Source organism: Chionomys nivalis, chromosome 7 (assembly GCF_950005125.1).
Source record: "Chionomys nivalis chromosome 7, mChiNiv1.1, whole genome shotgun sequence".
Classification (NCBI taxonomy): Eukaryota; Metazoa; Chordata; class Mammalia; order Rodentia; family Cricetidae; genus Chionomys; species Chionomys nivalis.
The window spans coordinates 69,553,257-69,624,145 of NC_080092.1; the positions used below are offsets into that span (position 1 = coordinate 69,553,257).

The window sequence follows — 70,889 nt, forward strand, 5'->3', positions numbered from 1 at the left end:
ACAACTACATGGTGGCTCACAACCATCTGTAATGGGGTCTGGTGCCCTCTTCTGGTCTACAGGCATACACACAGACAGAATATTGTATATATAATAAATAAATATTAAAAACAAACAAACAAACAAAAAGATTTATTTACTTATGTATACAGTGCTCTGGCACCAAATCTCATTATAGATCATTGTGAGCCAGTACTCTTAACCTCTGAGCCATCCCTCCAGCCCCCAGCCTAATAGATTTCAGCACAGGATGGAACCTTGGGGAAAGGGTAAGACACAGCAAGGGGCTACATGAGGGATCCTCAGGAGTTGTTTCCTTCCTTTAACAGCAACAAACACAGAACAAAGGCAGCCAGAGAAAGGGAATGCACAGGCTGGACCCAGCACAGGCTGGACCCAGCACAGGCTGGACCCAGCACAGGCTTCTAATGGTCTCTCCAAGGGACACAAGAGACTTGAGGACAGTGAGCCCTAGGGAGAGGCATCTATGGAATACGGGACTGGGATGATGTCGCTGGGATTTGTGAGGAAGCCCTCATGTTCTCCAGGTAGAGCTGGGGTTTGCTGTCCAACATTGCCACTCATTCAGAACTCAGGTTGTGGTTCAAACATTAAATCCTGAGTTTATCATTTTACTTTTAAAGGAATGTGGAAATCTTAGGAGTAAACATTTATCTTTCTACAAGTTTATGAGAAGGAAACGAAGTGTGCATAAAACCATTAGCTATTAGGGTGACTTACCAGAGCGCCATCTGCAACAGGGACAGACTAGAAACTCTTGAGGGAAACAATTAGCAAGGAGCGATCACAAAATAGAATTTTCAACAGTCTTTAAAAACATCACAGCACATTTATTGACAGGAAAAGTAGTGCACATCATGTTGATCTGTGAACAAAATAGAAAGCAAAATAGCATATAATATGGATTCCATTTTTGTAAAAATATATAGATATATGTAGCAAACAAGACATATAGGCATAGACACTGAGTTGGCAGCTCAGTGGGTGTTTACTCTCTGTCTGTCCCTCCCATCTAGTGCAGGCTGCCTTTGAACTTGCAACCTAGCTGAGGGTGATCTTGAACTTCTGATCTTCTTGCTTCTACCTCTCAAGAAGCTGGGATTTGCATGTGTTATAATTTGTTTTGGTATTAAGAGGTCTGTCCCTTACAATCCTTCATTTTGATTAAATGAGTATGGTTTTGAATGCTCTTCACAAAGCAGATCTGATTTCTAAGTTGTCACAGAAGCCAAGGTCTTCCAGTGTACAGGAGATGGCAGGAGCCCCCATAGTCACATCCCACAGGACAGTCAGGGAAGAGCCTGTGACATCAGCACCTCCACCCTAGGCTCTGCTCCAGGGTCTGCAGGTCCAGCCAGCTCCGCTCAGCTCGGCCATGCTACTCTTGCTGAGTTATCAGCCTCAGCATCTTCAGAGCCATGGCCCCTTGGTCTGCAGGAACCTGGAACCAAGAAGCATCCAGATTAGTGTTCTTGACGTAACCACTGGGTCAAGGAGAAGGGTGACTGACATCCTCCTTTCTAGCAGAGATCTAGAAAGATGTGACAGTTGCCTGTAAAGAAATGGCCTCCTTGCTGGACCAAAGTTCTTCTGGGCTCCCAGGGTGTTGGGGCCTGAAGGAGTTGGCATTTAGGGAACCCTTTATACCACTTGGGGATGATCTGTTCATTTCTCCGTTCCCTCTCTTTCCATGTCACTTCCTCCTTCCCTTCTTCCTTCCTCTCTCTTTTTAGCAGAGCAGGAAACCAAACCCTGGGGCTTCACACACGTTAGGTAAGTGTTTTACCACTGAGTCACATACATAGCCCTTGCTGACTTCCTTATGGGGGCTGTGTTTATGGCACTGGGATTTGGTCTCTTTAAGAAAGAAGGAAGATGGTGCAGAAGGGCTGAGGATGTAGTACAGCTGTTAAAGTCTTTGTCTGGCATGCATAAAGACATGCGTTCATCCCCGGGAATGGTAACATGTAAAACAGGCTGAGAGGGTACATGCCTGTAAGACCAGCACTTGAGAGTGGAGGCAGGAGGATCATGAATTCAAAACCAGATTTAGCAATATAGAAAGTCAGAAGGCGGCTTAGGTTAAATTATTAGACCCTGTCTCAAAGAAAGCAAAGCAAAGCAAAACAAAACAAAACAAAAAACATCACTATGTTTAATAAATTTTGGGGTAACCGAAGAGATGGCTCAGTGAGTAAGAGCAAGGCTGCTCTTCCAGAGAGAGGACCTGGGTTCAATTCCATGGTGGCCCAAGACTGTCTGTAACTCCAGTTCTAGGGGATCCAACATCCTCACACAGACACACAGGCAGGCACAACACAAATGCACAGAAAATATAAATAAATAAATTTTTAAAAATATTCTTTTAGGGGCTGGAGAGATGGCTCAGAGGTTAAGAGCATTGCCTGCTCTTCCAAAGGTCCTGAGTTCAATTCCCAGCAACCACGTGGTGGCTCACAACCATCTGTAATGGGGTCTGGTGCCCTCTCCTGGCCTGCAGGCATACACACTGACAGAATATTGTATACATAATAAATAAATAAATATTAAAAAAAAAGAGCTAGTTTCAGGACAGGCTCCAAACTACAGAGAAACCCTGTCTCGGAAGAAAAAACAAACAAACAAAAAATATTCTTTTAATTTAAAAATTCAGATATGGGCGTGTGCATCTGTAACCTTAGCACTCCTGTGGCAAGACAAAAGGTGGAAACAGAAGAATCCCCAGAAATCTGTGAGCTGGCACAGAGACCCTCCCTCAACAAGGTGGAAGGAAAGAACCAACTGAGAGACGTTCTCTGATGTCCAAATACACTTTGAGGCATGCCCCCGACCCCGACACACTAACAAATAAAACAAATAGGAACAGAGAAGGGAGGAAATGTTCAACATTTGAAAGCATTCCTTTTGTAGGAGGAAGGTCCTTGTCCAGGCTGGGGATGGTGTGGAGAGGAGGGAGAGTTTAACTGAAGAGCTAAAAGCCAATAGGAATGAACCCTTGCTCAGCTATGAGGTCTTAGAAGCTCAAGCTCAGTTCACTTCCTGCTGCCTGCAGATCAAGCTGTAGAACTCTCAGCTTCTTCTCCAGCACCATGTTTGCCCGCATGCCGCCATGTTTCCCACCGTGCTGATGATGGACTAAGCCTCGGAAACTGTGAACCAGCCCCAGTTAGATGTTTTTCTTTGTAAGGGCTGCTGTGGTCATGGTGTTTCTTCACAGCCACAGACATCTTATATGAGACATGGGGCCTGATATCCCCGCCCTCTGATTCTGTGATTCACTGTCCGGGACTCTCCTAACTGGGACTTCCTAAAATGAGACTCCGTCAACTGAATGACTTGGTAACAGTTTCTAAGGACTGTTTTAGTTTGAACACGCTGTGTGACAAACCAAGAAGACGTGAGTCTGAATTCCACGCTGGAACAGGAGGGTCATACCAAGTAGCAGTGTGTCCCATTAGGGCTCTATAACAGCCTGGTCCCCACCGCTTCATGTGTCAGTCTGTCCTTCAAAGTGTGGGGTGCTCCTCCCCTTTCCTCAGAGTCTCCTGTACCCCAGGCTGGCCTTCGCTCTGTAGCTTTGGATTCCTGACCACAGTGGTTCTCAATCTTCCTAATGCTGGGACCCTGTATGTTCCCCACGTTGTGGTGACTGACCCCAACCATGAAATACACTCGATGCTACTTCATAACTGTTATGAATCATAATGCAAATATCTTAGGTGACCCCTGTGAAAGGGTCATTTGACCCCCAGAGGGGTTAAGACCCATAGGTTGAGAACCACTGCTCTAGCAGGCTATGCTAGTGATACCTGTAACCATAGCATTTAAGAGGAGGAAAAGCCCGGGAACCAGGAGGTCACAATCACTCTTACTACATAGTACACTCCAGACTAGCATGAGCTAAGCCAGACTGTATCTTAAATAAATAAATAAATAAATAAATCTATTTGAGTTCTTGACTTGGGTTTAGTGAAAAACTGTCATATGCTGCTAGGGAGATAGCCTGTCATTAAAAGTTTGCCCTAGGGCTGGAGAGATGGCTCAGAGGTTAAGAGCATTGCCTGCTCTTCCAAAGGTCCTGAGTTCAATTCCCAGCAACCACATGGTGGCTCACAACCATCTGTAATGGGGTTTGGTGCCCTCTTCTGACCTGCAGGCATACATGCAAGCAGAATATTGTATACATAATAAATAAACAAATAAATAAATAAATATTTTAAAAAAAAAAAGTTTGCCCTAATCAGGGCAGTGGTGGCGTACACCTTTAATTTCAGCATTTAGGAGGCAGAGGCTGGCAGGTCTGTGAGTTCTAGGCCAGCCAGGGCTATACAGTGAGACATTGCCTAAAAAAAAAAAAGCCAACAGAACAAAGATGTAATTTCCAATAATTTTAAAAATGACCTAATTCCTTCCACTACCTTCTTTTACTTATTTCTATGAAGCAACATTCTCAGCTGTGACCATTATAAAACTTCAAATTACTGGGCTGGCAAGATGGCTCGGCAGGGAAAGGCAGCTGTTGCTAAGCCAGACGCCCTGAGTCTGATCCTCTGGACCCACGAGGCTGAAGGGGAGAGGGGGCGGCTCTGAGTTGCCTTTTCACCTCCACATGTCCGTCACCCCCCAACCCCCTGCAAAAATAATCTAACTAAAAATATTTTAAAGTCCAAATAGCAGGGCTAGAGAGGCAGTGTAAGCACTTGCTGTTCTTCCAGAGGACCAGGATTCAGGCCCCAGGACCTGTAACTCCGGCTTGACAGCCTCTTTTGGTATCCATAGGCACTCGCAGACATGTGACACATGAACACATACATCTGAAAATAAAATAAGGGGCTAGAGAGATGGCTAACTAGTTAAAAGCACTTGGCTGCTCTTCCAGAGGACCCGAGTTCATTCCCAGCACCCACATGGCAGCTCACAGGGGATCTGACATCCTCATACAGACATACATGGAGGCAAAACACCAATGCACGTAAAATAAAAATAAATAAATCATTTAAAAGAAATATAAAGAAAATAAATCTTACAAAACTTAAACAGAGGTAGACTCTGAAAAATAATGAAGATCCTCTTTGTCTGGAGTATCAAATATTCAAGATGTATTTCTTTATATCAAAATAAACAAGCATATACATCTCACTATTATGTAAATTTACTTTAGTCTCTAAATAAACAGTAAAATTAAACGTATACCAAAGGAAAAAAGTTCACTTTGGTATAGGCTTAATTTTACTGCTTAATTGTCTTTAAATAAATTTGTGACTCACTATTAGTAAATGTTTGATCTGTAATCCTCCCAGATGTCTGTAACCCTAGGCCCTGCTGACCTGCAGCTCCGTGAGGCCAGGGAGCAGCAGCATTCACCCAGCCCTGCACAGAGTGCTTATGCTTAGTACTTAGGAGGCATATGGGTGTCTGATTAATGAGGTTTTGGGGGGCCCTTCTGCCTTTTGCTATTCTCAATTCCTTCATCAATATGTGTGTCTGTTGTGGGACTTGGGAACACTTGAGATTAAGGGCCCTGTAATCTCTCAGCTCAGAGAGAGCTATGTAATCAATACATAAACCTAAAAAGAAAATAGTCTGTTCTCTCCATGGGCATGAAGTGCCCACAGCGCAGAGTCCTTCTTTATACCTAAAGCCTCTTCCAAACATGTCCCTGGCCACCACTGCTTAGAGACACTCCCCACCTCTTATGCCATGCCTACTGAGGCTCGACTTCACAAGGCAGCCACCATCTTTGTTTTGTTTTGAGACAGCATCTTATGTGGTCCAAGCTCTGGAATTTACTATGTAGCCAAAACCAGACTTTAAATTTCTGATCCTTCTGGCTGTCTCCTGAGTGCTGGGATTATGTGAGGGTGTCCTTGTGTTCAGCTCAGCTTTAATTGTTATAGTCATAAGAACGTAATTTTCCTTTCCTCCCCCAAGGCAAACTGTTAAGAACAACACAATGAATACACTTAAAACAAAGATTGGAGAAGGGAGATTTAAACTTTCAAATGAATTTCTGCTCAGCCTCAAAGAAATACTATCAGAGGCCTGGAGAGATGGCTCAGCGGTTCCAGAATTCTGTATGATGGCTCACAACCATCTGTAATGGATCAGATTCCTTCTGCTGGTGTACATGAAACCAGGGCACTCATACACATGAGTAAATAAATCTTTTTTTTTTTTTTTTTTTTTGATTTTCGAGACAGGATTTCTCCGTAGCTTTTTTTGGTTCCTGTCCTGGAACTAGCTCTTCTAGACCAGGCTGGCCTCAAACTCACAGAGATGTCTGTCTCTGCCTCCCGAGTGCTGGGATTAAAGGCGTGCACCACCACCGCCCGGCGAGTAAATAAATCTTTAACAACAACAAAAAAAGCACTAACAGAGGTTGAGTAACCCTTGAGTGCTTTTTCCCCCCAGATTTTGAAATACTTGCATATACACAATAAGAAATCTTGAGGCTGGGACCCAAGACAACTGTCACTAACCCTACAGGATGACGGTAATTTTGTGCAATGTTTTTAGCACATTGTGTCTCAACTTTGTCAGATGACATGAGATCTGAAAATGATCTTTCTCTCTGCAACATTGTGTTAATGTTAAAAAAGCTCCAAAGTTTAGATTTTGGATTAACAATGTTCAAACTTAGCAGAATTCCATTAAAAAAAAAAACAAACAAACCCAAAACCTTAAACTCAGATTAGTGAGATAAGTCAGTTGGTAAAGTTGCCTCTAAAACTTGAGGACCTGAGTTCAGATCCCTTGCTCCCATAAAAAGTCAGTCTTAGAAGTCCACACCTATAATCTCAGCTCTGGGGAGGCAGAGATAGGCAGACCCTATGTTCACTGGCCAGCCAGCCTAGCTCAATGGGAGAGCTCCAAATTCAGTGAGACCCTTTCTCAAAAAATAAGCATAACCCAGGTATGGTGACACGTACCTTTAATCCCAGCAGAGGCAGGTGAATCTTTGTGAGTTCAAGGTCAGCCTGGACTATGGTCTACAAAGTGAAACCCAGACTAGCCAAGGCTACATATGGTGAAACCCTGCCCACAAACAAACAAACAAAGTAATCGAGGATGCACACACGCAGGGACGGGGCGTGGTGTGTGTCGTGGTGGGCGGTACAGCATGGACGGACTCTAGATATTCCTAAGCCTGAAGCTTTCTCTGAAGGTCAATCCAGTGAGTGGATGTAGGCAGGAAACGTTGAGGCTTCCCACACAGCACCATCTTTAAGTTTAGAACAAAAGGGAGATGCTCACCATGTGACCCGCCCTTAGGATCCAGTAGAAGGCAAGGTTCTTATAGGATTTGACGAATGCAGATGTTTCCAGAGACTCAGGATTGCTGTACAGGGCCTTCCATTTCAGCTGGTTGAATTTGGACAGATGTGGCCACTTCAGCTTCCGCAGCCAGGCCTCCTGACCTAGGGAGAGGGGCCAAGGAAAGGGATCAGTACTAAGAGCATAGTGGAGTCAGGGGCAGAAAAAACAATCTAGGTCCTATAACTTAGTGCTGCCCAGCTGTAATGCACAGGAAATTCACTGAGATCTTGTTACAAGCAGTTCTTGGTGGGGCCTGTGAACCCCTTTCAAGAAGGTTCCCATCTATACTTGGGCTGAAAAATCCAACAGCAATACAACTGGCTTTTTTTTTTCTTTTTAAAGAGAATGTCTTGCTAAATTTCAAGTATTCCAGGCTAGCCTTGAACTCACTCTACTGTTCATCTGGGACTTGATATTTTAATCATTTTGTCTTAACTTTGGTGGCTATCATCAGTGACGGGACACCAGCCCACTTGAGCATGTGGCTCTGGCAGGCCTTGCCCTTCTGCCCAGTTCCCTCTGCCTTGCTAAAAGCTGTTAGAGTACATTCCTGAAGCTAGCCCCCAAGGTCTATTCCCTTATTTGGCTAGTCCCTCCTCCTGAGGCTGACTACCAAGGTCCAGCTATCAAAGGATTGAAATCAAAAGCTCCCTTTGGCTCACCTAATTAACAAACCCAATTAAAAATTTAAGCACCTCATCCTAACATGGGATTTCCCTCTTTATAAACTGCCATTTTCCTATGTGCCATGTCTGTCTCCTCTCCATCCAGAGGCAGTCCTTTGTCCTCTGGGATAAATACCCCTGCCTTCTTTCTCTTGTTCCCTTCCCCTTCTCACTCATCCCCTATCTCATCTTTGTCTCTTATCCCTGCCCTGTCCTTCTGGGGCAAATACATCTCTTTTGTGCTGAGAACTTGGTCTTGGGGGTCTTGAGTCGATGCGTTTCCTACCAATCACAGGCCTCGGTACTAGGTACAGCTTTACCTGTGGGTTCTAAGATCTGGTCTCTAAGCACCCACAGGACTCTACTGCCATCAGATAAAGTATGTGGCTTTCAGATAAGGCAATGGGATCCTGCCTGAGATCCTACAGAGACCAGTTCTCCTGGGGTCTTGGAAATAAGGGTTGTTAGTGGTTAGTGTTTAATACTGCACAGAAATAAAGCCTTCCCCCAGTGAAGTTGCATATTCAAGAGCCAGGAAGGCTTTGGCAGGAGGGTGGCAGACTATTATTCTTTCCTTTAATCATACCCAGGCACCCCAGAATTAGAAAGACCTAGAATTCTCTCAGGCGTCACAGCTCGAGAGTTGTAGTGGTGTATTATTTGTATTTCGGTAAATAAATCTTGAAGTCCAGAGGCAAAATTAAAGCCACTAGAGATCAGGCAATGGGGACACACACCTTTAATCCCAGAATTTGGGAGACAGAGCCAGAGGGATCTCTGTGAGTTTGAAGCTACCCTGGGCTACACAAGATCAATGAAGAAAAAATCCAGGTGGTGGTGGTTCACGCCTTTAATCCCAGTTCTAGGGAGTCACATGCCTTAATCCAAGCACTAGGGAGGCAGAGGCAGGTGGGTCTTTGTGAGTTCGAGGCCAGCCTGGTCTACAGAGCGAGCTCTAGTCTCGAAGGGGAAAAAAATAATGCTCATTTTGCAGTCACCCAGCCTTGGTAGAGGGAAGACTTCTCTAGTGGCTTGGTTGCCTTGCTTTTCTGGTTTTTGAGTTGAACCCCAACTTCTGTCTCTGGGTTTTTATTACTTGTGCCACAGAAACTCGTCAGGGGTTGATGGATGTAGCAGGAAATGGTATTCCTCCTGATATCAATACCACCAACCCCAAGGCTAATATAGTCAAGGCCATTTCGTTCTAGCTTGACCCATGATTGCTTCCATATGTCCCTCAGAGTTGGCGCCTACCCATGGTGTCCACAATGAGATCCAGCTGTCCATTATACACAATCACATTGACCCCCGCTTCCAACAACTCATCCACAATGTGGACGACAGGCTTCATGAAGTCCCCTTCCATGCTTATGAAGACGTAAGATGACTGGCCTACAAAAGCAGAAGGAGAGAGGTAGCAGGTTAGCATGGGCCACATTAAGAAATATCTTTCAACCCAAGCATCCTAAGATACGGTACCTAGGTACAGTCCCTAGGTAGCCAACCAAGGCTGTACCCCAGGTGCTCCACAGAGGAACCAACTCAACTGGCCAGCAATAGCTGGGTGGAAAAGAAACAGAAAGAGCGCACACGGTCCCTTTGCTTGGGAGCTTTCCATGTGCAACAAGGAACTGGAATCTGCAGAAGGAAACAGAGAGACAGAGGCCCAGACACCCTTTCAGCTGGTCTACTTGGGAATATACTGTACTTTGGGCCGAAGCGAGTTTGTTACTATGTAGTCTCGGGGCCATGTCACAAGCAATGAACCTGAACAGGGGGCTCCGTACCACAAACCGAACCAGACCTAAGCTTCTTCAGAGCAGGCCTTTAGGAAAGGCAGACGGCTAAGACGTGACTGTCAGACAACACAGCACAGATTCTTGTTGCCCGACCACCTAACCCCCTATCATAACTGATGACAACGTAACAGTCACCGCCATTTATCTGACAGGCATGAGGCTAGGTAAATATTACAGAGGCAATTCCTACTTCTTCATCACTACGCTGGAAGATAAGGCGCCTGGACAAAGTGTAAGTAAAGGAGGCTCTGAGAGGCCTCAGGAACATAACCAGGTGGAAATAACCAGCTGCTGGTGAGCTAAGGCTCAAATTTGGGCCTGGCTGACCAACTGCAACTCATGGTCAAGGACATCTTGTCCTTTTCCATCATTTGGATTTTTAAAAAGATTTAGTTTTTATTTATGTGCATGTGTGCGCGCATTTGTGTGCACCTGTGTACACTTTAGGTGCACCACATGCGTGCAGGGCCCATGGAGGCCAGAAGAGGGCACTGGATCTCCCGAAACGGGAGTCACAGGTTATAGCCTACCCAGTGCGAGTGCTGGGAACCAAACTCAGGACCTCTGCGAGAACAGCAAGGGCATTAACCACTGAGCCATCTCTCCTGTCCTGATTTGATTCTTTCTTGAGACAGAGTTTCACTCTAATCCAGACTGACCCAGAACTTACTGTGATACTCCTACCTCAGCCTCCCACGTGCTGGGTTCACATATGTGAGCCACTACACCTGACTATTTATTAAGACATTACTTGTTCATTTACTATGTAGCCCGTGCAGGCCTTGAACTATCAATCGCCCTGCCTCGGCCTGCTGAGAACTGGGACTGACTGCATGTGTCTGCCACTCTACTGAGACCCCTGCAGCATCTAACACCACAGTCTGCTTTTTACTTGATGCAGAGACATGAGGATGGTCAGGAGTGAGCTCCAGTGATGCAGACTATGAGGGAGTGACCCATGAACCCCAACAAAGTCAGGACCAGGGTCAAAACAGTTCTGACTGGACAGTGGTGGTGCACACCTTTAATCCTAGCAGAGGCAGGTGGATCTCTGTGAGTTTAAGGTCAGCCTGGTCTACAGAGTGAGTTCCAGGACAGTCAGGTATATTACATAGAGAAACCCTATTTGGACAAACCAAAAACAGAATGAATGAAAAAAAACAACCCACAGCTCTCAGCAGTTACAAGAGGGACAATCTGAGAAGGGGCCTCTGACCTTAATAGTCTTGGGGTATCCTGGTTGCAGACCAAACAAATGCCACTTTTCTTGTTTAAAGGCCCCTATGGGATTAATGAGGATCCTGCCCAGGATTTCTACCTGGCTGGTCTCTAAAGACGCCAGCGTTTCCACACTGTGACCTTCAGACCAGAACACAGACATGGTAGAACCATATCGAGCACCAGAATGTTTGAAAGGCCAGCATGGGAACTGGGCAAATCCCGCCTATGTACATGGACCATCTGATGTCCTTCAAAGGACCTCTGGCTAGAAATCTCACGTGACCGGCTGTAGAACTTTTAATAAAAATGCATCATTGTTTTGTCATAATTTAAAAAAAAACCTACTGATTTACTGATGGTGGGTGGGGGTGGAGACAGATACATGCCATGCGGCACAGGTAGAGGCCAAGGGATAACTTCCAGGAGTCAGTTTTCTCCTTCTAGCACGTTGAGTCCCAGAGACTGAAGTCAGTCAACAGGTTTGATGGCAAGTGCCTCTAACCAATCAGCCATCTCCCCGGCCTTTTAATTTTTTTAGAGACAGCATTTTGCTAAATTGCCCAGGCTGACCTCAAACTTGTGATACGATGTCAGCCTGCCAAGGACTGGGAATTTGAGGTCTGTATCACCTCACTGTGTTACAAAGGTAAAGGGTGTAATAGTCTCCGTGCATCCATACTAGGCTTCAACAACAATTGACTCATAACCAATCACGTACCACTTCCCACCCACTTCTCCGCCAGCCCCTTACTCTGATCTGCTTTGGCCACATCTGCTGCAGACAGGAACCGTATTTGACTTATAACAGACTGCCATCACCAAGGAAACCCAGGCTATGAATTAAGGGCTCTCAAATTGCAACCCCCCCCAACCCCACCCACCACACACAAACGACGACGCTTGATTAGGCTATTCACGTACCTCCCCAGGTGCAATCCTCAGGGATAATTTTGAGCTTCTTTCTGATGGGGCCATTCATGAGTTGACTTAAGGTGTCTCCTTGGAGGTGTCTCACGTGGCGCTGACAAAGCCGAACTAAAAGCAAACGGGTACACAGTGAGTCAAAGGCCTGGGAGCAGGACCCCAGAGACATCTCTCCCAAGCTACTGGGGGAGACGGCACAGGAAAAGCCACTTTGATTCACGTGGAGGGGAGAAAGGAGGCCAGAAGCAGGCTGAAATCATATAGGTTATTGATAACTGCAATCTGCGCACTGCAGGGCCACTGTGACTACCCTAAACAGACAGGCCAAGGAAGTCAGCTGAGAAGAGGAACCAAGGAACAGAGAGTGGACTGTGGGAGGGGCTCAGGCATTCTGCAACTAAACCCAAGCTCAGCCAGCTGAGAGACCACTAGTCAGCCCTGTGGGGATGCGACACTGCAGTTCAGTGAGCAGAAACAGCTTCCTTCTCCTGTGGTACGCTCACTGGCAGAGCACGCGTTCAGTGTGCTCTAGTTCCTGGGTACCATTCCTAACCTTCCATCATCAAAAGGCATCGGTTCCCAGTGCTCCCTGGCCCTTTGGCTAAGATCAGTGCTTAAATTGCTTCTCAAATAGACTGTGCCAAGGAACAACAACAACAACCAACCAAACAAACAAAAAATAGAGGCAAAAGCTACTGTATGATTCCATTTATATAGAATGTTGAGAAAAGCCAAAACCCAGAGAGACAAGAAAGCCGCTCAGTGATCGCCTGGGGCTGGGAGTGGGAAGGAGAAGTGACTGCAAACAGATGTGTGGGATCTTTTCGGGGTGATGGGAACATTCTAAAACTGGATTGAGGAGATGACTGTGCAACTCTGTGAATATACTTCAAACCACTGAAAAATTCTTCTGTTATATAAATGCATGTTAGTAACAGGACAGGTCTTCCTGCGCAGAAGCTGGGTAGAGACCAACCACGGCAAGGTATACTCACCTAAGGGGCTTCGGAGGAATTCAAGGCTCGATTCCATAGAGGTCTCGGGAGTGCTTTTAGTTAAAATGTTATAGAAGTTTACCCCGTCTGTATTCTGAAATAGAAAGCACATTCAGATGGTGTCTTTCTCTGTCCACTGGTAAAGTTGCAAAACAGAAAAGTGCTTGGCTTTCCAAGGATGACCTTAAGCTCACAAATTTACTGGACTAGTAAGAAAGCCCCTCTAAAGGCTTAGATGGCAGCTGTACCCGCCCATGCGCCTGCAGCACACAGGTCATGGGAGCCCAGACACTGTTGGAACACAAGGACCTGCGTGTCAGCGTACAGGGAGCCGAGTGGCAGAGTCCTCTTGGCCATCGTAATTTTTTCTTTCGCTCTTACACAAGGCAGAATACTACTTGGCAAGGATCCAAGTAAGAAAATATATTGTCTTTAAAATATACATCCTCCTGAGCATGGCCGTCTCTTTCCTCTGGTGTTTGAGACGTTATCTCATGCTGTACAGGATGGTCTCAAACTTGCTATGTCACCAGGGATGGAACCCCTGATCCTCCTGCTTCTTCTACCTCAGAAGTGCTGGATTACAGATGTGCACTACCAACTATGGTGGCTTGAAAGAAAATGGTCCCTAAAGGGAGTGGCACTATTAGGAGGTGTGACCCACTGGAGTAGGTGTGGCCTTGTTGGAGGGAAAAAGTATCACTATGGAAGATGGGCTTTGAGGTCTCATATATGATCAAGTCACGCCCAGTGAGACAGAATACTTCCTATTGCCTGCATAAGATGTAGGACTCTCAGCTACCTCTCCAGCACCATGTCTGCCTGCACGCTGCCATGTCCCTCCATGATGATAATAGACTAAGCCTCTCAAACTGTAATTGAGCCACCCATTAAATGCTTCCCTTCGTAAGAATTGCCATGATCATGGTGTCTCTTCCCAGTAATAGAAACCCCAACTAAGCCGGGCAATTAAAAGTGGCACCCCTTTAATCCCAACACTTGGGAGGCAGAGGCAAATAGATCTCAGTGAGTTCAAGGCCAGCCTGGTCTACAAAGCAAGTTACAGGACAGCCAACAGAGAAATCCTGTCTTGAAAAACAAACAAAAAACCCTAACTAAGACACATAAGTCACTGGACCATATTTTTTTATTTGTTGGGTTTTTGTTGTTTCGTTTTTGATTCAGGATCTCATGTAGCCTAAGATGACATTAAACTTATGATGTAGCTGAAGTGACCCTGAAATTCTGACTCTCCTGACTCTACCTCCCAAGTGCTAGGCTATTACACAAATGTACCATTCTGCTTGGCTACCAGATAGTCAGTCTGTCTGTCTGTCTGTCTGTCTTTCTTCCTCCCTTCCTTCCTTCCTTCCTTTCTTATTTAAAATCTTTTTTTTCATATTTTGGTTTTTCCAGACAGGGTTTCTCTGTGTAGCCCTGGCTGTTCTGGAACTCAGTCTGTAGACCAGGCTGGCCTCAAGCTCACAGACATCTACCTGCCTCTGCCTCCAGAGTGCTTGGATTAAAGGTGTGCACCACCATCGCCTGGCTGAGACAGTCTTTCTTACAGAATCCAAACATTCAGTCAGGAACAAGGTCTTTCAAGCCTAGGAGGCTTTCTGGCCCTATAAAGGGTCACTACGTCATTGCTACAAACTTCTGGATTATCACCCGGCACATAGGCAGTTCTAAACTTGCGCGAGGCCCGGGACAGGTGTGATCCTGGCAACTCCAACCGTGGGTCCCATCCCCCAGGCACAAAGCCAAGCCATGATCGGTCTTTACCTTTTCAATGACCGTTTCTGCTTTCCCCCACAGCTGAGTGGCCTCCTTGTAGAAGCCCTTGTTTATAGCATCGAGGACTTGCTCTGCAACTTCAGACACCTCAGCCAAGCCTTGGTCGTCAAGGAGAGACTGGAAGATAAACGGAGGACAAAAAGCCCTCTTGATTAGGGAGTGTGAGTCTGGTACCAGCTGCAGCAAGTGAAGAGCAAGGAAGAAGGAAAAATGGGAGCTCAGCTAAAGTGGACAAAGTCAGAAGTGTCAGAGAGGTGCTGGGGTCAAACCCAGGACCATGTGCATTCTGGGCCGTGACCTACCACCGACTTACATTCCCCAGCCCTAAGTCACATACTTACTGAGGAAAGAAACAAAGTAGACTGTTAAATGAATCAAGATAGTAGGAGGCCCGTGAGGGTTTAGGTTTAAGATGACCTTTCAACTGTGGGGGAGGGGTATCTGAAAAGTAGCATAAGAACAACAGAATTCAAGATTGTGTATTGAGCAGGTAGATCTCTGTGCGTTTTAGGTCATCCTGGTCTACATGGGTTTGTGGGAGCTTAGCCTGTTTAGACGCTCACCTTCCTGGAAGTAGATAGAAGACCTTCGTCTTCCCGCAGGGCAGAGAATTTGGACTGCTCTTCAGTATCAAGAGGGAGGGGGGATGGTGTGGGGGGAGGAGAAGAGGAGTGGGGATAGGGGGAGGGAAGTGGGGGGAGGGGGCAATATTTGGGAGGAGGGGAGGGAAATGGGAAACGGGGAGCAGGTGGAAATTTTAATTAAAAAAGAATAAAAAAAAAAAATAAAAAATAAAAAAAAGAAACGTCCTTGGCCCATCTGATTAGGGCGGCAGAATTTAGATAGGTGGAGTAAACAGAACAGAATGCTAGGAGGAAGAGGAAGTGAGCTCAGACTCAATAGCTCTCCTCTCTGGGGCAGATGCGATGAAGCTCCAACCCAGGATGGATGTAGGCTAGAATCTTCCCGGTAAGCGCACCTTGGGGTGCTACATACATTATTATAAATGGGCTAGTCCAGGTGCGAGAGTTAGCCAAGAAGAGGCTAGATATAATGGGCCAAGCAGTGTTTAAAAGAATACAGTTTGTGTGTTGTTATTTCGGGGCTTAAGCTAGCCAGGCGACCATGAGCTGGGGCGGCAGAAACAGCCCGCAACTCCCTTCAACAATGTCTCTCTCCACTCCCTGATCTACCCAGACACAGGCAAGCAGCCGCCCATCTCTGCCGCTACATCCTCCTTGCCACGACGAACCATACCCTCTCCAGTCATAAGCCAAACAAATCCTCCTATCCTTCCGGTGCTTTCTGTCAGCTCACAGCAGTAATAATACTAAGTACACACTCTCTGAAGACCAAAGGAGGTCAGAGCCCAAGGAAGTCAGCGGTGCTGTTTCCCAGGGAGACTGTGGCGTGGAGGACCCACCTACTTACCATGCTGTACAGGTAAGGTCCCCAGGACAGCACTGAATCTAAAGAAAACCAAATGAGTACAAATTAGCTGTGTCTTGGGGCTGGAGAGATGGCTCAGAGGTTAAGAGCATTGGCTGTTCTTCTAGAGGGCCTGAGTTCAATTCCCAGCACCCACACAATCATCTGCAGTGGGAACTGATGCCCTCTGCTGGTGTGAAGGTATATATGCAGATAGAGCACTCATACATGTACATAACATAAATCTTTTTATTTATTTTTTTATTTTTTTGGTTTTTCGAGACAGGGTTTCTCTGTGGTTTTGGAGCCTGTCCTGGAACTAGCTCTTGTAGACCAGGCTGGTCTCAAACTCACAGAGATCCGCCTGCCTCTGCTTCCCAAGTGCTGGGATTAAAGGTGTGCGCCACCACTGCCCGGCAACATAAATCTCAAAAGCCTGGTGTTGGTGGTACACTCCTTTAATTCTAGCACTCAGGAGGCAGAGGCAGGTGGATCTCTATGAGTTCAAAGCCAGCCTGGTTTACAGGCTTCAAAGCTACAGAAAAACACTGTCTCGAAAACAAACTAACAAATAAATAAATCTTAAAAAAAAATAGCTAAGAGCATCCCTCTGTCTTCCTTTGAAAGTGCCAAGAGACAAAAGCAAGAAGCCAGGAGTTCAAGGCCATCATCAGCTATAAAGCAAATATGAGTCAGGTTAGACAACATGAGAGCCTGTCTTGACCAACCAATTGAACAAACAAAAAACAACAACCAAAAGTCACCTTTTGTTAGAACAGCGGTTCCCGACTTAGGAGCCATTTAGCCCCCAGAGGAATATCTGAAGACATTTCTGGATGTCACACTGAGTGATCCTATTGGCATCTCATGACCAGAGGATGAGGCTGCTACAGACAAATGTCCAAAAACGGGGGTCGGGGAGATGGCTCAGCAGGTAAGTGTGCTAGCTGCACAGGCATGAAGACCTGAGTTCGAATCCCAACACCAACATACAAAGCCAGGCTTGGTTGCATGTGCCTATAGTCAGTCCCAGCACGGCGTGGGGCAGACACAGGAAGATTGCTGAGGCTTACTGGCTACCAGTATAGTTCCAGGTCCAGGGAGATGCCCTATCTCAAGAAATAATGTGGAAGACTGGAGAGATAGCTCAGCTCAGACGTTTAGAGCACTTCCTGATCTTCCAGATGAACAAGTTTGATCTGATCAGGTTGTTCACAACCATCTATAACTCCAGTCCCAGAGGATTTGATGTCCTCTTCTGGCCCCTCAGGGCACTACATGCACACAGTGCATAGACATACATGTAGGCAACCACCCACATATATGAAATAAAAACAAATAAAATCTCGAAGAATTGTGTTTAAAGATATACGGTAGAGAGTGACAGACAAAAGACATCTGAAGTCCCCTCTGGCTTATGCATGTATGTACACATGGGCACATGCATTTGCACACATGTATTAATATACCACATGCAGCCGGGTGGTGGTGGCGCACGCCTTTAATCCCAGCACTCGGGAGGCAGAGGCAGGTGGATCTCTGTGAGTTCGAGACCAGCCTGGTCTACAAGAGCTAGTTCCAGGACAGGTTCCAAAACCACAGAGAAACCCTGTCTCGAAAAACAAAAACAAAACAAAACAAAAAATATATACCACATGCATACATCTCACAACCCCCACTAGCAACAACAAAATGTCCCTAATACAAAGAACAGTTCCCCACAACACTACACTCTTCCAAACGGCCGTGGTGCTGAGGTTGAAGGAACCCAGGAGAGTTAACCTGGCCAGGCGCCTGAAGCCACACCCCAATCGTGTCTGAGATAGACCACTCCCGTCTGTGCTCTTAAAGGATTACAAAAGTGCAGACCTCAGAGCTGCAGGACCTGACACCAACCTTGCCTCGCCACCACTGCAGGTCACACATGGAAACCTCACTGCGCATGCTCGTCTACAGTCAGGATGCTAGAGGGGACAGGTTAACGACACAGATTCACCTGTGCTGAGTCACACAGAACTGGGTCTCCTCTTTCCAAGGCCACTCAAGCTGTCTGAGGGAGGGAGGATTTCAACATCCCTGAGTGTTCATAGCCATCTCCTACTGTAAACTTCAATTCCTTTGCTGGGAAAGTCACAGCAGAGAACTCAACTTGGTCGCAGAGGCGATGCCAATGACGATTCAGCCCCACACACCTTGTGGGAATGACAACTCTCTGTGATGCTTTCCCAAGAACCCAGAAACTTCTGCTGCCCTCTTATTTTATCACGACAGCACAGCCCTGCAGGATGGCTGTTTCTCCCAGGCTTGACTTGGTCATCAGCACACAGCAGAGCAGCTAGAGTAACCTATCAGAGACCTTGAACTGTAGTCAAGGCAACAAAATAAACGGAACTACACAGCAGCTAGTTAGGTCCATGATAAGAGAGCAATCAAGGGAGGAAAGGAGACCACAAGACTTTGACAAGACCCTTCCTTTAGACTCCAAACTCACTACTGCCTGCCCTACTACACATCATCTTAGAAATACTCAAATCTATGAGGTTAAACTTGCCTGGGGGGCCAGCAGGAAAAAGACATTTACTGTACAATGTACAAGCCAGATCCCACATAAATGCAAAAGAATTAACTCCACAAAGTTGTCCTCTGACCTCTCCATAGGCACCATGGCACGATCACACACACACATTGCACACGTGTGCAAGAGCGCGCACACACACGTGCACACACACACACACACCACTCATCATTGTTATCATCAACACTCATTTTTAAATACTGCCTGTGCCGGACACAGTGACACACTCCTTTAACCTCAGCACTTCTGAGGCAGAGGCAGGTAGATCTCTGAGTCTGAGGCCAGTCTGGTCTACAGAGTGAGTTTTAGGACCACCAGAGCTATGTAGAGAGATATTGTCTCAAAAAAACATTTTTTTAATTGCCTAGGGGACAGGACTTTTCAGTATACAGTTGTACAAGAGTCACCCAGGCTCCTGTAGGCAACACCCATAAGCTCCCTGGCCCACCAAGCAGGACTTGGATGGAATCTTTCAGTCTGTTGGTGCTGGAGGCAAACAGACCTTTCACTGTGTTTCCCCAGAAGTCACACAGTAAGTCCAAAGTCACAGACAGGGACAGAGATAGGAAAAAAGAGAGAGGCCTAAAAACTGCATACTTACCCACAGGGGAGATCCAAGAGTCACCCAAGGCCACCCCGGAAAAGTTGCACTTGATGGTCCCTTGCTGAACAGCCTGAAAGAAGAGTCAAGAAATGCTCTGACCAAGGGTACCACGGCTCCCATCCCTCCTCCGCAGAGGTGCATACTCATGGCTTCCCCTAACTCACACTGTTCAAGCTTCCCCACACATGTGATGGCAGCCCCTGACACCTTATTCATGGGTGCCCTTGGGACAGGTATGGGGTCTGTCCCTAGTTATCTTTGGGAAGCTAAGGATATCCGTGTCCTGAAGTCTGGGAGCCTCCCAAGGCTCTTTGGGTACAGATACCACTGCTAAGCAGTAGTCACAGAGGCGGGGGCTCAGCAGGACAATCCTGAGGATGGGTACCATTCACAGGACAGGAAGGCCATCTTTCTCTACAGCAGTCCCGAAACAGAATGTTGGACACAACCTAAACATGCACTAGGAAGATGGGCACATGAACCATCACCATACATGATAAAACTCAAGACAAAGCAGAAGGTACCTGAAAAACCAAAGTGAAGGGGCTGGAGAAATGGCTCAGAGGGTAAGAGTACTGGCTGCTCTTCCAGAGGTCCCGAGTTCAATTCCCAGCAACCCACATGGTGGCTGCTCACAACCATCTGTAATGTAATGAGACCTGGTGCCTTCCTTGCCAGCAGTACATTGTATGCTTAATAAATAAATAAATCTTAAAAAAAAAACAAAGTGAAAATATCCCCACAGCATATTATTAAACAGTTGAATATAATATGAGCTGGGGTATCATATATGCTATCACATGCAATCACATGTATGGGTTACAGTTATGTGTATCTGGTAAAATAAAGAGACTAAGAGGCTGCCAAGGGGAGGAGAGCAAAAACTAAATGCTGTGAATATGTGGAAAGGAGACTGTGCTGGATGAAGAGCCCGTAGGGACATCGAAGCCAGATGTCATTCATCTGGACGGTGTATTCGCTTGGACAAACTAGCTTAAAAGACATTCTGGGACCATGGAAAGAAGTTTGAACAGGGGTGCAAGAAAAAGGAGGGGACCCATTGTCGGAGACAGGTCACAGTGTGACTACACTTGGTTAGGATTTCATGGGTGTGAGCAGAAAGTATTACAAAGTACTAAAGAGTGGTGAGTGCCATCTGGTAGATGAGTTTTTGTCTTTGAGACAGAGTGTAGCCCAGGCTGGCTTCAAACTCACAACTTCTTTCCTCAACCTCCTAGTGTTTGGACTACAGGTGTGTGCCCACCACACCTAGCTAGCTTATATTCTGACATTAAAAAAAAAAAAAAAAAAAAAAAAAAAGATGTGGGGACTGGAGAGATGGCTCAAAGGTTAAGAGCACTGGCTGTTCTTCCAGAGGTTCCAAGGTCAATTCCCAGCAACCACATGGTGGCTCACAACCATCTGTAGCAAGATGGTTGTAATGCCCTCTTCTGGTGTGCAGGTGTACACGCAGATTGAGCACTTGCATACATTAAATAAAGAAATAAATCTTTTTTTAAAAAAAAGGTGTAAGGCCGGGCAGTGGTGGCGCACACCTTTAATCCCAGCACTCGGGAGGCAGAGGCAGGCGGATCTTTGTGAGTTCGAGGCCAGCCTGGTCTACAAGAGCTAGTTCCAGGACAGGCTCCAAAGCTACAGAAAAACCCTGTCTCGAAAAAAAAAAAAAAAAAAAAAAAAAAAAGGTGTAGAGACTAGAGAGATGGCTCAGCAGTTAAGAACATTTGTACACTAGCTGTTCTTTCAGAGGACAGCAGACCTGGGTTCGATTCCCAATACCCACATGGCAGCTCACAACTGGCTACAACTCCAGTTCCAGGGGACCCAGTGCCCTCCTCTGGTCACTGTGGGTACCAGGCATGCAGATACATACATATACAAATACACATCTTTGGTACACAGACGTACATGCAAGCAAAACATTCATACACATAGAATTTTTTTAAAGAAATCTTTTACAAATGTATCTCTTTTTATTTTCTATGTATGAGTGTTTACCTGCAGGTATATATGAGCACAAGACGCTGTTCCTGACAACCTAATTTGATCCCCAGAACCCACAGGAGGAGAGAGCTCCTGAGAGTTGCCCTCTGGCCTCCACCCCACCACACACACACACACACACACACACACACACACACACACACACACACCATGGCATGTGCATGCATAAACAATAAAAAAAAACAAACAGAACAACAAGTTCTGTTCAAAACGATCACAAGTTACCTCCCATTTACCTTGTGAAGTTCTAGACTGATACCAGCAGCCATTTTCCCTCCATAAGATTCTGAGAAAATGTAGAACGGAACCGTCTAGCAAGGAAAGGAATTTAGGAAGAGTTAAAACACCTGGACTGCCTTTCAACTCATAGGAACTATCTCCAGATCTCTATAGTGTGCAGGGGTAGATAAAGCCAGTCTGCTTGTCTTTGCCCGCAATCTGATTATGGACATCTAGTTGAGCGATAGAAAGTCAGAGCCCACAACCCAGAAAGAAAAGAGGAAGTCTCTGAGAACCAGCTGCCACTGAACTCTTTTTGTTTGCTTTTGTTTTCAAGACAGCGTCTCTCTACACAATCCTGGCTGCCCCATGGCTCTGAACTTTTTGGGGAGCTTAATATTCTGAAGGTTTCCTTGTCCCTCTTGCTCGTCTTTCACGGCTGAGCTGAAAAATTACCTGGAATTCTTTATGGCAATCAAAGAAGGATTTCAGGAGAACCATCATGTCTGAAGCCACCGTGTCCAGATCCTTTGCGTAGGCATCGGTAGTGTTCACGTAACTGAAGCCAGTGCCCACAGGGTTATCCACAAACAGGAGGCTGGCCGACTGCAGCTGCAGGCACCCCGAAGAAACAACCATTGCAACCGGTGGTTAGTCACCAGTGATCTTCCTAGCAAGTTGGCAAAACCACATCTACGATAACACCAGTGTGCTGATTTTATCTTATTCCTTGAAGTGATTTTAGCCCAGTCAGTAAAGTCCTTGCCTTATGAGCATACCACCCTGAGATTGATCCTCAGAACCCATGTTAAAAAAAAAAAAAAATCGGGCAAGGTAGTACATGCTTGTAACTCCAGTACTGAGGAGGTGGAGATGGCAGTGTAGCCTAAATGGTGAATTTCAGACCGATAAGAGAGTAAGAGACCTTGTCTCAAAACAACAGCAACCCCAGGTGGACGCAGACACACACACACACACACACACACACACACACACACACACGCGCACACTGTACAAAATAAATGAAGAAGATTTTTTAAGGGGACAGGAATATAAACTGCAGCAAAGAAAGGCGAGACGAGATGAATGCACGCACAGGAACAAAGCCTTTAGGCCACCACGTCTCACACACAGAAGCACACTTACAGGGAACAGTGCAGGGAGCACCAGGCTGGATCAGTCTGAGCAGTAATCGGAGGGAATGAACATACACGTGGAATGCGGACGGCATGGGCTGAGGATGCAGCTCAGCGTTAGAATGTTCGCCTAGCATGCCTGAAGGGGTTCGATCCCCAGCACTGCATAAACTTGGGTGGTGGACCATGCCTATCATCCTAGTACACGGGCATAGAAGCTAGAGGATCAGAAGTTTAAGGGCATCGTGGCTGGCTTAGGCTTCATGAGACGCTGTCTCAAAAATATTTAAAAAAAAAATGGATATCACATAGCAGTTTTCTTCAGGATGAATCTAATCTCCACCTTGGCCCATCTTCCTGTTTACACTGCAAGAACTAAGTTTTTCAAAGAGGATGAGAATTCTAAATTACGCATCTGGAAGGAGCCTCAGGGATGCATATCCAGCCATGCTCTTCACTGATCAGGAAGCAGAAACCCCGAAAAGGCCCAGGACTCGTGCAATCCCACAGAGAACAGACAGTGGCATCAAGACTGGACCCCAAGCCCCTCCTCATTCAGCCTCTCTGCTCCTATCTTCCTTCCTGCCTTTGGTTCCAGGTGTGGGAAGAAGGTTGGGGAGGGGAGTGACGACTCTCGCACTCCAGCAGCAAGATTAGAACTCTCTTGGGCCAAGAGAGACCGCTGCAGGAGGACCAGATGGGAGGAGGACCCGAGGAGCCTGAGGACACTGGAGGACACGCAGCGCTGAGTACGGCAGGGCAGGGAGAGCTCAGGCCGAGCTAGTCAGCAGGACTCGGCCAGGCTGTGACCTGAGAATGAGGATGCTTACTGAAGGAAGGGATGGGTTGGGGGGACACAATGAACTAGGAAGATAACAAAGGTAGGTGGGGGAGGGAGGACAAGGGACTTGCAAGCTTGATGAAGTCCAGACGCGAGGGGAAAGAGAGAGAAAACTGACAGGAGCAGCAGATGGTGGGAGTGCAGGTCTGAGGCTGCAGATGGCCACCTGTGCTTAGGCACAAGGTCGCCAGCATCAGCTACAGGGGATTTCAGTTTTGTTTTTGTTTTTTGTTTGTTTTTTGTTTTTGTAGTCAAGGCTGTTCTGGAACTCAGTCTATAGACCAGGCTGTCCTCCTACTCAGAGAGACCTCCCTGCCTCTGCCTCCCAAGTACTGGGATTAAAGTCATGCAACTACCACTGCCTGGCCCAGTTTTGTTTTGAGTCAGGGTGTCATGTAGCCCAGGCTAGCCCTGAACTTGCTACACAGCCAAGAATCACCTTGAACTTTTCGCCCTCTATAGGTGTTCATTCTTAAGCCTGGTTTTTACAGTGCTGGGGTTTGAACCCAAGGCTCTGCGCATGAGAGACAAGCATCATACCACACTGAGCAGAGTCCCAGCGTGGCTAGATGTTTCTGAAGGGCAGTGGAGAAAGGTCACCGAGTTGGAAAAGACCAAGAGACAGCTGTAGGTCACTCATTCCGAGACACGGGAGAAGCTGGGCTGGAAGAAGGCTGTGTATAGGTACCCACGGTCTCAAGAAAGCCCACTGGCATGGACTGCTAACTCTGTGGCCCCACCCTGCCTGGCTGGAGCGATGGGGCCCAGCCTCTGAGGGGATGATGGGATAGTTAAGGAATGTTATTGTACCCAGGTAGTATTCCGTGGCTTGAGATGGGTGTCCAGAGGCCCGATTTCCTCAAAGTTTCCAAATCCAGTGCTGGAACCACCTGGACCACCCTGTGGAAGAGAAAGAAACATTAACCCAGAGAAAATGCAACCAAGTCCCAGTTATTATAACAGATGTGCACACCCAGGAAAACACCTGGACACCTAGTGACGGCTGCACCGGACTGTACAAAGAACATGTTTTCAGCTGGGCGAGGAGGTGCACATCTATAATCCCAGCACTTGAGGGGATGAGGCAGGGGGATCAGGAGCTCAAGGTCATCCTGAGCTACAAAATTTTTTTTTTTTTTTTTTTTGATTTTTAAGACAGGGTTTCTCCGTAGCTTTTTGGTTCCTGTCCTGGAACTAGCTCTTGTAGACCAGGCTGGCCTCGAACTCACAGAGATCCACCTGCCTCTGCCTCCCGAGTGCTAGGATTAAAGGTGTGCGCCACTACCGCCTGGCTACAAACAAAAATTTAAAAGCAAAGTACATGTTTTCTCCAACTCCATATTTTATGGGAGCTTCTGTATCCACCAAACTCCTGCAGGAACTAAGCTAGTCTCTCTTGGAAAGAATGGAGATGACTTAAGAGGTCCGAGGTGGCCTTTCCTGCCTCTTGGTTCTATGGACTTAAACTCAGGCCTGCCCTGGGGCTCACCGGTTCTGGTATCATAAGAGACCTTCAAAACACATCTCTAAATCTCTCTCATTTCAAAGAGCCCAAAAGCACGAAGAGGGGTAGAACAGCTTAGCCCTGGGCCCCTGAGCAACTGCAGGCTCCACTGGAACTATAACTTGGGCTTTTTGATTCTTTCCTTCCCCTCAGCCCAAAGCTGGGAGACTCTCTCCATAGGGGCCCAGTGGACGGCCAGGTACCAAGACTGAGGGGCACTTTGGATAAGCCTCGTCTCTGTGTACACCACAGCCAATGCACAAGTCTCGGGGCGGGAGCACGTGGAAGTAGGACTCAACTGAAGATTAGTACCAGGGCCCCCAAACTGCAAAAGGCACTGGTTCCTATGTGCTCTGAACAGGCAAAATGGGGCAGGTAAGGAGGGCTTTTAATGACGGGAAAAGGTCTTCTGGGAGATGGCCAGGGAAGAGGAGGGAGCTTTTCTAGGGGATCCACATGAGCTGGCAGCAGGGACGAGGAAAGCATTATGAGTGGAGTCAGAGACGTGCCCTGGTCAACAGTGTCTCAAGGCAGGGAAAGGATGGGTACAGAAGGAAGAGGGTAAAGGGAAGAATCAGACGGCACAGAGGAAGCCAGGGAAATCTAAAGACTGACTGGGGTGTGACAGACACCCATAATCCCTGCACTTTGTGCAAAGGCAGGAGGATTACTGAGTTCAAGGCTAGCCTGGGCAAGAAGCTGCCCTTCCCAAAAAGAGAAGGCAGAACAAAGGGGAAACAGGGCTGGCAGAAGACAACAGGCCCTGTCGGCCAGGTGTCGTCCGCACTAATGCTGTGAACTGTCACTAACCTCCTTGCTAAAACTCAGAGGCCCAGCTGCCCTGTGATTATAAGAACTTCACATGCTAAGATTTCTTAATACAGTGATGAAAAGGCTACAAACCAGCTAGAGATATTCATCGTTGTGCCATGAATAGCACCACGGGGCAGGGCGCAACTCGGATGTCCTACCATGGGGACGAGGGTGAGGAACCACACCTGCAGGATGAGTCACGTGGCTGCTTAGAATCACAACTTCAGAAGTGGTGTGGCTCCGAAATAAACGCACAGGCCACTACTGAAGTGTGCACCCTCGAACGGCGGCTGGTCCTCTCTTTCAAGGAGACTTATCAGTGTGGGCAGGAAGAAAGCCAAAGTTGGCAGCAAACATGACTGAGAATGTCGGGGCCTGGGCCATTGGAAGAGAATTTCCATTTTCCATTTCTGCTCCCTTTTCCAGTAGCTAGGAGAGACTGACTGGAAGATTCCACTGTGTGTGCGCGCATGTGTGTGTGTGTGTTGTGTATATGTGTGTGTGCACGCACACACTGGGAAGCCAGAGGTCACCACTGAGTGTCTGCCTCAGTCGTTCTCCACCTTAACATTTTAAGACAGGGTCTCTCGCTGAACCTGCAGTTAATGGGTTCTGCTAGCCGGGCTGGTCAGTAGGCTCCAGGGATCCTCCTGCCTCCACTTCCGCAGCACTGGGGTTATAAACTAGCCCCACTGACTCAGGTTGTACCTGAGTGATGGGTATCTAAGTTCAAATTCTCATGAGCCATAGCTGAAGTCCCTGCTATTTGAATAAAAATAATTATAATAACAATAAATGATCACAAAATCTCCCCCAGAAACTCTGGAAACAGCTGATCTATACAGCTGAGACTTGGGGTGACATAGGTCCTCTGAAATATGATAAATGCATCAGTGATGAATTGAAATGCTTAAATGACTTGAAAAATAGCTTACTATCCCCAAAATAGCTTACTATGCTCTGACCTCAATTCTCAAAGAACGTCACTGCCCCAGGATGCTACCTCATGAGCCCTTGCAAGGCTGCTAACTACATTTTTTTTCATCTAAATTACCTGTTTCCTCCTCAACCATATTTTATTCTTCTTCCTTAGGCCTCTGGGGAAGCAGAGACGAGCAGACTGGTGTCTTCAGCCATTAACCTTCATATAGCATCTCAGCTGGAGGATTAACCCAACCAAAGCCACACACCGCAACCTCCCAAGCCAGGCAGACACTCGGGGCAGACAGCACAAAGAAAGCTCCGTGGTCACGCAAAACGCTGCCTTACAATTCCGGTTTTGGTTTCATACTGTGTTCTGTAGTGCTGGGGACAGAACCCAGGGCCTTCTTCAGGGAAGGCAAACTTGGAACCACTGAAACCAGTGGCTGGAACCGGTTGCTTCAAACCGGTTGCTGGAGAAACAGAAAGCGCCCTGGAGTAGCTGGGGACAAAGAGGCAGCTGCGCACCTAGGGCTCAGCAAGCCACTCAGCCCTGGTCTCAGCACTTCTCCTTTTTCCTCCCCTACGCCAGCTTCATCTGAGCCAGAAACTTCTGCTGATTAACAAAGATTCTCAAAACCACTGAAATCTCCCCACCCCCACTAAGAAAACTAAAATCCAGAGAAGGGAAGTGTTTCCCTGTGGCTAAAAGTGGAAGGAGGGCGCTGAAAACCCAGGCGTCCCCACCAGCAGGCCCAAGCTGCTCTTCCGGGAAACTATGCCACACATTCAAAACCAGCTGCCAGACCCGGGGCACGTGGATTCCACTCCTGAACATCTTCCAGCTGCACTACCAGGCCAGCCATATTTCCAGTCCCCCACAGAGGCTGTAAAGATCCTACAGCAAAACTGGTGATCTTCACTTCATCACGACCTGAAGTCTTCAGTGACCGGCCTTGGGGCAAGGCCTCAGTTCCGGCAGGCATTTGAGAAGGAAGCCTCACCCATATCCCACAGAGGTGAGTACCAGGGTGCCCTAATTATAGGTGAGACATCCAGAACTTCAAGGTACCTCAGCCCCTCCCTAGAGATTAGTCTTCCGAGTGGGCGAGGCCACCATAGGGGAACATAAGAATGCCACAGCTTCTCTGCCTATCCCTAAACACTTCACAGGTTTCTGCCTTCAGCCCTAGAGGTAGAATTCAGGGTTAAAATACGAACATACCACAGAGAAGAAGGGTGTGATCTCACATTCATGCTAAGGCACAAGAAACTGGTGTGTTATATTTAGAAAAATATATGTATATACATAAACATGCAATAATAAATAATGAAAAGGCCGGGCGGTGGTGGCTCACGCCTTTAATGCCAGCACTCGGGAGGCAGAGGCAGGTGGATCTCTGTGAGTTCGAGGCCAGCCTGGGCTATAGAGTGAGTTCCAGGACAGGTTCTAAAGTAACACAGAGAAACCCTGTATGAAAAAAAGAAAGAAAGAAAGAAAGAAAGAAAGAAAGAAAGAAAGAAAGAAAGAAAGAAAGAAAGAAAAAACACACCAAAAGCAAAAAACAATGAATGAAAAGAGAAGCCATGAATTTCAAAGAGAGCAAGGAACAGTGCATGTATGGGCTGGAGGGGGGAGAGGGAAGCGAGAAATGCTTTAATTAGATTATAATCTCAAAGGTAAAAAAGAAAGATGGCTTTTCTGGGTACAAGAAGTTGGGGCCCGGGACTGTGTAGAGAGGGAGAAGTAGCAGGATTGGGATACCTCAACCTTCGGTTCAGAACTTTTCAGACACCTTCTGTCTGTCAAAAGCCAACTGTATCATAGGGAGCTTTCAGTAAGGGCCCTTGAAATGGTCTGGACTCAATATAAAATGTCCCTGGAAAGTAAGGGACTGGAGTACACACCCATAACTTCAGCACTTGGGAGGCAGAGGCAGGAGGATTGCCAAGAGTTTGAGGTCACACTAGGCTACAGAGCAAGATCCTGTCTTTAAAATGAATGAATGAAATTAAGACCAGTAAACAGGGCTTCCTTTGACACACCCTTGCTTCAAGCTGTCTCAGTGGCACGGGAGGAGCCCCCAGGACTAGCTGGACCAAACTGAGCCCAGGCTTGCAAGGTGGATGCTCATAAGAACCAAGTAGACAGGTATAAGGGGGCCTGACCTGAAGGCAAAGAAGTTACTTTACCTGAAGCCACATGACCAGGGGCAGTTCTGAAAAGTTCTTGCAAGGGTTGGTAGCGTAATAGAGCCACCAGAACATGTGGGCATCTTTTCGGACGGTCACATAATCCCATGCTTCCTTGCCTTCTTGTGTGGGCCAGTCGATGGCAGCTCCTGAAACTGAAGCTCAGTGTCATTTCCTGAGGAATATCTAATGCCCACGTGAGTATCAAGCCTGGTGGAGATGGTCATCCAGGCTAGAGATGATCTTGTATGCTTTAGGTCATTCACCTACTCAGTATATGTGCCGATAAGGAAAAACAAAGATGGAAGGAAGGAGCTGGGCGATGGTGGCGCACGCCTTTAATTCCAGCACTCGGGAGGCAGAGGCAGGCGGATCTCTGTGAGTTCGAGACCAGCCTGGTCTACAGAGCTAGTTCCAGGACAGGCTCCAAAGCCACAGAGAAACCCTGTCTCGAAAAAAACCAAAAAAAAAAAAAAAAAAAAAAAAAAAAAAAAGATGGAAGGAAGGAAGGAAGGAGGAAAGAAAGGAAAAAAGGAAGGGAGGGAGGAGGAAACAAAGGAAGGAAGGGAGGGAGGGAGGGAGGGAGGAAGGAAGGAAGGATGGATGCATGCTGCTTGTGTACCCTTTAATCCCAGCACTTGAGAGGCAGAGGCAGGTAGATCTCTGTGTGTTAGAGGCCAGTTTGGTCTATGAAGTGAGTTCCAGGTCAGCCAGGGCTACAAAGTGACACCCAAGCTCAAAAACACACAAATAAACAAACCCACAGACCTCAGCTACGGAAAAGAGAAACTAAACACTTCTCTCTTGGGCAACACAGTGAGACCATTTGTAAAAGAAGTCTGAGAGTGAAGCTCAGTTGTGGAATGCTGGCGTGACTTGTGCCAGGCCCTGGGTTCAGTTCCCAGACAAGTGGGGGTGGACGGGGTTGGGGTGGGGCAAGCAGGGATGGGGGATGGAGGGAAGAATCCCTGCGTGGCTTCTGCTTTTCACTGCTTTCAAGCCTCTTCAGCAAGTAAAAGAACAAAAAGGGGGGCCCAGCAGGAAGAGATAGAAGTGGGTGAAAAGATGCTGCTATCTTATGGCCTGTCCTATAATGTTATCACTGGAGAGATGGAAGACAGGAGGGTCAGGAGTCCATATCCTGCCTAAGCACACGCTGAGTTTGAGGCCAACTGGAGAAACAAGAAACTTTAACACACACACACACACACAAACATATACACATGTATGCATGCCAGAAAACAACTAAGGAGCCAAAAAAAAAAAAGGCTGAAAAATGACAGGTGTGGCTATGTTTATAAAATAACATGAAATTACAGTTTCCTTGAAAATGACCAATAAGGCTGAAAACCCTGGCATCTACCCCTGGCGTTTCTCTCCCTTCCCTGGCAGTGACTACTGTTGAATATAAGGGGGTTGGGGAAGGAACACCTTCCCTTTCCCAAGCATAAACTGTAGGGCCAAGTGAGTCCCCGTTCTCCATAAGAGAAACGCAGACCTGCTATGCAGCTTCCTAACAGCAAGGGGCCAGTTTGGGACCAGTTAGAATTCTCAGTTCTTGATTCAGACTAGGAAATACTTTTCTTGCAGTAAGACTGAAAAATCAGGGGTTGGTGAGATGGCTCAGGGGGTAAAAGACAGTTGCCACCAAGCCTGGAAACCTTAGTTCATTCCCAGGGAGCCACACAGTAGGGGAACTGATTTACCCAAATTATCCTTTGACCATGTGTATACACACACACACACACACACACACACACACACTGTGGCACATGCATGCATACCCCTTCCACACTCACAAAACAAATTTTAAAAAATGCAAAATAAATAAGTAAATAAATAAAGGCTGAAAAGCTGGCTCAGCTGGTAAGAGCATTGTCTGCTTTTCCAGAGGACCTGGGTTCGAGTCCCAGCAGCCACATGGCAGCTCACAACCTTCTGTAACTCCAATTCCAATGGATCCAATGCCTTCTTCTAACCTCCAAGGGCACCAGGTATATATATAGTAACACAAACATACATACAGGCAAAACAAAAATAAAAAATGATTTTGCTACGCAGTAGTGGTGCTCGCTCGCCTTTAATCCCAGCACTCTGGAGGCAGAAGCAGGCAGATCTCTGTTGAGTTCAAAGCCAGCCTGGTCTACAGATCTAGTTCTAGGACAGTCAGGGCTACATAGTGAAACCCTGCCTCGGGAAAATAAATAAATAAATAAAGTGAAAGTCCACTTCCAAATCATTCCACAAAACAAAAATTTGCTTTTGCCCCCAAACAGGCCAGTCGATTCAGCTGGTATTTGTCTGTTTTTACCCAGCAAAGGGGGCAGGCATTGTTTCAAAGCAACACCTCACGCATAGTATGATCTACAAGGGTCTCTTTGGCCTCCGATCTCAGTTCAATCAAATGACCCTACAAGTCACTAGACAGTCAACCGAGCAGAAACGGGAGGTGGCCTTTAGACCGTAGTCTCTTCAGCAGTTTCCTGAAACCGTATGTTTTTGTATAACCACCTCTACCTCCGCGTAGAGCAACCACCCAGAACCAGGAAAGGGCGGAAAAGGAACTTTGAACTAAAACTTAAATAAAAATTAGGAGGTTCAAAAGCGATATAAATTAATGCAAGGGAAGAACGGGGGGGGGGGGAGGGGGAAATGTGTTTTTTTTAAAAAGATCACGAATCCAGTAACAAATTCGAGAAGGAGGCATCCACCACTGGTCCGCCTTTCTCGGGAACCTACCTGCGCCGAGGCCCAGTAGGAGCGACAGCAGCAGCAGCCGCCACAGTCGGACAGGATAGACTCGACACGCCAGCCCCATGGTGAATACAGCGCCGCAGCATCAGCAACAGGCTGAACCCAGCGGGCCAGCGCGTGACGTAGGTAGGTGGGGCCTGGGCGGAGTCAGGGCGGGGCCTAAGTGGGCCCTGAGGCTCCCAGTGTTCGGCGCGCCCTCTGCCGGTCGGACCCACCCAGCACCTCCCGCCAGGGCTTTCAGATGGTTCTGCCAAGTTAGGTCATCCTTTGCTGTGTTAATGTAACATTTGATTTGGGTTACAAAGTAGGGAAGGATTGAGAAACTACAGCGGGATAACTACCATCCTCCCTGACCTGCCCTTGTTTGTCTTCTCCAACAAAAGGACTAGTATTTCATTTTGTAAGACTTGCTTTTATTACTTTATGTGTGTGTGAGTGCGTGTGCTACATGTGGGTAGTTATGCAAAAGAAGGAGTGGGGTCCCCTGAAGCTGGAGTTACTGGCGGCTATGAGAGGCTCAGCATGGACACTGGGAACTGAATTTGGGTCCTCTGGAAAAGCAACAGATGCTCTTAATCATTGAGCCGTCTCTTCAGTCGCAGGCCTAGCATTTTTGAAACTCCATTTGGCTCCAATCATATTAAGGGAAATGAAGCACGAACCAGCAGGTCATTTAAGACTACATTCCATTTGCAGAAATGCTTTTAAAAAACATCATTCTGGAGCGACTGTTCTGAGGTTAAGAGCATTTGCTGTTCTTCTGGAGGACGTGAGTTTGGTTCCCAGCACCTACATGGTGGCTCACAACCATCCCTAACTCCATATCTCAGATTCTAGGAGATCTGGCACCTTCTTCCTTAGTCACACATTTCCACGTACAAGTATGCCGGCAAAACACTCATATAGATAAAATACAATGAGTCTAAAAATTATTCTTAAATTGCATGTATCATGAATATATTAGAAATTCACAAAAATATGATGGGGGTGGGTCTTGTATTTATCTGTTGCTTTCATTGGTTAATTAATAAAGAAAACTGCTTGGCCCTGATAGGACAGAAAATTAGGTAGGCGGAGTAGACAGAACAGAATGCTGGGAGAAAGAAGCCGAGTCAGGAGTCGCCATGATTCTCCCACTCCAGACAGACGCAGGTTAAGATCTTTCCTGGTAAGCCAGCTCGTGGTACTACACAGAATATTAGAAATGGGTTAGATCAATATGTAAGAGCTAGCCAATAAGAGGCTGTAGCTAATGGGCCAGGCAGTGATTAAAAGAATACAGTTTCCGTGTAATTATTTTGGTGCATAAGCTAGCCATGTGGGCGGCTGGGTGCTGGGGACACAGCCCTGCCGCCGCTCTATATTTCAACAGAGTGGCACCCAACGTGCTAATGAACTCCACGTAAAACCTGAGAAGGCTTAAAAAGGACACAGAGAGAATTCAAGACAGTCTTTTTGCTGTTTGTGGGTTGCGTGCCGCAAAGAAATTGTCCTGACTCACCAGCAGGAAAAAACTGGCTGTTTTAAAATGCCGGCTTTCTGGGCTGTGCCGCCATCGCGATCTCTGTCTGGCTCCTGCGGGAGACAGAGTCTTTGAATGGAGCATTTGGAGTAAAGTGCTACGGCTTGCTTGATGGCAATGTGGACTACTGTGTGCCTGGAACTGTGAGTGGTTCAGGGGCACCAAACGGCTCAGAGGCACATGCAGCTCCACCACGCTACTGGTGCAATGTGCAAGGATCAGAGGCACGAGCGGCTCCGCCATGTTGGACTGGGCGGGGCAAGCAAGCAGTACCTGTTTTTGTTAGCGATTTAAAAGCACAAAACAAAGTGCTCCTGGATAGTAAAAAAATTACAGATTCACAATAGAACTGATTCAGACACTGTTGGATGAATGTACGTAGGCTTGAGAGAGAGAAAAAATATATATAAAGAATAAAGTTAATGTCTTAAAAAAAGGGTAAAGTCTTTAAAGAGACAGAGTACAGATAGTTGTAGATTAAAAGAAATAAAGAAAAATAAGCCACGTAACAATGGAAAATTCACAGAGAGTCTGGATTCTTTGTATTATTGTGTTTTCTTTAAAATTTTTGACTGTGAAGGAGCTAAGTACAGAGAGACATTTCATTATATGGGCTGCCAAGCTAAACCACAATGGATATAAGGGTATTATGATTTCAGAATATGGGTCTAAGGATATGATGCTTTGGAGAGGGTCTTCTTTTGTTTTCACAGAGGATGCAACCCTGTGGATTTCTTCTATCCCAATATGGTATGATAGACCACGCCCTCCTGAAAGGTTACTGTGAACCCCTTCAAAAAATTACTTCACACAACTGCCAACCGAGATGACCCTGACACACAGGTCACACCATGAAAGATCTGAATAACAGCGCCCCCATTCAGCAGGAAGCAGTTTGGAGGGAAATAACTACGTCCATATTCCCAAATATTGTTTATAAATGTTCTTTTTTACATTTAAAGGGGGAGATGATATAGGTATGAATAATTTGCATTGCTATAGATTTTAAGGTCAATTTTGTTATAGGTATATGTATTTCTGACCTTGATTAAAGGTATTGTAATTGTGTAGTTCATTTAAAAATGTAATGTATAATTAAGAAATATAGATTAATGGATAATCATCAATAGTCAAGCTTGTAGTCATGTTAGTTAGATTTTCTAGATATATAGAGATATATTTCAGCTAGATAGGCATTCTTCATATCTTTCAAAGACTGCAGAATATGGCATTTAATGTTTTAATAACTTAGGGCTTTTCATGATAATGAGACACGTCTGCTCCTGGCAGCACCAATCTACTTCAAGAGGACGATGGGCATCGAAGAGTCTCCTTATGGAGTTTGATAGCCATTTGGGCAAGAAACTACTCTTGCCTGGACTGATGCATAAACTGGACACAGAGAACCCACAGAGAGAGGACTGCTGAACTTGCCTAAAGGTGAGATGGTCTTCGGGGTTCCTGACTCATAAAAGAGTCTGCAAGACATTCTGCAGGACACAGCAAAAAGTGACTGAACTGTCTTTGGAATTTCCTGCTTCATGGAAATGTCTGCTGAATACTATGGCCTGAAGGCTGAAGATGGATGCCCCAACGGTACAAAAGAACTTTGGGTGACTGTCCAGGCAGCGAGATGACTCTGTCATTTCTAGAGTTTTGGATCTCTTGTTTGCTTAGGTAATATTATATCCTTCTGGAGTCTTTGATGGAGTTGAAGAATGGTTAGTTATAGTTATAGTTTTCCTTAGTTATGATAAAAGATAAAATAGATATAAATATTGTAACTGTAATTCTTGCTTGATAACTGTTTTGCTATATGTAATCTTACTATGTTAAAGTGAAAGCCTTTCTTTTTGTTTAAACAGAAAAAGGGGAAATGATGGGGGTGGGTCTTGTATTTATCTGTTGCTTTCATTGGTTAATTAATAAAGAAAACTGCTTGGCCCTGATAGGACAGAAAATTAGGTAGGCGGAGTAGACAGAACAGAATGCTGGGAGAAAGAAGCCGAGTCAGGAGTCGCCATGATTCTCCCACTCCAGACAGACGCAGGTTAAGATCTTTCCTGGTAAGCCAGCTCGTGGTACTACACAGAATATTAGAAATGGGTTAGATCAATATGTAAGAGCTAGCCAATAAGAGGCTGTAGCTAATGGGCCAGGCAGTGATTAAAAGAATACAGTTTCCGTGTAATTATTTTGGTGCATAAGCTAGCCATGTGGGCGGCTGGGTGCTGGGGACACAGCCCTGCCGCCGCTCATATTTCAACAAAAATAGATCATATACAACCATTTACCTGTAAGTTTTTGGTTATATCTTTTGGGGGAGATTTTGAGGCAGGATTTCTCTGTAGCTTTAGATCCTGTCCTGGAACTTGCTCTGTAAACCAGGCTGGCCTTGAACTCACAAAGATCTACCTGTCTCTACCTCCTAAGTGCACTACCACTACCGGACTAAGTTTTGGTTATATCTTCTTAAAAACAACAAAAAAAGGGCTGGAGAGATGGCTCAGAGGTTAAAAGCATTGCCTCCTCTTCCAAAGGTCCTGAGTTCAATTCCCAGCAACCACATGGTGGCTCACAACCATCTGTAATGGGGTCTGGTGCCCTCTTCTGGCCTGCAGACATACACACAGACAGAATATTGTATACATAATAAATAAATAAATATTTAAAAAAAACAAAAAAATGTATTTTTCTCTCTTGATAACATGTGACCAACATCATACAACTGAAAAAAATTAAGCCTCCATTCAAGGCAGAGGCAGATTGTAAATATGATTGACAAAGGTCACAACAGGAAAGTATCAGAGATGAAATATTCTAGAGATCATTGTTTGCAAGGAAACCCACAAAGACCAGAGAGGTAGCTGGGGTTCCTCCCTTCCTCTGTGGTTTTCCAGAGGGCTATCTTACTGAACCTTTCCAAACGACATGCTTTTTAACGGGTTGCTTTATTCCAAGCAACACTTCAAGCTGTCGTGTGTAGGTCACAGGTAACCTGAAAGATGTGTGTGATGATGTGCCGTTGGCCATGCCACAGAAGCAGCGAGTTGCAATTGAAGGGTATCCTCTGATGGGCCAATCCAGCCTAGGAAAGGCCACGGAACTACAGACCCCGGAATGTCTTTCGTTTTTGCCGTGTCTTTACATGTTTGCTGCAGCTCTTTGTCTCTGGTGTCTAGCATGGTGTGAGTCGATGTGAGGAGATCTCGGCTTATCTCATGGAAACATCCCGTTCTACTGGGCATTTTTACCTGTGGATTGTCAAGACGATGACCCCTCCCTAAGCTGAACTGTTTGATTTGATAACAATACTGATAGCTTATACAGAGTTTTGAGGAAGAAAAATAAACACAAGATTATGTTTTGCAGCCAGGGTCTGAGTCTCACCTAAGGAGCTGCATGGGTTGCAGCTCAAGTTAATGGCTAACAATTGAGTCCCTGTAGCTCAACTAGTTTAAATTCTTTTAACCTTAATGTTGGGAGATACGTTCACAGGGCTTGGAGTGCATCACAGCTGAAACAAAGCTTTGAAAATAACAAAGTTAGACTACGATGTTTTAGTTAAGTAACTTTGAGGTGAAAAGTCCAAAAGTTAAAACAAAGGCACATAGCTGAGCTGGTCGGTGGTGGTGCATGCCCTTAGTCCCAGCGCTTGGTGGGCAGAGGCAGGTGGATCTCAGTGAGTTCGAGGCCAGCCTGATCTACAAAGAAATCTCAGGATAGCCAGGTCTATTACACAGAGAAACCCTGTCAAAAAAAAAAAAAGTCAGGGAACAAGAACAAAGCAGCCCAATTATTACAATTATTACTGGCTGACGCACTCTCCTTGCTGGGTTTGGATGATGACCAAAGGTGATGATTCATTCCTTATATCCATTTCTGCCCTCAATCTCCTGATACAAAAAAACAACCCTATTAGTGAATGGAATGGAATGCACCCTAAAGACTTAAAGTAGTGTTGACTGATTCTTTGTCACATGTAAAAGTTTAGGCTTGTGATTCCTTTAGAATTCTTATAAGACTACTTTTCAATATAAGTGATAAAGTAATTGGCCCTTTCTTTGTAACTGCAAATTGCAGCCTACCCATAAAAGACCTGACAAGAACTCCTTGCCCACACAGTTAATCTATAACAAGTTGCTTGGGTATGAATGTATGTGGGTTTTTAGGATAATATGTTTTTCACCTGTAATACATAAAATGTTTAGTCATGTGAGGGAGAGGAAAAAATATGTTTTTACCTTTAATCATTCACTTGAAAAACGAAATGCAACTGTTTTGATTCTTGTATTGTCTGGATGATTCTGTTGGGGTATAAAATCTGTGGAAAAAAACACGAGAGAGAGAGAATAGAGAGAGAAAATAAAGAAGGAAATCATCAAGAGAGTTTGTGAGTGCCTTTTCCCCTAACTCCCCTCAGATGGAAAAGTCAAAGCCCTGACTCCGTGAATTCCTTTCAAAGCCCTGTGCTGCTGGAGGCTGGCCCCCCCAGACAGTGGCAATGATGGTCTGCTAGATGCACAGCTGGGTTTGGAGCCCTGTTTTCAACTTCAGCATCTAAATTTAAATTGCTGGGGCTGGAGAGGTGGCTCAGTGGTTAAGAGCACTGGCTGCTCTTCTAGAGGTCCTGAGTTCAATTCCCAGTCACCACATGGTGACTCGCAACTGTCTGTAATGAGGTCTGTTACTCCCTTCTGACCTGCAGGCAGAACACTGTATGTATGATAAATAAATTGCTGTAGATGTGATAACAGGAATGGTAATTTACCTTTAAATGTAGGTATATCCAAATACAGTAAACTAGTTAAACTAGTAAACTAGGGCCCTGAGATGAATGAGTTCTCTGCAGCCTATCTGCACATAGCAGCTGGAGTGAAACAGAGCAAGGTGCTTCTGCCACCCGCCTGCAGTGACAAGGAATCTGCCCTCCTTCTGCCTCATGTGGATGTACACTCATCTACTCTGTTCAGTCCTGGTTGATGGTAGTTACTTTGCCTTTAGCTTTTTATTATAAAGTTGAGAGCCTGGGGGATGCTTCTTAGTGGTAGAGTGCTTTCCCAGTGTGCACAAGGCCCTGTGTTCAAACTCTAGCATTGCAAAACAAGCAACTGCTGTTGCCAAAATCATTGCGCAGGAGTCTGTGCACGTAGCCTAACACCTATGATTCGAGGTAGGCTAGACGCCTAGAACTGCTAGGTCAAAGAGCACATGTACCAATCCATAATTTAGACAGATGTTGCCAAGTACTGCATGACAGTGTCCTGCAGAATGTTTGGCAGATTCTTCCATGAAGCAGGAACCCTAAAGGACTGTCTCACCTTTAGGCAAGTTCAGCTTTTCCTTGGATCCTGCATGTCCAGTTCTTACAGCATAACATCAAGCAGTCCAGGCAAGATCTATTTCTTGCCCAAATGGCTAGCAAACTCCATTAGGAGCCTCTTTGATGCCCATCTTCCTCCTGAAGTAATAGGTGCTGCCAGGAACAAATGTGTCTTATTGTCATGAAGAGTCCTAAGTTTTTAGAACATTTTAGATGCCATATTCTGTTAGTCTTTGAAAGATTTGAAGAATATCTATCTAACCGAAATATATCTTTATATATCTAGAAAACCTAACTAACATAACTACATGCGCCGGGCGGTGGTGGCGCACGCCTTTAATCCTAGCACTTGGGAGGCAGAGGCAGGCGGATCGCTGTGAGTTCGAGACCAGCCTGGTCTACAAGAGCTAGTTCCAGGACAGGCTCCAAAACCACAGAGAAACCCTGTCTCGAAAAAACCAAAAAAAAAAAAAAAAAAAAAAAAAAAAAAAAAAAAAAAAAAAAAAAAAAAACAAAAAACATAACTACATGCTTGACTATTATATATGATAGTCTATTAATCTATATTTCTTAATTATACATACCTTTTAAAATGAGCTGCACAAACACAATACCTTAATCATGAGCAGGAAAAAAAATACATATATATATATATACATACACACATATGTTGAAGGGAGGGCTGCTTGTTTGCTTCCCGGCCACCCAGCAGCTCAGACCAGAAATAACCATACAGAAACTATATTATTTAAAACACAGCTTGGCCCATTAGCTCTAGCTTCTTATTGGCTAACTCCTACATCTTAATTTAACCAATTTCTAGTCATCTGTATATCACCATGTAGCTGTGGCTTACTGGGAAAAGTTCCAGCATTTGTCTCTGGTGGAGCTACATGGCTTCTCCTTGACTCCGCCTTCTTTCTCTGAGTATTCAGTTTAGTTTTCCCCACCCACCCATATTCTGTCCTGCACAGGCCTAAGACAGTTTCTTTATTAACCAATTGATATTCACAGCATACAGAGGAGAATCCTACATCATACATATAACAAAATTGACCTTAAATATGTATCAATAAACCAAGATCCATATCAGTGCAAAATATTCATCTCTATAGCATATCCCCCTTTAAATGTAAATAAACATTTATAAAGAATATTTGGGAATTTGGGCGTAGTTCTTTCTAAACTGCTTCCTGGTTTTTGTTGGGCGAAGTAATTTTAGGGGTTCATGGAGACCTTTCAGGGGGCTCTTGGTCCATCAAACCACATTAGTCTGGAAGGAATTGACAGGTTCTCATCCTCTGTGGAAATAAAAGCAGAACTTCTTTTCCAAAGCAACATAGCCTTAGACCCAAATTAAGTCAAGATACCTTTAAAGTATATATGCTGGTTTAGCTTAGCAGCCCATACAATGAAATGTCTCTCTGTACTTAGCTCATTCACAGTCAAAAAGTTGAAAGGAAACACAATATATATATATATATATATATATATATATATATATATATATTCCAGACTTTGTGTATATTCCACCTTTACATGGCTTATTTTTCTTTACTTCTTTAATCTATGACTGTCTGTACTTTTTTACTGTCTCTTTAAAGACTTTATTTATTTAAACTATTTGCTTCTTTTATAACTCTCTATACTCTTTTTTCTCTTTCTCCCAAGCCTACCTACATACAGTTTTTAAAGACACGGTGTTCAGAGGCTTATTTCTGTCTGAATCTGTCTTTATTGCATTTCCATAATCAGTAATCTGTAATCAGAATCTGTAATTTTGGCCAGGAGCACTTTTAAAATGGTAAGCAGCTTGGTTGCAGTGGCCCTGGATGCTGGCCCTGCCTCTCTCAGACTCTCTCAGACTTTCAATATGGCAGAGGTAGCTCTGGGACTGCTGGGTGGGAGCCGTCCTCACCACCACAACTCTGGGTGGCACTGTGCAGTATATAAACCCTTTTAATCTGAGTAAAAGCGAAATCTGCCTTACAGTGCACTGGGCAGCCTGGAAGTATCTCTGTGTATGGTGGTGGAATCTGCCATACTCTCTTGCCTGTGCACTCCTAGCAGATCGGATCCCACTGCCTTCCCAGATAGGGAGCACTGAGCTGCTGGCATTGTCTCAGTTACTTTCCTCCTGACTCCCAGTGGGCACAAAAGCACCCAGACCCAAAGTGGGTGACGGGCATAATTTCCAAACATTTGAGCACCACTCTGTAGCTGGAGGCTGTTTATTTGTTTCCCAGTCACTCAGACCCAAAATAAGCACACAGAAACTGTATTAATTTAAACAGTGATTGGCCTATTAGCTCACACTTCTTTTTTTTTTTTTTTTTGGTTTTTCGAGACAGGGTTTCTCTGTGGCTTTGGAGCCTGTCCTGGAACTAGCTCTTGTAGACCAGGCTGGTCTCGAACTCACAGAGATCCGCCTGCCTCTGCCTCCCGAGTGCTGGGATTAAAGGTGTGCACCACCATCGCCCGGCTAGCTCACACTTCTTATTGGCTAGCTCTTATATCTTAAATTAACCCATTTCTATTAATCTTTGTATCACCACATGGTTGTGGTCTACCAGTAAGGTCTGTCCAGTGTCCAGCGTCTGACTCCTGCAGTGGCTACATGGCTTCTCTTTGACTCTGCCTACTCTCTCCTCCTACCTTGCCCTATTCTGCTTGGAATTCCTACCTTGCCCTATTCTGCGCTGCAGTAGGCCCAAAGCAACTTCTTTATCAACCAATGGTATTTACAGCATACAGAGGGGAATCCCATATCAGTGGTAGGATGGGGTCAGGTGAAGAGGGCCAGCCATAGCCTTAAAGAATGTGGATGAAGATACCTCCACTTCCAAGAGTATCAGAGAAATGCTGGATACTCAGTGGTCACTTCCTCAGACTCAGGGAAATGTTTACACCGACCAGAGGAGAAACTTACCCAGTTGCTGCTGGTGGATGGGGTGCTGAGTGACTGGTGAGCTGGAAGGTGAGTCTGTTGCCAGTGGACTGGAGATGAGAGCTAGGGTTCCCTTGGATCTCAGATCATGATGGGCAGCACAGGCACCAGGAGAACCCATTCCACTCATGACATCAAATGTTATCATTGCAGTTCTGATGGAAATGTTTCCTGGCAGTCGGAGCCAAGGAAAACCCGTGAATTCATTGTAACTGTTGGAGCTTACAGGTCTGCTCCAGGGAAAGGGTTCCTCAATGCAAATGTTAACAACTCTACTCTGTTGGGGAAGGGTTTCCCCAGGAAAGATGTAACAGCTCTGCTCCTCTAGGGGAAAGTTTCACCAGCAGAAGTGTCATGGTTTTGCTCTGTTCTCGTGAAAGTTGTCACAGCTGGACTCTGCTCCAGTGAAAGTGCTACCACACGACAAACCTCATACGAGAGATTTATTGGGAAGGAAAAATCCAGGCGGGTGGCTGCCTCTGGGTGAGAAGCAGCAACAAACTGAACAGAATGCAGCGTTTATACAGGGGTTCTTGTGGGGGGGGTTGGGGGGTTGGGCAGGGCGAAGCTTTCCAGGGCGGCTTGGGATTGGTGGGTTTTTGTGGCCTGACTCCGGGACAAGCTCAGGGATTGGTGGGATTTCAAGTCCTTGGTCCTGATCTTGGGGTCAAATCAGGGTCAGGGTTTTTTTTGGGGGGGGGATAATAGAGTTTATTTAGTGGGTTATGAAGGGGGAGAGAGAAAGCTTCCTTGGCCCTTTTTCCCCCACACCCTTTCCTTTTCCCTTTGTCCTCTTCCCCTTCATCCTCTTCTATCTAGCTCTTCTACCAACCCATCCTTGCCCATTCTAACACAGACCTCCCCTTTTCCTCTTAAAAGTTACACCTGCAAGATCATTCCCTGCTGGGTTTTTGTTTTGTTTTGTTTTGTTTTCCCCTGAAATAAAGTATCTCTCTGTGAAACAGGTGTTTGTATGTGGTTTGTGCTTAATCTGGGGTCTGGGAGGGTGCTCCACTGTGGGGGCGGGGCCTACACGAGTCCATTTTACTTTCTCTGTTTAATTATTGTGTTACTAACATATGCTAGTTGTTCGAATGGTTTCTCAAGACAGGCTTTCCTTGTGTAACCCTGGCTGTCCTGGAACTTGCTTTGTAGACCAGGCTGGTCTGGAATGCACAGAGATCGGCCTGCCTCTGCCGCCTGAGTGCCACCATGTCCCACTTGGCTTTATTTTATTTTGATTAGCTGTGCACCACTAACAATGGTGACAGTAATGTAGCTGGTTGGGAAGACATTTTCCTCGCATGTAGAGTTCAACCCTTTGGTTTTGACCCCAACATCAAAAGAAAGTAATTGTGATTTAATCGAAAGTAATGGTGATTTAATCCAGAAGACCTACAGGATTAGAATCATAAGAAAACTTTTTTTTTCTCCATTTTTCCAGTGTCGATTGACTGCCAGGTCCCAACCATTCACTGATCTAGTGAACTTGGGCAGGCGTTGCTTAACTTCTCTGAACATTAAATTTTTAAAAAAATATTTTAAAATTTCTTTATTAAACCTCACTCTTATAATTTCTTCTAAAGTAACAGTACCTAGTCCACAAGTATTATCTCAAACGATGGATTTGTAGGGTTGGGACACACATTTTTTAAAAACATCTCCCAAATAGGTTAAGAGGTCATAATTTATACCTTTGTGGTACGGCTGGAGCCCAGGGCCACATGCATTTTAGAGGAAATGACTGTATCAACTGTGCTGTGTTGCCAGCAAAAGGTTACTGGTTTTTATTGTTTCTAGAGAACAAGCCTTGATTTTAATTATTTTAAGAAACTTTATATTTATTTAATTTTCTGATTCCCGACTTCTGCCTTCAACACTTTCACGATTTTTCTGCCTCAAGATAAGGAAAGCACACTTGATCTGGTCAAAGACACAGCACCCACGGAACCCGTGAGGCCCCAAGGACTTTGTTTTTGTTTGTTTTAGACACTCCCGTGAGAACTTTGGGTCTCACCGGACAAACCCCTAGGATTAGGCCTGGACAAACACATGTGGATTTTGGTGCTTTTCTGACCTTTTGGATATAAAGATAAAAGTTGGGTCAGGCTGCTTACTATTTTTACATGCTTTTTTTTTTTCATACACAAACCAATATCTTAGGAGACAGTGGCAGAAGGTTGGATATATTCAGACCTGGGAAAGAATGGAGTAGCTAGAGCTCACTACGGGACCCTGCAGTACACACTCTTGCCATTAGGCGGCGCGCGCCACCGGCCTCCGGAGCGGGCGAGCCGGCCTGAGCACGCCTCTCGGTAGCCCTGTGGAACCTCTCGGCTTCCGTTGAGCACGAGCAAGATGGCAGCCTCCGAGACGGTTAGGGTACGGCTTCAGTTTGACTATCCGCCGCCGGCCACGCCGCACTGCACGGTCTTCTGGCTTCTGGTGGACCTGAATAGATGCCGAGTTGTCACGGATCTCATCAGTCTCATCCGCCAGCGCTTCGGCTTCAGTTCCGGGGCGTTCCTGGGCCTCTACCTGGACGGGGGGCTGCTGCCCCCCGCCGAGAGCGCGCGCCTGGTGAGAGACAACGACTGCCTCAGGTGTGCGGGCGCGGGCGGGTGCGGGTGCGGGTGCGGGCGGGCGGGCGGGGGCGCGCTGGCTGCACCGCGCGGCCCCTGCAGAAAGGCACAGGCGCGAGATCCGGAGTGGTCCAGCCGGGATGGAGAATCCTTCCCTCGGGCGCTTCTGAGTCTGGGGCCACTAGACTCGGAGCAGCTCTGATGCTCAAGGGCAGGGCCAGTGGTCACCCCGCCAGGCTCCCTATGCTGTGCGCATGGCGCAAACCTGGCTTCGTACTCACAAAGATCCACCCGCCTCTGCCTCCTGAGTGCTTATAACGATGTTAATGATGTCCAAAACTACAGTGAAAACTGTTACAAGTAACGGTTGTAGCAATTGACAGGAAAATTCCTCCTAAATGCCGCAGATGAACAACTGCCTCTGCTACGTCTGTGGGCCTGGGAATGTAGCTCAGTAGTTGAATGAGTGTTTGTCTAGCTAGCAAGCCTGAGGCCTAGAGTCAGTCCAGGGAGCTAGAGAGGTGGGTTGCAATGAGCCTTGCTGGTAAATGGTGTAGATCATCATCATCATCAACTACATGTAAGGGCTGGTGAGATGACTCAGTAGTTACGAGCACTGTCTGCTCTTCTAGAAGATCCTAGTTCAGGGTTTCAGGGTTCAGGTCCCAGCACCTATGTGATAGCTCACTACAGTCCCAGGAAGATCTGACGCCCTCTCCTGGTCTTCATTGATACTGCACACACATGGTGCACAAACATTCATGCAGCCAAAACACCCAAACAAGAAAATAATGAATAAAATCTCAAAAAAAATTTTAAAAAGTCAACTAAATGTAAACGTTTGGGTTTTTGTTGTTTGGTTGTTTCTTGCTCCTTACAGCTGTCTTCGCCTGACAGATACATTTTGTGTGTGTGTATCTGTCTTGTCTGCATGTGTGCACATATGCATTGGGTGTGCGTGCATTTGTGTAAATTTATGCAGAGGTTGATACTTAGTGCCTTTCTCAATTCCGAGTCGCCTTATTTTGCTGGCTCCCTGACTGAACCTAGAGCCAGGCTAGGTTGGCCTGGCCAGTGAGCTCCAGGGATCCGTCTGCCTCTGTCCATCTCTGTTTTCCCGGTGCTAAGATCACAGACACACACCAGCACACTCGGGCTCCAAATATAGATTCTCATGCTTGAACAGCAGGCTCTCTGCTGACTGAGGCACTGGGGGAGACAGTTTCCTTAGTCCTGTTAATTTTTACTAGCAGCTTCCTCAGGGAGGGGTTGGGTCTCATCGACACCCCCCCTCACATCCAGGTGAAATGTTGAGAGGCCCAGTCCTGTGTAAGCGCATACCCTCCTGTGAATGGCTGTGTCATGTCAGAAGACATCTTTTTGCTGCATGTCTCCGCGTGATCTTATATTATTCCTTCTCCTCTCCTCTTTGATGTTCCCTGAGCCTCGGAGGGGGTGATATAAAAAGTATGGAATGTGCTGGGCATTGGTGGTGCACGCCTTTAATCCCAGCACTTGGGAGATAGAGGCAGGCGGATCTCTGTGAGTTCGAGGCCAGCCTGGTCTACAAAGTGACTTCTAGGACAGGAAGGAAGGAAGGAAGGAAGGAAGGAAGGAAGGAAGGAAGGAAGGAAGGAAAAGAAAAGGAGAGAGTCATAGCTACCAGCAGCCGAGAGAGCAGAGAGGGGTTGGGTGGACTTGTGCCCTTTATTCAGTCTTGAGACTTCAGTGGGAATGTCATCCAGAAACTCAAGAGATGTCATGGATGTAGTATCTGAGCTGATCACCCCATTGCCTTGCCAGGTTGATATAAACTTAATCATTACAAACTATCATGGAGCATGTGGGTGACTATAACTATTCAGAATCTAAGCAGAAATAGGAAAACACTTTATTATTTTTAAGCGCTTTATTAACATGTAGTTAATGCACATATTTTTAGTGTACAGTGTGTCATTTCAGGGTATGTATATATAACATGTAATGATTAGATCAGAATTGATTGTTATATCTGTTTCTTCATACTGTTTCTTTGATGTTGGGGTCATTAAAAGTCCTCTCTCAGACACGCCTTTAATCCCATCATTCAGGTAGCAGAGGCAGGGAAATCTCTGAGTTTAAGGCCAGCCTGGTCTACATAGTGAGTTCAAGCCACACAATACTACTAGTGTTGTCAAGCGAGAGAGAGAGAGACAGAGAGAGAGACAGAGAGAGAGACAGAGAGAGAGAGAAAAGGAAAAAGGGAAATCCTCTCTTGTGGTCTTTGGGGCTGGTTGGTCAGTGTCCACCACTGTTGCCTGTGCTGCAGAGGAACATTAGAATTTAGTCTTTCTGTGTATATGCACGTCTTACCTTCCCTTACCACCTCCTTAGGTTCCTATTCTAGTTTCTTCTTCTTTGAGATCTTTTCTTTTAAAGTCTTAATATAAATCACACGTGTGGCATTTGTCTTCCTGTAGCTGATTTACATTAGAGTCGTGCCGTGTGGATCATTTTGCAGAGTCTTTCATCCCTCAGCCGTATGCCGGTCCGCAGTCCTGGCACACGTAACTGCCTCCTGTAGCTGTGATTGCTAGCCTCTCTCTTCTTTCGACAGGGTTAAATTAGAAGACGGAGGACTCCCTGAGAGTCTCATAGTAAGCAATGGGGGCGACTCCCACTTTCCACTCAGAAAAGCAAAGAAGCGGACTTTGAAGTTGGTGGAGGATGAAGAAACGGACCTGGGTTACAAGTGCTCAAAGAAGCAGTGGAAAAAGCAAGAGGACAGCAGCCACAATGACAAGGCCTTGGACTTGGAGACAAAGCCTGTTCAGGATGAAGTGGGGAGGAAAAGCAAGAGAAAAAGCAAAGTGACGGGCACCCTGGAAGAGGAGGAGGAAGAGGCCAGAAAGAAGTCACCAAAAAGAAAGGAGAAATGTGAACCTAAGAAGCAGACCAAGGCAGCCAAGTCTCCCAAAACACAGGCGCCCAAGGAGTGGAACTGTGGCTCACCCAAGGGCTCCCCCAAAGGCTCCCCCAAAGGCTCCCCCAGAAGCAGCATTACTAAAACCCGGAGGAAAAGCAGTGCAGGGCCAAAAGGGAGCCCAGGCTACCTGTCAGACTCGGATTCCTCTCCAGAGTCGGTCAGCGATGGCCACTGCAGCGTCACAGTGCAGGGGCTCACCTTTTCAGAGAAACTCACAGCTGAGCTGTTGAAAGATGGACCTGCCACAAAAACTGCAGCTGCCAGCAGACAGGCCTCAAAGGCCGGCTTTCCCTTCAGCTCTGGCAAGAGCAAGACCACCAGAACCTCGTCATCCAGTTCAGACTCGAGTTCAGAGTCAGAAGACCAGTTTGTGGTGTCCAAGAACATCTCTGAGGGCGCCTCAGACTTCTTAAAGACAGCTGGCCTCTTTGCAGGGCAAGGGTGTCCAGGGCTCACGTTGCAGACGCCGGGTGTCACGGGATGGAAGCCTTCTGACTCAAACAGAGGCAGACAAGCTTCTGGTCCTCCTTCCAGTGTACCCGTCCCCACCAGTTTGGGAAGAGGCTGGGGACGAGGAGAGGACTTCTTGTTTGGGAAGGGACTGAGGGGCCGGGGTGTACGGGGCCGAGGTCGAGGCCGCGGACATGCTGTCTCTTGCATCTTAAATAGAAGTTCTGAGAGTCAAAAGCAGAAGCAGTTAAATGACATCCTAACAAATTCGTCCACTGTGATCCAGGTAAGTTGCCACACCAACTCCAGTGTCGTCTGTGTGACATGACATATGTCATTATTTAGGACAGGAGCTATGTGTCCTATGGGACTAGGCTTCCTGGAGGTCAATGGCAGACAGCCCGGTATTAGCCACCGCTGAGGCATTGACGGGTTTCTCGATTAGCTGGCTATGCGGGATATGGGCTTTGCACAATCTCTTTCATAATAATGATAGTCTTTATATATACAAAACGAGGATCATTCTCTTCAGGAACAGCTCTGGGATAAGGAAGCACAGTATGGGAATGTATAAGACTATAGCAGAACCTTTGTCATACACGGGAAGTATGATGAGCAAGGGAATAGATGGGTTAATGTTGATGGACAAAGACTGTTATATTATACTTTGAACTTTATGGATAGGCTTGCTAGATCCCAACCCCCATGATGTCTGCTGCATAAGAAGGTACTAAAAAGTATAGTTCAACAGGTGCAGAGAACTGATTAGGTATATTTGATCACTAGATGAAATAAAGGGTTAGGAAGAGGAAGGGCCATGATATTGATAATGAGACAGAAACCTTCTATTCATAAGATGAAACCACTTGCCTGAGGTTTACGTTCTCAAGGACAAGATTTCCTCTTCTAAGGATGCTTTATGTCTAACACCTGTCCCTGATAATGTACTTTTCTTAAATATTGCTGATGAAGCTTTCATACTGTGCCAACCAATGACACATGACCTTCTGATTTCTTTGTTTGAATACTATATAATGAAAACATGAATTCAGTAAAATCGCAGCAGATTCCAACCACTCTCTTGTGTGTTGTGTCTGTCTGTCATTCACCAAACTTGTGCCTTCCTGTTACCAAGACCCTGCTTCTCCCACGGTCTGAGTGGCTCCCCTGAGCCGGTCCGTGGCAGTAAGTATTTACTGTGTGTGAGTTGGCCTCCTCTGTTCCCCATGGAGTGTATTTCAGCTCTGTGGCATGGCATGGGATCTGCTTTTCTCTCCAGTAACGAAATCACATGACTGTTTTCCAGAATCCTGTAGAGACACACAAGAAGGACTATAGTCTGTTGCCACTGTTGGCAGCTGCCCCTCAAGTCGGCGAAAAGATTGCGTTTAAGGTATATGTTAAAACAGCACCAGCTCTGACAAAGGCAAGATTCCCATCCCCCACATATACACAAAGCTTACTTAGTGAGTCTTGCTAAGTAATGGTCTCCAGAAACTGTCTGCCGATGTCAGAAGTCATGGTGGGGCCTCAGGTGGGTGGGAATGTGCGCCTCTTCATGGCCCCTGTTCCTGGAGTAGGAGGGAGCAGCCCCAGGAGGGTGAGGGTCTGACGGGCAGTGTGGACCTGTAGGATTTGTCTTCTTTTTTAGCTTCTGGAGCTCACATCGGACTACTCTCCGGATGTCTCTGACTACAAGGTAAGGCTGTCTCAATGAGCATCATAAAGTCGGCTGGTTCTGCGGGATGCACCTGTTGTCCAAGTTATTCAGGACACTGAGGCAGGAAATGGTTTGAGCCTAGGAGGTCACAGCTAGGCTGGGCAATATAGTGAGCCTGCATCTCTTGAAAAACAAAGAAGATTAAACTGTCACCATGTCAGAAACTTGTCCAGTGTAGCAGCACCCGCCTTTAATCCTGGCACCCAGGAGGCTGAGGCAGGAGAATTTTAAATCTGAAGTGAACTGGGCTTACATAGAGAGATCTGTTTCAAATGTTTTTAAATAGATGGAGTATGGGGCTGGAGGGATGGCTCAGTGGTTAAAAGCACTGGCTGCTCTTCCAAAGGTCCTGAGTTCAATTCCCAGCAACCACATCGTGGCTCCCAACTATCTATAATTTGATCTGATACCCTCTTCTGGTGTGCAGGCGTATATGCAAGTAGAGTACTCATATATAAAAAATAATTAAATCTTTTTTAAAAATGAAGTGTTGGTATATTTGAATAATACTTGCATGGCTAATATAGGCACTTTTGGTAAATAATGTCATAAAAGAGGATGTGGTCCTGTGGACGTTTGCGAGGGTCACTGTGAAGTCTCCCAGTCTTCTGTGGCTGACACCCAAGAATAAAACAGGGTGAGAATGATGAGCTCACTTGGAGCACAGGGGCTGTTGTGCTGCTGAGGGCCAAACTCAGGTCCTGTCTAAAAAATAATAAGTAAATAAAAAGCCCCTCTGGCCTGTGTCCAGAGAACCAGAGTAGGTACTGAGTGGTGGGACTGGAGAGGTGGCTCAGCATGAAGAAGTGCTTGCATGCTTTTTTTAGAAAGGACTAGTGTTAGCCGGGCAGTGATGGGCGCCTTTATAATCCCAGCACTCAGGAGGCAGAGGCAGGCGGATCTCTGTGAGTTGGAGGCCAGCCCAATCTACAAGTCAAGTTCCAGGTCAGCCAGGGCTTTTACACAAAGTAAACTTGTCTTACAAAGCAACAACAGAAAGCTCATTGGTTAGTCTCAGTATATGGCCCCACAGCTGCCTCACCATTGCCACCCATATGGGCAGGACAATGGGTCCTCTTTTTAAGTTTTTGTTTGTTTGCTTTTTGAGACAGGGTTTCTTTGTGTAGCCCTGACTATCTTGGAACTTGCTCTGTAGACCAGACTAGCTTCGAACTAGAACTCAGAGATCTGTCTGCCTCTGCCTCCCAAATTCAGGGATTAAAGGGAGCACCACCACGCCCAGTTTAAGTTTTTTTTTTTTATGAGTTATTTATTTTTATTTTATGTGCACTGGTGTTTGATATGTTTCTGCCAATGAAAAGTCCAGATCAGACCAGATTAAAAGCAGATAAATGCAGGTTTATTGGGTGTAGCTCTCAGATGAGGTCACCGGACCAGAGAAGTCATGTGCCTGAACTAAGGTAGGGAGGTTTTATAGGTGAGGGTTAATGGCATGCCAGCCAGGTGCTGGGATTGTACCCAAGTATGGTCAGAAAACAAGCCCCCGGGTGGGCTCTTGGGTGGGCTGGTCATGTCAGAAAGGCAGATTGCATCAGCTACCAGAAATGGGTAATTGGACTTTTGGCGCCATTTCTTTGTTGAGAAGTTTCTCAGTGCCCAGGAGGTGGGGTGGGGTGGGGTGCTGGGTAAGGAGGATGGACCAGGTTTCCTAGCAACGTGCCTTCCTGTCCCTGCTGGGGGCGGGGCTGTGCATAAGGCTTAGAGTGGCCCCAGCAGTGCTAGGAACCCAAGCACCACTGTTTCTGTGTCGCTCTCCCAATGAAAGCTGTGATGCTGGTCCTCACTTGAACACATTGCTTTAGCCTGCCTTCCTCCTTTCACCCCATCAATTTTGGGGACCTGTTATAATTGTTTTCCTTTTGTCAGCTGCTGTATGTATCCATCAGTCATGACTAACGTTTATCTAGTTTACCTTTAACGATATTTCAGTATATTCAGGTAGAATTGCTTCTTTCTATTCCCCTACATGTTGATTTGTTGAGATAAATTTATATTACAAAAAAGTAATTTCACTGTCTACTTACTTAGTGTCCTTTAGTACATTACAGTGCTTTACATGGAGATTTTTGACTTGGTCTTTTGTTTTTGGAAGGAAGGGAAAATTCTAAGCCACGACCCAGAGACCCAGCAAGTGGAAATAGAGGTCCTCTCATCCTTGCCAGGTGCGTCTTTAGGAGCGGGTGCGGTGCGCCAGCCTCCATCCCGCGGTGCCTTCTGAGCAGTCTCTCACCTAGAGCTGTGCCCTCCCTTGGCCTCCACTCGCCTGGCCCCAGGATAGGTACCATTCTCTGATCTCCACCGCCTGTCAGCACACTGTAGCCCTGGGAACCTGTGCACCTTCTCCTTGGATGCAGACTTTGGTCTGCTTGTTTTTTGTTTGTTTGGTTGATTGGTTGGGTTTTGTTGTTGTTGTTTGTTTGTTTGTTTGTTTCTCTGTGTAACAGCCCTAACTGTCCTGGAACTAGCTCTTGTAGACCAGGTTGGCCTTGAACTCACGAAGATCTGCCTGCCTCTGCCTCCCGAGTGCTGGGATTAGAGGCGTGCGCCACCACCGCCCGGCTGGCTGGTTGTTCTTATCACTGTCGTACACTTTTGACAGGAGATTATAAGTATCGGTGAATTGCGAGAACAGTTGCTTTTGGAAACCTAAACTGAATGCTTAGTTAGGGAGGTTACAGGAAAACTGCAGTTCAACTGTTTGCAGACATCAGCTGTAAAAGATCAAAAGGAAACTCAGCAATGGTGTTGGCCTTTAGTCCAGCCCTTGGGAGGCATAGGCAGGGGGATCTCTGAATTCAAGCCAGCCTCGTCTACAAAGTAAGTTCCAGGACAGCCAGAGCTACACAGAGAAACCCTGTCTCAAAAACAAAAACAAAAAAAAAGAGAGAGAGAGAAACTTGTCAGCTGAGCTGCTGCATGGTATTAGGAGCTCAGAGGGTCTGAGCTTTGAAGGGAGCATGGCTGTCCACAGTGAGGAAGCTGCAGGAGGCAAGTGTCCACGCACGCACAGAGGTGGCTGCTTTAGTTTTCTCTGCCTGCTCTCCTAGATCCGAGCACACGTTATGTGTTTTATAGGTTTTTTTTTTTAATTTCTTTATACAGTAAAGATGTTTAAAGTTTGGGGGTTTTGTTGTTGTGTTTGTTTTAATTTCAGTTTTTTGGGTTTTGTTTTTGGAGATTTTCGTACATGAGACTGTATTCACATCATTTTTACCGCTCTTCTACCCCCTCTAACTTCTCCTGTGTCCTGTCCCCCCACTCCCAGTTTTTTTTTTAAACATGTATTTTGTGTATGTGTGTGTATTTAGGCATGCACTAGTCAAGACAACTTGCAAGAGTCAATTCTTTCTGTCCACCACGTGGGTCCTGGGGACCACACTCAAGTCCTGGGCTTGTGCAGCAAGCACTTTTGTTTGCCGAGCCCTTTTGCTGCTCTTCCCCATGTTTTGAGCTGGAGTCTCTGTAGCCAGTGATGACCTTGAACTTCTGAGTTTCCTCCTGAGTGCTAGGATTACAGATGACCACAACCATGCCTGGTTTTATGGGGTGCTGGGAATTGAACCCCAGGCTTTATGCATGCTAGATAAACACAGTGCCAACTGAGCTGCATCCCTGGTGAGATTTTCAATGTTTTGATGATTTTTTTTTTCCTGAGACAAGGTTTCTCTACGAAACAGTTCTGTCTGTCCTGGAACTTGCTCTGTAGACCAGGCTGGCCTCAAATTCTGCTTGTATGGTTTTAGCTTGTATGATCATTTTTCTGATCCCATATTATTGTGCAAGGCTGAAACCTGCTCATGTTTCCAAGTTTAGGCATACATGATTTTTTGAAAACATCAACATCCCATACCTTCCCTTGTTAAACAAAGATTATCTTTGGGGATTATTTTGTGGTTGCACATTTTATATTGGATGTATTCTGGGTTTTTCAAACCCATGTCATTCTGATGAAGGGACGCTTATCTCTGATAAATGATAAGAAAATCCTCTTGCTGGCACAGTCTGTGTCTTATAAAGCAGTATACCACACTTTCCTGTATGTCCTCAGCCTTCACAGCAGTTTCCCAGTGATTGGAAATCCTCGTGGGGAACATTTTAACCACGGATATATATCTATATCTTACTGTCCTTCTACCTACCCTCTGGTTTCAGCTGTGAAAGAACCTGGGAAGTTTGATTTGGTCTATCACAATGAAAACGGAACTGAGGTGGTGGAGTACGCCGTGACACAGGAGAGGCGGGTAGGCGAGCTGCTCTTAAAACTTTTGACTGATGAGGGGAGGGGGCGGATTATGAAAGGTGACATTACAGCTTCCTGAACTGCTTGTGTTAAAACCCTGGAGGATCAGGGCTCTGGGGCATTTAATCTTCCTGTGGAGTAGCAAACAAGTTCCAAAACAAGGTGCTACCACGGACCTCCCAGAGCCCACGTGACAACACACACACCTTGTATAAAAGCATAGTGCTTACTGAAAATTGTCCTTGTGTAGGTTCCCGTAGGAAAGGGGCGTATGTCAGACTTTATATTACCAAATACCCTGAGAGCCATTTCTGTAGCTTCAGCTTAACCACGTGACCAGACTCAGCTCAAGAAGAAATACGAACTCAGAAACCTCTGTCATCACAAGGTGTTACTGTCCCTCAGGTTCCCCAGTCCCGGCCTAAGTGACATAGATGGCATACAGAATGACATAACATGGTGATTCAGCTGTTCTCTGATACTCGATTTTAATGTTTAAATTACACTTATTATTGTGTGTGCATATGCTACCACGTGCATGTGAAGGTCAGAAGCCAACTTTCAATTGTCTGTTCTTGCCTTCCACCATGCGGATCCTGGGGATTGAACTCAGGATGTCAGGCTTGGCAGCAGGCACCTTTACTTACTGAGCCATCTTGCCAGCCCTCACGTACGAGACAGAGCACATGGTCTACGTGTTTCCCTCTGTTCAGAGCTAGCAGTCAGTTGCTGGCAGTAGCTTCTTGGCAGCTTGATTATAGTTAAGAATGCTTCCTCTCTGTACTCATATTTGAACTCTAAGCCTGTAGAGACCCAACCAAACTGTGTTTTAAGATAGAAGAGCCTCTTAGGATTTCTTCCTAGAAACATATTCTTAGGGTTTGTGAAAGTATCATCTCTTATACTTTTTTGTTTGGTTATTCTTTTTTGTTTGTTTTGTTTTTTGGAGACATGGTTTCTTTGTAGCTTTGGAGCCTGTCCTGAAACTTGCTCTGTAGACCATGCTGGCATCGAACTCACAGAGAACCGCCTGTCTCTCTCTCCCAAGTGCTGGGATTAAAGGCTTCATCTCCTATACTTCTATGTTTGCAATATTTTTTATAATTTTTGTTGAAATATGTTCCTAGAAAAATTGCTAGCAGAAAACCTGTAGTTTTTCCTTTTTGACACTAGATGGCTCTCATCACTCACCCTTACCTAGTGCTTGGGGCGTCTCTCTTGGTAAATTGTGCGGTAGTTCCTGTCTCAGGCAGACTAGGGTAAGTTAACTAGAGAGTGGCCCGGAAAGGTGATCAGCCACCTCGTGCTGGCCATGAGGCCCCATCTAGCCCTCAGAGTCACTTCTCTATTGTCGAAGGCCAGCCTCACCAAAAATGCCGTTTTCCAGAGTGGAGGCATGGGAATTTAGAACTATAGGAAAGAATATGAAATGCGAACAAAAATAATAAAACATAGAAACATGTAGGATAGGATCGGGAGGGAATTTTTCAGTGAGTACTAAAAATTCACCCCTGTTTAATTTCGAAATGGTTAATATATTCCTGACCTCAAAAGGTAGGAGTGAAACAAAAGACTGCATTAACACACAAACTGAAACTCAAGGGCTACATTTGTTGCTCATTACCTAGACTCACGCCCTAGACACTCTAGGCAAACCATTTCCTGGGTGGAATCCCAAGTTATTTCCATAAAGGGAACTAGAACTTAGTTGGATCCTTAGACTTTTGTTTTATGTACGGAACCAACTACTTCCCTGTTTCAGCACAAGGGCTGGCAACTAGCCACTCCTGTGGACAATAGTCTTGAGAGAGCAGAACTCTGATTTACATACAGGTGGATCTTTGCTTGAGGTAGAAGCACAACAACCTCGAATGAACTAAAAACCAGTTCCAGTCTCTTTGGGCCTCCACAGTCTATAAGGCAAATCCTTTTTTTTTGGTTTTTTGAGGCAGGGTTTACTCTGTAGCTTTAGAGCCTGTCCTGGAACTAGCACTTGTAGACCAAGCTGGCCTCGAACTCATGGAGATCCACCTGTCCACCTGTCTTCTGCCTCCCAAGAGCTGGGATTAAAGGCGTGTACCGCCACCGCCTGGCTAAGGCAAATCCTTCTGATACCTCGTAGCAGCCTTCTCATCACCCAGACTTGACTCTAAACCAAAGGCTGAAATATGTTTAATGTAAACTTAGCTGCATTTTGAGTAACTGAACTCAGCTTACTAGTATTGAAATTATTCTTATTATTCAACCATTCTGCACAGAAATTTATTTAACTAACCTCCGATTTATAGCTGCAGATCTCTGTGACATCAAAATGAATTGGTTAAATGGGTGTTTTGTGCTTTTCCACAGATCACTGTGCTCTGGAAAGAATTGATTGATCCGAGACTGATTATTGACTCCTCAAGTAGTATCTCAAGTAAATAGGGTGTCTTCACATAACCTCCGACCTTGTGGCCTCGCATTCCATAAGAATTGTTTGTGACCGTGACCATAGCCTGAAGTTTCAAAAAGAAGATCAACTATCGTTTGAACTTTCTGTTATCTTCACTTTACCATACTAGAAAAAGAATCTACCTCACCATTTAGAGTAATATGGGTGTTTGTTCGTAGACCTTTATTTCCCTCGGCTAAATTCAGTAGCGCCATTGAAAACTGCCCTGTGGGCAGACCAATATGGCAGTGTGCTTGCTCTCTTCCACCTCTGGCCCGCCAGTAGCAATCGTCAGTAGTTTACAGTGCACACGTGAGATCGTGCTGTGCATCTTGTGGTTTTTTTCTTTAGGGTCACATTTGAAATACTAAGGCATGTTTCTTGACCTAATTTTTTCACATGTGAATCGCTCTGTAAGCTCTGGGCGTCTCACGCATTCTGAGTGTTTTATGCTCATCATCCTCAAGACCTGGGAGAGGTGGATTCAGTGCAGAGGATGAGTTAAGGAACCTTTCACACTTTTCCAATGGTAAAATACAGGATCCCCAGGGCCCTGTGCGGAAAGCAGTGGCAAGACAACCGTGTTGTACTGCCTGGAAGACAGCAGGCCTCCTACTGCCAGAGGCTGGCCATGAACCTCAGACCGGGGGCAGTGGCTTCGCCACAGGATGCCAGGAGCCTGGCTCAGCATGCTGAAGCAAGGATCTTGAACAGAAATTTTTTTTTCTGTTACCACTCAGCAAAGCTAAAGGCTGAATAAAAACTGGGAAATTGCCGGGCGGTGGTGGCGCACGCCTTTAATCCCAGCACTTGGGAGGCAGAGGCAGGTGGATCTCTGTGAGTTCGAGACCAGCCTACAGAGCAAGTCCCAGGACAGGCTCTTAAAAGCTACAGAGAAACCCTGTCTTGAAAAGACAAAAAAAACCTGTGAAAATTGCTTTCTTTTAACAAAAACTTGGATCCCTCCTACAGCTTTGCAGATTTTTAAATAAAATCATATTGAACTCAATTTCCAGGCTGAGTCAGCATTTTTTAAAATTATTTATTTATTTATTATGCATACAATATTCTGCCTGTGTGTATGTCTGCAGGCCAGAAGAGGGCACCAGACCTTATTACAGATGGTGTGAACCACCATGTGGTTGCCGGGAATTGAACTCAGGACCTTTGGAAGAGCAGGCAGTGCTCTTAACCACTGAGCCATCTCTCCAGCTCCCCTGAGTTAGCATGTTTGAGTCCTTCAAGTAGTCTTATTGGTTTATAATCATTTTCATAACACGGCGGTTTACTTTACACCTGGGAGGCCAAAGACAAGAAGTTTATAAGTTCAGGAACAGCCTGGGCTACATAGCAAGATATTGTCTCAAAAAGAGTTCTCATCATTTGCTTTATGACTCAAGCCTGTTGTCCATATGATCTGGAAGCTGCTGGATCAGTGAAGATGCTGTTCATTTAATCTACAGAATGTCAAAGTGTGTGTTTGTGAATGTGTACGTTTTACTCTAGGAGGGCAGCTCAGTCCTAAGTGGGGGGACTTGAGCTGTGGGGCTCTGTGTAGCACACTGTTTCCAGGACTTGGAAACTGATTGAGATAAGTAGTCAGTGTTGACTGGGCCCAGAAGTGTTGACCGGGTGTGTTTATCAGCGTGTGAATTGCCCTGCTCTCTATACTGGTAAACAGAGTGCACAGAAAGATGATAAAATCAGTTTAGGGTTTAGAAAAAAAGCACTCGGCAGCCAGAGGTAGGCAGATCTCTGTGAGAGTTCGAGGCCAGCCTGGTCTACAAGAGCTAGTTCCAGGACAGGTTCCAAAGCTACAGAGAAACCCTGTCTCGAAAAACCAAAATGAATAAATAAATAAATAAATAAATAAATAAATAAATAACCAAAAAAACCAAAAAACCTACCAATCTTTTGCTTTATTTGTATATACACAGCCATGTGTGGACCTGGGTCCCCTGTAAAGTATTTGTGTGTTTTCTTTATAAAGGACTGGAAAAACACACACTGCTTTTACAGAGACCTGAGCTAATTCTCACCATGTGTCCGATGCCTTGAGCACCGACTCATATCCCCCCCCACAAACACACAATTTAAATCTTTAACATACACACAAAATAAATCTTTAAAAAATAAAAAATAAATTTTTTAAAAATATTTATTTATTTGTTATGTATACAATAGTCTATCTGTGTGTATGCCTGCAGGCCAGAAGAGGGCATCAGACCTTATTACAGATGGTTGTGAGCCACCATGTGGTTGCTGGGAATTGAACTCAGGACCTTTGGAAGAGCAGGCAATGCTCTTAACCACTGAGCCATCTCTCCAGCCCCCATAAAAAATAATTTTTGACACAGGGTCTAGCTATGTAGTGCCAGCTGGCCTGGAACTCTTGCATTGTAGACCAAACTGGCCTCAAATTCACAGAGATCTGCTTGCCTCTGCCTCCTAAACTCTGGGATTTAAGATATGAGCCATCATGCCTGACTGAAAATAAAATCTTTCAAAAATCAAAATAAGGTGGAAAGGAATAGGATAGTGGAGACCTCTGGCCTTTTTTTTGTCCCCTCTCTTTTTTGACTTTTGAGACAGGGTTTTCCTGTGTAGTTTTGGAGCCTGTCCTCGGACTCACTTTGTAGACCAGGCTCCAGGCTGACCTCGAACTCACAGAGATCCACCTGCCTCTGGAAGAGCAACCAGTGCTCTTAACTACGGAGCCATACCACCAGCTCCCGAATTTTTTTTTAATGTGTAGGGATGTTTTGTTTTCATGTGTGCCTGTGCATTGTGTGCATGTGCTGTGCCCACAGAGGCCAGAAGAGGGCGCAGTATCTCTTGGGACTGGCATTACAGACAGTTGTGAGCTGCCATGTGGGTGCTGGGAATTGAACTCCAAGTTCACTGCAAGAGCAACAAGTGCTCTTAACCTCTGAGTTAACTCTCCAGCTCCAAAGTCAGAATATTGTTACAGCACCTGGAGAGGCTGAATTCACAGAGCTGGAGAGATGGGTGGATGGCCCAGCTTTTAAGAGCGTCTGGAACTCCAGTTCCAGGGAATCCGATGCCATCTTCTGACCTGCATGGGCACAAAGTATACATGTGGTGCACATACATGCAGGCAGAACAATCATATGCATAAAATAAACCTGAAAAATTGTTAAAAGAAATCAAATTCACAATTCAAAGCTTTATCTTGGAGAAAATTCCAGACCATGATATTTTCCATCAAACATTGATGAAACACAGCTCTTTCAGAATAAAAGGCATTCTCAAGTCACCTTTATGAAGATAGCACCTATGACCCAGCTGGCACCGCTTAACATGTCTAATGCGGTCCTAGACCACCATCCCCTTGGATCACAGTAAGCATTGTGTCCTCTGGACACCCAGAAGGTTTGCATCCACAAGGTGGTGCTGTTGAGAAGCGGGAGGGAAGGTTCTCTATCCTGACAGGCTCTCTGACTGCCAGGCATTCCGGACACAATGTGCTTCTATACCACAGATTCAAAGCAAAGGGACCAACTGATCATGAAGTAGAACCCCGAACAAAGGAGTCGAGGTTCACCCTTCCCTGTTATTCTGTCCTCTCTTGTATTTCATCACCATGATGAGATGCTAACCCCACATCTGTAAAAATATTAGCAAATCCCGACTGTGGTTGTAGTTCAATCTAGTGCTTGCCTAAAACATACAGAGCCCTAGGTTACAACCACAACCCTCATAAACTGGGTGTGGTGATACATGTCTATAATTAGTACTTTAGAGGTGGAGGCAGGAGAATCAGGTGTTCAAGGAGAGAGAGGAGGAAGGAGGAAGGAAGAAGAAAAGGAAGAAGGAAGAAGAGGAGGGGGAGAAAGAAGAGAGAGAGAAAGAAAAAAAGAGAAAGAAAGGAAGAAAGAAAAAGAAAGAAAGAAAGAAAGAAAGAAAGAAAGAAAGAAAGAAAGAAAAGACAAATGGGCCTGCAAGATGGTCCATCAGGTAAAGGTATCAGCCACGCCTGACAGCCTGAGTTTTGTCCATGGGATTCACATGGTCAAAGAGGAGAACCTTCTTGGTCAAGTTGTTCTCTGACCTTTGCACGCATGCTGTGGCCTGCTCATGCTGTAACAAGGACACATTCTTGTGAGCATACACAAACACACACACACACGTTAAAAATTTAAAGACAAAGATTAGCAAATCAAAGCCAGCAATATATAAAATGATAATATTTCACTCCTTTTGGTTGTTCCAGGAGTGTGTGTTTACATTCAATTTGTGCGACCCGTCCCACTCACCAGGTAAGGTAGAAAAGACAGCCCTGTGTTGACCAAGCAAATGAGAGTTCCTTGATCAAAACATACAGTTTGGGAATAAAACAAGAGCTTGGTTAGAACTCTTTACACTTATTTTTGGTTAGGTATAACTTTGGTGGAAGCAGGAAGAATTAGAGGCCATCCTGGGCTACACAATGAGAGTTTCTTTTTCAAAATCTGGGGAGGGCGGGAGTTTGTTTTTAAATGTTTTGGGAACATGGACATGATGGTACATTTAAGAAAAAACTGAGCCGGGCGGTGGTGGCGCATGCCTTTAATCCCAGCACTTGGGAGGCAGAGGCAGGCGGATCTCTGTGAGTTTGAGACCAGCCTGGTCTACAAGAGCTAGTTTCAGGACAGGCTCCAAAACCACAGAGAAACCCTGTCTCAAAAAACCAAAAAAAAAAAAAAAAACAAAAAAACAAAAAACAAAACAAAACAAAAAAAAAAAACTAAGCTCAGAGACCTAAGATTCAGGGACCTCCCTCTCTCTGTCCTGTGCTTATTTCACAATAGGTCTTTGTCATCTTTGCCATTTAGACATCTCCGGCTGCCCCCCCCCAACCTTTCATCCTGTTAACTCCACATTCTAGCACTAAGTGATATCCCCAGCCTCTCAACGTCCTTCACAAGGGTTTGAGGATTCAAAGGTGCGTGTTCTTACCACAGCTGACGTTTTTATGAGGACTGCGCTGTGGGAATAACGAAGTTGTATTTTGAGGCGAATGAGGCTTCTTTACCTACTTTCCCCAACCTCCAGATATGGAGCAGGGATCCTAACATGGTTGCTAGGCACCTAACATGGTTGCTAGGCATTACCTGGATGGGGCCATATAGTTCCCTCTTGACCAACTGGGTCCCATTTGACTTTGGAACATTGCCGGACTGAAGATACCAGTTATGATGATAAACAAACACACCCTATCAGCCAGGAGCAGTCCCTGGCCTGCCATCAGCCCTTTGAAAAGGTTAATAGTTCATGGTCCTCATCACTGCCTACTTCTGATGTGTTAACACACATACGTCATCCGTACTAAAAGGTTCGGGAGCTATTCCGGCTCTCCCAGCTTCACAGATAAGAAATCCATGCTCTCGAGAGGAGCTGGCCTCTCGGGACACACCTCTTCACTGCTAACTGTATTAGAACTGGTTGGCCCCTACCCTTTCAGTTCTCGCTCTGTGGCATGCATGCCTGTTGTGGAGGTCCGTGACTCTCTCTCCCTTGGAATTTGATCAACATGGAGTATGGCTCTCCCAATGATCTTCATTGTTCAATCAGACTTTCCCAACCACGAGCCTAGAAAGAGAATGCCACATTCTGCCATGAATCATCACACTCCTCCACCCATGAAAATTAGGTTAGGGGTGGATTTTCTAGTGTTTGTTTCCTGGAAGCTGCTTTGCACCTCCCTTGGGAGGAAGCGTTTTGTAGTAGGAAATATTTGCCTTCTGGAAGCAGATAAGGCCCTATGCCAGCGCCCATTGTCTTAGCTGTATTGCTAGGTTCTCTGAGCCTGATTGTTTTCTCCATAACGTGGGATGATTTTATCTCCTTTGAAGGTTACCGTAAAGGGGGGGGGTGTCTCAGCACCTCACCCCAGCATCCTTTCATCTTCTTTTTCCATGTAGACAACGACCACCAAAATATGAACAAGAATAGATGGGACCATAGGTCCTGGGGAAGTAGAAGCCTGTGTGTGTAAATTAGGGGAACCAGCACTTAGAATGTTGAGTTTAGCAGTCCCAAGCTCGAATCCCAGTTCTGTGTGTGACAGCGTCTTGACCTTCACCAGTAAAAATGGATGTGGGACACCGACTGCTAGGGCTTTGTAAGGATTTTTTCAATAATAAACTCAGTTTGTCGGCTACACAGTAGGTGCCTCATAAACAGGGGCTGGTAGATACCGTGGGATATTTACCTTGTCAGCATGGCTGCCGAGCCTTGTCATCCAAGGCAAACTCCCGTAGTTCCTCCAAAAACTTCTCCTTGCCACCATCGAATTTCCCAAAGAACACTGTAGCCTCCTGTCCACCCACCCACATGTCCTGCACTCCGCCCAGAATGGGGGACCCACAGAACTAAAAACAAAGTAAGCCTAAATGAATGATTTTGAGGAAAAAAAAAGTTTGAAGCTCCAATATTGTGTGTGCACACATAAGAGAGAAGACATTTGTTAGATTTGGGAGTCCTCGAATTCCTGGTCAGTCAAAACTGCTATATTTTTTTTTCAGTACTGATTGAACTTGGAGCCTCACACATGCTAGGCAAGGGATGCTACCACTAAACTATATCCCCTTATTACTTAAAAAAAGGGGGGGGAGGGTCTTGCTCCGTAGCCAAGGCTGACCTTGAACTTTAGATTCTCCTACTTCAGTCTCCCTAGAGAGAGTTCTGGGATTATAGGTGTGCCCTACCTTGCCCACTTTGGAAACACTGTAACCAATCTGGAAGAAGTGAAGAGATGTAAAGAGACCCTTGTATCTTCAATCTATCAAATTATTGAGACATTAGTTATACAGTATTTTGTGGGAGAAGGGCATACAGACATATAGATCCCATTAGACAACTGGATTTACAACAAGTTTTTTTTTTTAATAAGAAATGGGTAAAGCCAGCTTTCTTTTCAGAATCAAAATGCAGAACAAATGGAAAAATTTATGGTATTTAACCTTCACAAGTTTGAGCCTCCACATATAATGCAACCAAGTTTACATTTTTAAAAGCCCTTCTACATACACTCCATCTTCTCAAATCTAGCTATGTCTGTATGCCCTTCTCCCACAAAATACTGTATAACTAGTGTGCTTGTAGTAGTTAACTCCACCATCTTTGTAAGCTAATGAAATTGTGAGTCACCCATTTATATCTTTTAATCATGTCAGTTCTCGAATGGGTATCTCCTTAGCCTGCTGATTTCTTTTTCTTTCTAAAGAAAGTGGGTGGAGAAATTAATTTAGACGTTTGTTTGCAATAAAAGAATTCATTTAAAAAAATTATTGAGACAATGAACCCCAAAGAAATCGGAGTTTCCTCAAAATCTCATTGGGAGAAACCCGAGAGAGGACTTGTCTCCCGGAAAAAGATTTCAAACCGCTTGCCAGGTCAGCTTTCAGAGACTGAAGCCCAGACAAGTGATGGTCAGTGGGCTGAACCAGACGTGGACTGGAGCTGCTTAGATGTGCATGTTTTTGCCTTCTCTTTTACTTTTGATCTCATTTCAGAACCTGGAAGGTGGACTTGAGTTTGTTGGGTCTCTTTGTGGCCTCAGTGATTAAATCCTTTTCTGCCGTCCTCTTTTAATTTGGCGCTTTTACTTGTCTTGAGGACCGGTGACTGGAGCTAAGACACAGGGTGTGACACCAACTTTTGTGATAATAGTAATTTTTTAAAAAGGTCGTGTACCATCACGTGGCTCCTGCCTTTAGGGCTTGAGTGGTGACAGTCAGAGCCCAGGACCGGGGGAGTGGGAAAGGAAGTGGCTGGAGGGAGGAGAAAGGAAAGCGAGGAAAGGGCAGTCACTTACCTTCCATATAATTGTGTTTTGTTGTTTTTGTTTTCCTTAAATTATTATGTGTTTGGTGTGTGTGCATGGGTGGGGAGGCTGGTGGATAATTTTGTGGAGTCATTTTTAAAAATTTTTTATTGAGCTCTACATTTTTCTCTGCTCCCCTCCCTGCCTCTCCCCTCCCTTTCAACCCTCTCCCAAGGTCCCCATGCTCCCAATTTACTCAGGAGATCTGTCTTTTTCTACTTCCCATGTATAAGACTCTCTTAGTGTCCTCATTGTTGTCTAGGTTCTCTGGGATTGTGATTTGTGGCCTGGTTTTCTTTGCTTTATGTTTAAAAGCCACTATTGCATTGCTGGTGGTAATGCAAGCTGGTACAGCCCCTTTGGATGTCAGTGTGGCGATTTCTCAGAAACAACTTTCCTCAAGACCCACTAATACCACTTTTGGGTATATATCCAAAGGATGCTCAATCGTGCCACAAGGACATGTGCTCAACTATGTCCATAGCAGCATTGTTTGTCATGGCCAGAACCTGGAAATCTAAATGCCCCTTGACCAAAGAATGGATAAGGAAAATGTGGCACATTTACACAATGGAGTACTACACAGCAGAAAAAAATAATGACATCTTGAATTTTGCAGGCAAATGGATGGCGCTAGAAAATATCATTTTGAGGAGGTAACCCAGACCCAGAAAGACAATTTTGTGGAGTCTTAACCAGGGTTAAGTAACTGGATTTAGGCTCCCGCGGCCTCATACTGCAAGTTCTCCCGCTCAGACATCTCCTCAATCCTGCTTTAGATGTTGAGACAGTCACTCTCTCTGTCACCTAGGCTGGTATCGAACTCGCGGCAATTCTCCTGCCTCAGCTTTCCAAGTGATGGAATAACAGGCACGAGTCATTGTGTTCTGCGTCTACGGTATTTTGTTCTGTCTTGCTTTGGTTTTAATGAGGACAATAAGACCCGTCTTGTTTTGGAGGGTCGGTTGGGACACCTAGAGCATTGGACAAATATTCTTCCAAAGTGGTGCTGCACTCCGGGAGGACACGGGCCTCGACTAGGGGAGTAGGAATACCCCAACTCCTGCGACAGTTCATCTGCTGAGTGACCCTGAAACGGCACCTCGTGGTCGCGCTGAGGCTGCTCGGGCCGCCGGGGGTCGTCAGGACTCTGCCTGTCGCCCCACCTTCAGCTCTCAGCACCAGCCCAGAGGCCTCAGACACGCCCCCTCCTCCTGGGCCCCACGTGACTTCCTGAAAGCCCAGGGCGCCGCCCCTCCTGTCCAGTTTCGATTCCTTCGCCGCTTTCTGAGCACCGCGCGGTGGTGTCTGCCGCTGTCCCTGCGCGTCCCGTCGGGTGTCCAGGAGCGCGATGGCCGAGCTGGTTCCTCTGGCCGAGGAGCTGTCGTGCTCCATCTGCCTGGAGCCCTTCAAGGAGCCCGTCACCACCCCTTGCGGCCACAACTTCTGCAGGTCGTGCCTGGATGAGACGTGGGTCGTCCAGGGCCCGCCGTACCGATGCCCGCAGTGCCGCACCGTGTACCAGGTGCGCCCGCAGCTGCACAAGAACACGGTGCTGTGCGCAGTGGTGGAGCAGTTCCTGCAAGCCGATCAGGCACGGACGCCGGTGGACGACTGGACGCCCCCTACCCGCTCCGCCACTTCCAGCTCGGCCACCCAGGTGGCCTGTGACCACTGCCTGAAGGAGTTCGCGGTGAAGACGTGCCTCGTGTGCATGGCCTCTTTCTGCCAGGAGCACTTGAGACCGCACTTCGACAGTCCCGCCTTCCTGGACCACCCCTTGCAGCCACCCGTCCGTGACCTGCTGCGCCGCAAATGTCCCCAGCACAACCGCCTTCGGGAATTGTTTTGCCCCGAGCATGGCGAGTGCATCTGCCATATCTGCCTGGTAGAACACAAGACCTGTTCCCCTACACCCTTAAGCCAGGCCAGCGCCGACCTGGAGGTAGGGAATGGCTGGTGCGGATATAGAGGATGTCCCGGGCCAGCTAAATTGTGGAGAGGGCCCATCCTGGGTATCTAGTACAGTGGGTTGCCGGAGGAGATAGACTTTACTGGGCCAGAGATCCACCCGTTCACACGACCTCGTGGCCCCAGGCTCCTAAGGCCACTGTCTGTAAACTGCAGTAGAGGGCCAGCCCCACTGGCAAATCAGAGAGCCAGGAGGTTATATAGCCTTCCGCTTATCCATTGCCTGCTTTCTCCAGTCCTCTCCTGTCTATTTTACGTAGCAGACAACTAAAGGCACAGATGAGGGTGCCTGCCCCCGAGCCTGCGATTCTCCAATGGAGTTTAGTAGTTTTGAATATTGACTGTGAACCCTGGGGGTAACCTTCCTCCCCCCCCCCCCCATCCTGGCAGCATGTAAGAACTGTGTGCTAGTTCCTTCCACAGCTCAGGAAAACAGTCCCAGGGAGATTAGCATCGCAGTGCTAAGGCAGTAATTGTCCAAACAATCAGAGCTGGGAACCAAGCTGCCCAGACTCACGGTTCCAGTTTCTCGTTCCCCTGTAGACCTCCAGACTGGTATCCACGTCTGTTGAGTCCAGAAGCGTGAGTGTTCTTGGAGGCTGTAAGAAGAAGCGTGTGTTGATCCGGGCAGTTCTAACGGACAGGGAATGTAGGCAGAGCCCCAGGAATCCCCTGCATGTGACCTGTTAAGCTGTGGTGTAGCCCGTCCTTTTTTTTTTTTTTTTTTTTTTTTTTTTTTTTTTTTTTCTTTTTGAGACAGGGTCTCACTATTACTTAGTCCTGGCTGCCCTGAAACTCACTCTGTAGACCAGGCTGGCTTCAAACTCAGAAATCCCTCCTGCCTCTGCTTCCCAAATGCTAGGACTACAGGCGTGTCCTACCATGCCCGGTTAGTGTAATCATTCTTGCTGTGTGAAACCGAGCGGGGATTTAGCTTCTGGACCTAGGTCCACCTTGCTAAAGACAGGAGGGGAGGGGGGGTATCAGAGTTCCTGAGGGCCTTCCAGGGTTGTGATGATTTTAGAGGCTTTAGATTTAGAGGCTCCTCTCTTTGCCCTGTGGACTCAGCAGAAGCTGCCCCTCTGCCACATTTGCCAAAGTGTGATCTGATCTCATTTCACTAAATGTCTGAGAAGTTGAGACCTGTCCCAGTGTCCTGAAAGGAATTGTAAGCCTGGGTGAGGTTGGCAGGTTTTGCAGCGGTGCCAGGAATGGGATCCTAGCTCTACTCCCTTTTACCACAGCCCTTCCCTGACCTTGCCTGGGGCTTAGCCAGGTTCTTCTAGGCATTTTCCCTTTGAATCTTGGCAGTTGGACTTAAAGATACATCTTTTGAGTTCACCTCCTTGGTACACCCCCACCCGTGTGGGTATGGACACCTTCGATTCTACCTGTTCTAGAAGAAAGTATACCTAACCTTTGAAGCTGGGGGTCTGCTTTGCCCCACAGAGCTAGCTGTTTGGCTTAGGACCAGTCACTGCCGATCTCTGGGTAGGTTGGGCTTCCTGGGAAGTACTTTGGAGGCAGAATTCAGTATCGGAAGGCCTGGTGCTCATGAGTCTCCTACCATAGTCGATGCCAAGATCTGGGTTCAAACCCTGACTCCCGCTTGTAGCTTTCAGATGCAAAATGATAAAATGGGGGACACGGTGGTGCTAGTCTCAGGTTATAGTGAACATGGGGTGCAGTGGGCATGGTTCCTCGTGTCTGTAATTTCAGCACGTGGGAGGTGTAAGCAGGGAGATCATCGTGAGTTCGAGGCCAGCTCCAGGGTGAGACTGTCTCAGAACAACAAACAACTGTCGAGATTGCTTAGCTGATAAAGAAACTTGTCACCAAAGCTATGACAAACAGTTTGATCCCAGGGACCTATATGGTAGAAAGAGAACCAACTCCAGCAAATTGTCCTTCGTCTTGGCATTCATATGCACGTGATCACACATGTGTGTGGACACACACACATACCTAAATATAATAATTAAGGGAAAAACAATAAAAATAAGAGAGACAGTAGATGAGGCAGCTTCTGAAAAAACAATTTTCTGCAAAATCTCCATATTGGTTGCTACTATTTTGTTACTGGGCCTGTGTAGATGAGGCCCCTCATGCTCTGGGAAAGCCACAGACAGCACACACTGTCCTAGAGGTCTCTGCCTCAGTCCAGAGGACTTGCCAGTGAGTGATCCCTGCAGTTACCTGGCTTCCAAAGAGGGCGCTTTTAGAAGCACCTATTCCCCAGGGCAGGAGGGCCTGCCTAGCCTGGCCTGAGCCTCTGTTCTCTTTCAGCCTTTTTGTCTAGAACTGGAGCGAGTGACCATTCCCGCTGTCTTTTTAATCCTGGTCACAGGATTCCCCTGCCAACCTTATGCCCATGGCTTTTTTGACCCAGCTGCTACTCTTAGTGTTTTAATGCCAGCCCCTGACAAGCAAGCACTGCTGTCTTGAGTATCTTGGCTGCTAGTTTGGGGGTGCAGACTCAGGATTCCATTCTCTCCCATGAGGAGGACCCAGGTCCTTGGTCTGTAACAAGCTTCCCCAAACTTCAAAGTGTTTTTTGTTTTTTTTTTTTTGTTTTTTTTTTTATCCTTGGTCAGTGGTCTGTTATCGCCCCCTAAATCCTTGAGTTGCTTCTCTTTGGTTTGGAGTGGGGTGGAGGGAACGATTATCTGGTTTGATTAATAGTGGGTAACCCTTTCAGCGGGAAGGGCTCCCAGGAGAGTTCTGGAAGTGAACCAGTTGCTAGTGTTCTCAAAGTGTCTTCCAGCTTGGGGGAGGCAGGATCTGCCTGGGTTTGTCCTTTGACCCAAATCTATTTCAGCCACTGTTGGAGGCCTGGGGGAAGGGCTGTGTCACCGAGGCTGAGTCGAATATCACTGACCTGGGCTTTCTGGCTAGAGTTTACGCAGCCTTGATCTCTGTATCCGGCCCTCACATGTGACAGTGGCTGGTTGAAATCCAGCCTCCAGGTCAGATTCAGCGCCAAGGGACTCTGATGGAATAGAGGAAGCAGGAAAGTAGATGAGAGGGCGAGAGTGTGTTGAGCTAGTTGGTTAGGGGAAGAAAATGTTTGTTTTCCTAGAAAGTCCTAGCATACACAGTTTATATAGTCTATACATTTAGTACCAGAACTTTAGCTGTACCAGTTACTAATAGTGCGGCCTTGGGCTCCTTCGCTGGGTTCCTGGAAACTCCATTGCTTTGTTAGCTCTCCAGCGTCTTGTAGCGAACCTTTCCTTTGACATTTTGTCTGCTTTCATGGGTGTTTGCTGTGGTAGGGCGAGTGACCTCACCCGCCATCGCAGAAGCAGCTGTTCCAGATCATTCTGTCTCTGTGAGTGTGGCCGCTCACCATTGTTCCCCTTGCTTGGACTTCATGAACTGTAAAATGAGTAGTAACGGATGAAGTGTGTTGGAATAGAAGTCGACATTTAGTATGGCCGTAGGCAGATCCAGGCCGTGCTCTGAGCGTGGATCTTGCATTGGTTCGTCTTCCTGATAGCCCGTGTAGGCAGACACAGTGGTATCTGTTCAGGGCCAAGGAAATAGGCCGAAGACACATAGCTGGGAAGAGGATTTCAAACAGTCATTTTGGTTCCCAGTCTTGGTGTTTCTATATTGTCTGCCTAAAGGGATGGGGGCGGGGCACCAAATACAAGAAGCCCAGGGTAGGCAGATATCCCGGCGGGATGGTTGGTGAGGACAGCCCCTAGCGTGGGGGGCTTGGAGGCTAAAGAGGGGATCTCTCACCCTGTGTGTTTCCTCTACAGAACAAACTGAGGCATAAACTGTCCATCATGCACAGTCACATCAGCGGGGCAACCAGAGCACTGGAGGATGTGAGAGCCAAGCAACAGAGTGTGCACGTGAGTGACTCCCCCGCTGCAGCCTAGAAACTCTGGAACACTGTCCACCCTTCAGGGAGGACAGACACAGCTTGGCCGTGGCTGGGAGTGTAGTTCTGTCGGTGGAGTGCTTGTGTAGCTTCCTCGAAGCCTTGGGTTACACTCTCGCACCACAGGTGCAGGAGAATCAGAAGTTCAAGGTCATCTCTGGTTACTTAGTGAGGTCCAGACCAGACTGGGTGTCTGAGACCTTGTCTTTTGTTTTGGTTTTGTATTTGAGACAGGGTCTTACTACGTAGCCCTGGCTGTCTTGAAACTCACTGTGTGGGCTAGTCTGCCCTCGAACTCACAGAGATCTGTCTGCTTCTGCCTCCTGAGTATCCTTCTCAGCAAGAAACTCTGTCTTAAAAAAACAACAACAAAAAAGCTCCAGGTGGTGGTGGTTGTTGTGCACTCGGGAGGGAGAGGCAGGCAGATCTCTATGAGTTTGAGGCCAGACTGATCTACAGGGCAAGTTCCAAGACAGCCAAGGCTACATAGAGAAACTCTGTCTCGACAAAAAACAAACAAAAAGTTTTGTATTCAAAAAGCTGCATGTCCAAGAAATGGTCTTTTTAAACACAAATTGAAAACTGTCTGTAAGCCCAGCCTTGGGAGAATTATTAAAAATTAAGAATAAGGGGCCTAGAACGATGGCTTAATTCATAAAGGTGATTGTTGTGTAAGTCTGATACCCAAAGATCAATCCTTGGAATCCAAGCCAAGGTGGAAGGAGAGAACCGACACCACAGAGTTGACCTCTGACCTCCAAACTCATGCTGTGGTACACACCTCCACCCCAATAGTAAATAAAAAACTAAGGATAAATAAATAGGCCAGGCATGGTGGTGCTTGCCTTTAATTCCAGCACTCAGGAACTAGAGACAGTCAGATCTCCGTGAGCTCTAGGCTAGCCAGGACTACGTAGTGAGACCTAATCTTAGAAGAAGAGGAGGAGAAGAAAAGAAAGAAATATGTCTGGAGAGACTCCTTCCAGCTTCAAGAAATTCTGGATCTCTGTGAGTTCGAGGCCAGCCTGGTCTACAAGAGCTAGTTCCAGGACAGGCACCAAAAACTTCAGAGAAACTCTGTCTCGAAAAATCCAAAAAAAAAAAAAAAAAAAAGAAAAAAGAAAAGAAAAAGAAATTCTGGTATTCCTTGTCTTGTGGCTGCATCAATCTTTTCCTTCTGTGACTTTTCTTCCATTTATAAGAACTCAAGGCTTACCTGGTTAGCTCAAGATGATCTCTTAATTTAAG

General features: G+C 46.1%; 3 protein-coding genes across 3 annotated transcripts in view; 2 read left to right on the forward strand and 1 right to left on the reverse strand.

Annotated features, from left to right (window-relative positions):
• Positions 1 to 844: 844 nt before the first annotated feature.
• Scpep1 (serine carboxypeptidase 1) lies at positions 845 to 31,861 on the reverse strand. Its single transcript, XM_057775074.1, has 13 exons — positions 31,735 to 31,861; positions 28,996 to 29,150; positions 24,375 to 24,464; positions 22,044 to 22,199; positions 21,605 to 21,679; positions 19,344 to 19,416; positions 16,171 to 16,208; positions 14,728 to 14,856; positions 12,943 to 13,036; positions 11,945 to 12,058; positions 9,258 to 9,395; positions 7,276 to 7,439; positions 845 to 1,462 (listed from the first exon to the last, which is right to left on the reverse strand). Exons 1-13 carry the CDS (start codon positions 31,811 to 31,813, stop codon positions 1,400 to 1,402), a joined length of 1,368 nt encoding a protein of 455 aa, XP_057631057.1. The 5' UTR covers positions 31,814 to 31,861; the 3' UTR covers positions 845 to 1,399.
• Positions 31,862 to 43,879: 12,018 nt separating this feature from the next.
• On the forward strand, positions 43,880 to 56,953 carry Coil (coilin). The gene is made up of 7 exons (XM_057776968.1): positions 43,880 to 44,144; positions 46,720 to 47,824; positions 48,845 to 48,931; positions 49,190 to 49,237; positions 51,372 to 51,441; positions 53,432 to 53,520; positions 55,869 to 56,953. Exons 1-7 carry the CDS (start codon positions 43,900 to 43,902, stop codon positions 55,941 to 55,943), a joined length of 1,719 nt encoding a protein of 572 aa, XP_057632951.1. The 5' UTR covers positions 43,880 to 43,899; the 3' UTR covers positions 55,944 to 56,953.
• Positions 56,954 to 65,073: 8,120 nt separating this feature from the next.
• Trim25 (tripartite motif containing 25) overlaps positions 65,074 to 70,889 on the forward strand; it is a 22,463-nt gene continuing 16,647 nt past the window's right edge. The window contains exons 1-2 of the mRNA XM_057776315.1: positions 65,074 to 65,723; positions 69,517 to 69,612. Of these exons, the coding sequence (XP_057632298.1) occupies positions 65,130 to 65,723; positions 69,517 to 69,612 (690 nt within the window). The 5' untranslated portion in view covers positions 65,074 to 65,129. The remainder of the gene's footprint in view (positions 65,724 to 69,516; positions 69,613 to 70,889) is intronic.

Excerpts from the sequence above, each read along its gene's own strand:
- Scpep1 (XM_057775074.1), bottom strand. The coding sequence starts at position 31,813 with ATGGGGCTGGCGTGTCGAGTCTATCCTGTCCGACTGTGGCGGCTGCTG. Across the intron at positions 22,200-24,374 it reads AGCCACGGAATACTACCTGG|CTGCAGTCGGCCAGCCTCCT; the intron begins GTACAATAACAT and ends GGGTGCCTGCAG. Across the intron at positions 7,440-9,257 it reads TCTCATTGTGGACACCATGG|GTCAGGAGGCCTGGCTGCGG; the intron begins GTAGGCGCCAAC and ends CCCTCTCCCTAG.
- Coil (XM_057776968.1), top strand. The coding sequence starts at position 43,900 with ATGGCAGCCTCCGAGACGGTTAGGGTACGGCTTCAGTTTGACTATCCG. Across the intron at positions 49,238-51,371 it reads CGGATGTCTCTGACTACAAG|GAAGGGAAAATTCTAAGCCA; the intron begins GTAAGGCTGTCT and ends TGTTTTTGGAAG. Across the intron at positions 51,442-53,431 it reads GGTCCTCTCATCCTTGCCAG|CTGTGAAAGAACCTGGGAAG; the intron begins GTGCGTCTTTAG and ends CTCTGGTTTCAG.